This window comes from Monomorium pharaonis, chromosome 9 (assembly GCF_013373865.1).
Source record: "Monomorium pharaonis isolate MP-MQ-018 chromosome 9, ASM1337386v2, whole genome shotgun sequence".
NCBI classification, from domain to species: Eukaryota; Metazoa; Arthropoda; class Insecta; order Hymenoptera; family Formicidae; genus Monomorium; species Monomorium pharaonis.
The window spans coordinates 35401-101050 of record NC_050475.1 but is presented as its reverse complement, the minus strand read 5'-3'; the positions used below and the strand labels follow the sequence as shown (position 1 = coordinate 101050).

Below are 65650 nucleotides of genomic sequence, written 5' to 3'. Positions count from 1 at the left end.
TACGCAATTAAACACAAGAAGTTTTCATAAAATATATGTATTATTCTGGTTAGATTTTCTGATAAGAGAGTTTTTAGTCATCGCAAATACATAAAGACAAAACTATCTACGATTTCGATGCGTCTTTAAGGATGAACTACGGGTAATCGCGTGCGTCGAGAAGGTCCCTTCGAGGAATTAAGAAAAAAAAACCCGAAGCGTTACGTTAAGGAACTGCGCGTGCGCACGCGCGCACACAGAATGCTTCCCTTTCATTTACATCCGCCGAGCGATCGACCTTGAACAGTCCTGTCGAAATCGAAGAGTACTGCTGAAGGCCAGCCCGAAATCCATTAATTTTTATGCGCCCGGAAACCATTTGCCGATCCCACGCGCACTTGGGCCGCACGCTCCACTGATAGCGGTATTTACGAGCCATGCAACTATTAATTATCTTTAAACGTTACCTGAACCTATCCCAACCCCGTTCCAATTATCGTTCGGAAACAAAGGAGCCGATATGCACTTCTCGGTAACGATACCCGGGAGTTTTACTTGTCACTCACGCTACTTCGATCCCTTTTCATTTCACATTTTCGCATAATTAACAACGTAATTGGCAATCGCAAATATAAATACAGTTATCGTTTAGATATAACACGTGGTACACGAGATATTGCGATATAAGTGATTTTGAACTCTATGGCGTAAGATTGGGCGGCGCGTGGCTGCAAATTTCTAAAGTGAGAGACTAAAACAGAAAGAAATCGCAAACGGCGGAAGACGCTTGTTTTCTGGGGAGCTATCGTGGATTCACGCTCGACCAAGGGGATAATCGATTGGCCATTCAGCGGAATTAGTTGATCGGGACAAGGTAGTCGATATATGTTCACAGTACAGAAACGCGCGTCGACACGTGTGATATAGAGACTTATAGACAAGGGAGACACAAAGGATATTTAACAAAAAAAAAAAAGTGTCTCTGTTTCTCCTCACCTTCGTCTCTGCCTTTTCCTTCTTCAAGCCCGCTTCAAGTCGAGTAGAGATTCGGTTTCTCATGGGAAGCACACAGTCATTGTTGCCTGTCATTAGCCATATTATTTTTATTGCCGAATTTATCGCAATGCTCGAACAAGTAAACACAATTTGGGAGATGAGAGATCATTAAGAAGGAAACGCTATCAAGAGTTACGATCGATGTGCCGTCCGACAGGCCTCGTTCTTCGTCGTCTCGTCGAAGAGCTGCTCGGAGAGAAAGCGACGCGGCATAATCCGTCACTACCCGCAAGTATTAGAGTGGAAATTACAAAAACTTTGTTCGCCGATCATCTCCAGATGCGCCGCACCGTGAATGATAAATTTTACTTCAAGGATAACACCCTCGTCATTGGCGAAGATAATGACCGGCGGATCGCAGGGACGACAGTACCCGTCGACCTGCACCCATATACCTGCGGGCGCTCACAAAAGAGAGGACGCGTCTTTCCTTTTCTCTACCTGGACGAACAAAGAGAGACCCCGTAACGGAATCAACCCTCGGCGACGACCGATAATCCCGGACAGGCGGTGGCTCGTTCGGCCGATTTTCGCAAACTCGGTGCCGACCTACCGGATTTGTTTATAGTTGCCGCTAACAGCAATTCCGACGTTAATGAATCGAGCATCCATTTCGCGAAACAATGGGCGAAACAATACCCGATAGAGCCATTCGACGCAATCCCCCCCGGCAGGGGGTCGCAAGTTGATCGGCGAAGGGCCCTTGAGCAATCGACGATCAAAGAGCACGATATTGCATTCCCCGCGAGATTTGGCAAATCAAAATTCAGATTGCCATTGTGCGACGGAAAGAAAAGAGTTTGGATAACACGCGCGAGAAAGCGAGTTAGACAAACAGTGGGAAAAACGGTAAGGACGACTCGAAAGTTTCGACCTGAGAGACTTTTTTGCACGGTTCAGGCACTGGAGAAACTTTCCAGAAAATAAGCTCAACATTTATACGGCGTAACAGTTATATAGTAAAACACATTTTATATTTGTTAAAATTGATTGATGACTTTTGTTAAAATTTTTATGTTGCATTTTTAACATGCCAAATTTAACATAATATGATTACGTTGTTTAAATTTTGAGTGTTACATTTATATTTAATATTTCTTAGTGTTAAAACAATACAATTTATGAGTAAAATAACATAAATAATGTAGTTTTTGAAACACAAATCATTCACTAAGTGAAATGAATAAAATGAAATGTGTTGACATATTAAAAATATTATTTTTATTGAAAAAATATGTTTTTAAATTATGTCAAGTATTATATTTTTACGATAATCTTTTACATAATATTTATTTTTTAATTTGTTTTTTTTACATCTTTATTAAGTTAACAAGAAAATTTGGAACGAAGATGAGAATGTTGAATTTAACACAAAATTTTTAATATATATCGATTTCAATTTCTTGAAATTTTTATGTATTTCAGAAATGTCACAAGTACACTAAAACTAAATATTTTCTTAAATTCTTTTGAAGTTAAAGCTAAAATTATTCTTTAAGATCAAAATTTTAATATCCACCGGCAAATTTTATTCAGAAAATGGAACTTTAATGGACGATTGTCAGACCTGCATAAGTTGATTCTCGACAGCGTGATGAAATTCGGAACGCGCATAGCGGTCGTCGATGTTTCACTAAAGTCACAGCTTCACAGTCAAGAGTTAGTGTTTCATTCTTGAACACAATAGAGCACAATGTGTATCCAAATCCTAGTGTTCATCAACGGCCACCGAGCGGCGCCTCCGCCTCGCGGTCAATGACGCGCGTCTTCTGCTATCTACGCATCTATTCGGCATGGCGCATATCGACCCCGATTATTATACTTTGACGAGCCGACATCTCAACTCGAGCTGTTGTCGTCGACTCATTCCACTCATTCGTACAAAGGAAAGCACCCGCCAAGTACAGGACAAACCAATTTACAACCAGACCGGTTTGAGAAACTCGGAATAATTCGATAATTAATTTAACGATAAATTACATCTTCCCAATTCCGTTCACTAATTGCGAACGATCGGAAAACTCGTACGAAATATGAAGGGGAGAAAGACGACGCGCAGATCCCTGCGCTTTTCTGAGAGAGATGAAAATGAAAGAGAGAGAGAGAGAGAAAGAGAGAGCCATTGGCGTGGGGGCGATAGTGTGTACATAGTTCCCTCACGCACGCGTCGTAAACCGCCTCCTCAACAAACGGTGCTTCTCCGTGGTGGGGTACAGGGGAAAGCGTAAAGGGGAAGGTAAGCCAACTTGGTGGGGTACCGGCGCGAGCTCAGGTGGGGGTAGGTTGGGCGCGGCCTACGGCAGGACCGCGCGCACAGCGCGTGTTATAAAAATATAATATCAGTGCTATACCTAGCGCTCTTTCTCGCGTATTCGATATTAATAAACTGCACCACCGGACAGTGCATGTGCACAGGTCCTCCCCCGCTACCCCTCGTCCTACGTATCGTTGCACGCGCGTGTAACACCGGCGGACGGCGAAGAGAACGCTCTACTCCGGCATTCATTGATCGCCACGATCGAATCTCGCTCCGGCGACCGGTGAAAAAGCAGCGAAGAGACGAGAGTGAGGGAGAGGGTGGGAGAAGGAAAAGGAGAGAGAGAGAGAGAGAGAGGGGTTGGGAGCGAGAGAGGGGACACTCCCACGTACCCATGGGCAACGCCATTGACTGCACGGTATTGCGCGTGGACCCGCGAGCCGAACGCGGGGTATCTGCCAGAAGATACCGATACACCTGGATAATCGGAGCGGTTACGGCGTGAAGACCGGCACCGATGAGATCCTGCGCGTCCACCCCACGCGACACCACCACCGATTGATGCACGTGCGAAAGACAGTGACAAAGCCGCGCGTGCTACGTGTGTGCATTCGATACGTCATCGTCGAGTACGACGATCCGGACGGAATCGTCCCGGAATCGTCCCGACGGGGACGGCCAATCGCAATTCGGGCCGGTCTACTACACTCGGTTGGTAAAAAAGCATCAGCAGCTCCGATACGTCGACGAGATTCCTACGTCGACCCAGAACGAGGGGGAGGGGGAGAGAGAAAGCGAGAGTGAGAGCGAGCGAGGAGAGCGGGGGAGAGAGAGAAACCGAGAGAGCGGCCCGCTCTCCAAGGGAGAGAGGGTAGCGCCTAGAAAGAGAAAGACGCAGGAAGCGGTCGCGCGCGGAGCGGCGCGCCGCGTGGAAGAGAGACGGAGCGAGCGAAATGAAGGAAAGGGAGGGGGCACGACTTGCTTAGAAGGCTAGGTATCGGGAGACGACGGGGAAAGCTAGTGCTTCACCACCCGCACGAGTTTCCCTTGGACATTCGTCCGAAGCAATTCGCGGCGTGTTTTCTTCCCTCTCCGAGTGCGAGTGAACCAGTTGGACGGTGCCCGTCGTCACCAGTTGTCCTCGTCGTCGTTGTCGTCGTCGTCGTCGGTCGTTATCATCGCCTTCATTATCACCATCATCATCATCATCATCATTATTATTTTCATCACCGTCGTCGTCGTCGTCGACTTGGTACAATCGTCATTTACCCGTGACGTAAATTGCATCGTCAGAGAATCGCCTAAGGAGGGAGCAGCGTGCTCGAAGGAGGGAGTAAAACGCGGGACGGAAGTCGGAAGAGAGAGCCGAAGAGGAAAGGAAGAGGGAGAGAGAGTGAGGAAGTGCGTGCGTCGTAATCGGCGTGGAGGAGAGCGAGATCTTCTCGGGATCCCGAAAATTATTCGCTCGGGATTATATATCGCGGTGTGTACCGCCACGAGACGCGCGTACGCCGTGCCGTTCTACATTTTCCGCAGCGAATTTTCCCGAGAGGGGGGATCGTATTGTAAGGGCGAAAGTGCGCCAGTACCTTTTTTCCTACGCTCGTCTTCCCTCCCTCTCTCTTCGCATCTCGGTGCCGCGGGAGATCCAGCCAGTGTTTTTAGTGCCAGTGTTTAAAAAGTCTACCTCAGTCGGCGGCTTGCGGCCGATATAAAGCAGTTTAACGAAAGCATATTTAACATAAAGAGAAAAAAATTAATACGTGTGTATGTATATATATATATAGAGATATTAAATATATATATACATATATATATATATATATTAAATCTATATATATATATATATAAAAGAAGACAAGTGTAATTGCGCGAGTTTTACGTTTTGTGCGCGAGTTATTATCATAAGAAACATGTCTCTGGATAAATTTGCGGAAGGCGGTATGCTGCAGAAGGAGATGGAGCGCCTGGAGATCGAGGAGAAGAACGGTGATAGTCCGAGGTAAAACCAAGAATCACCTAGCGTTATTTTCTGTCGCCAACAGGTGTTAATTTGCGACCTTAATTTTGCATTAATAGATTACTCGTACATTTATCGAGTTATAATTTAAAATTATTACCTGCTCCGTATTTTCAAAGAGGGGGAAGAATTCTTGTTCCTGAAAGAGAAAAACGGAATACACATTTCAAGAAATGAGTTTAATGAAATAAATCTAACAAAATATTATCTTGAGGCAAAACACTGAATATTTTCGAGACACTTTTACGATGTGCTTTCGATTGTCGATTCAAGCATTTCTCACGCGCATCACCTATCAACAACTCTGCGAGCTTGCGACAGAACTTGTGAGAGCCATAACACAAACATGAACGAATGTTAAAGGTCATTCTAAGAGTGGTTAGTCATCTTGATTAGAAGTAGACGATAATTTGGTCGATAACGAACGTTATCTATAATATTATTGTCCGATACGAGTATTTGACACACGAAATTTCAGTGTGACTTCGCGATAAGATTATACAAAAAAAATTTAACTATACACTTAACGTGGAAAACTTCAATTTTGAGAAAAAGAGCCCGATACGTTTTGAGAAGACCATTCACGATCCGCGATACTGTCGGAGATATTGGCGCGCAAATCAACGCGAAATCGAGATCATAAATTTCCGATTGCGTCAGGCCGTGATTGTTTGCGAATTCACTTTTTAAAACTCATGGCAAATATAACGTAAAATCAATTTCGAATATTACCGATTGCTTCCGCTTTCACCGATTAAGTTCTGATCCTTTGTCAACTAAGGACGGATATCTTTAGGTTTATTTACAAAGAATATAAGATGAAACAGAAAAAAAAGGAGTAGAAATTTTACTTATTAATGAAAAGTGAAAAAAGAAATTTAGATAGCCGATATAATAATAATAAATTTTGAACGGTGCTACTTTTTAATATTTAATACTACGGAGAGAGAGACTGCTTATTAGAAAGAACATTGGTCGATTAAATATCAAGACCGAAAGTAGTTTCTTCGATGTTCCCATTCACGACAACCCGTTTTAAGGAACGTTTCAAATATACCTGTCGATTTACACGTCGCGAGACAAATATAATGGCACGCAGACGGCGAAACTGTATCGCAATCCCGTCCCGACGAAGTCGAGTGTCGTCTAATCTCACGGCCGGCCAAGAATTACATTCGTAGAGTCAACAACCTCCTCGATAAATATCGGCGATAACGTAAATCAAATTACGCACGCTCCTTGCGCGGGCGTATCTCGTCATTCGGCATGCCTGTGCTCGGCAGCATCGTGCGCTTTCACGCCGCTGAATGGTCGCGATCGCGACTTTGAGTGTAGATAAAAATTGTTTCCATATTATTGAGCGTGGCGCGTTCGCAATCAGAGTCGTAATAATGTTGCGCGAATACACGTAATTATAATCAAAATCGTTAATTGTCGTTTAAAGCTCATATAAAAGAATTGATGCCAAAGGTGATGAGAGCCGTAAAGCCATTAAACGAATACGTCCGAACAGAAATTACTATTTAATGAAGTTGTTTAAATTAACTCTCTCGCGGAGAATCTTATTACTTTTATCGTACTCTATATACATACATATAAACACGCATAATATACTTTTTTTTTAATATTTGTTAAAACTATTATAAATGCCGATTTTTAGGGCCAACAAACTCTCTAAAAGTCAAAAATAATCTCTCTGTCTATATATTTTATATAACTTATTACGCTATGCAACAAAGACACGCAGTTCAACTTTTCTTTTAGGACGGAAGCCTTTTGAAAAGTGTTCAACTGGTAAAGTTACAGCTAGCTAGTTTTACTGTGGTAGCACTTTTCGTCCGCTTCCGTCACGGCAAGAAGATTAATAGCTTCGAATAGCTTCAAATGAGAGAGCAATGTTGTTTTCATGACTTGAAGATAAATTATTAAATATCTCATTTCTTCACAGTCGCAGAAAATGGTTGATTATCGCGTATATATGTCGCACATATATCATTCTGACATATCAAAATAAATTACATAAAAAATTAACACAAGTATAAAAAATTACAGTAAAGAAACAGCAAAAACTTGCTTACGTTATAAAACCTAATATAAAAAAGATTAATAAATAAATTTGATTAAAAATTAAGGTTTTATTGTCGAAATATTTAATGATTAATCTAAATTAATCAATTATTATTGCATATAGTATATTTATTAATATTATCGCTTTCATTGATTTTTTTTGAAGAAAAATTTTATTGTGGGAAATTAAGAAATCGTTTCATATGTAGCAATAATTTATTGTTCTCTCACGGATTACAATCTTTACATAACATATATCTTTACATACTAAACCACCTATCTAAAAACACACGCATACATACACACACTTTGTTTTATTTTATTTCTTACATCTAACATATAACTATTTCAATCAATATGGACTCCCGCTTTCAACTTTGTTATCTAACTATTTATACGGCTATCGTCGAGTTCGAAAATCATGATCGTTAGAAAGTAATATTTGAAACTGATCCTAATAACGATAATCAGCCAGTTTTCTCTTTGTCTAAACCGGCCCTGATCTCAGCGTTGCACGTGGCACGATTTCGGCGTCCCTGAAACGGCGTCGCCATCAACGAATGTCACACCGACGGGAAACTCGTTTTTCGGTTTATCGTACGCATACTGTTTACTTATCGCATGATCATAATTCTTTTTAATCGGAAAACTCGAACAGAGGCCGACCAAGGACCGTAGAAATAAATTGAGGAAGATTCACGCGCGTAGCTATTTGAAATATTCTGACGTTGCTTTTTAATTCAGGCGCGATGCGCATGATGCATTATTTATTTTTGTTGTTTGCCAAGTATTAAACAAAGCAATGATGTATTATGCATTATGTATGAAACTAAATGCACCCTACGAGGAATGTTCTAAGAAAAAATTTACAGACCGTTTTTAGACTTTTAATAGCTTTATGTAATCTTCAATCTTTTATGTAAAATTTTTTATAGAGGAAAGTTATACAAAAAATGTTACGTTACTTAAACAATCAAACGTAATTTTCAATCAAATGGCTTAATAGACATATATGATGTAAATCATATGAATTGGGTGGAACCTTTCAGCTCACAATAAATTTTAAGAATATAAATACGGAACAGACGAATAGGTTTTCGTAAGCAAAAAGCGTCAAAATACATCGCATGGAAAAGTAAATTGAAATTTAGATATAACGCGAACAACGGCTTCATTGTGTTTGCGATGGTAAGAATTTGCCGAAAATGGCGGCGATAGAGCGAAAGGGGACGATATCACGTACGTGACTTCAAGAATGACACCCCGTAAAACGAAAACGTAGTGTGACTCATTCAGAGAAGGTGGAATAATAAAGAACACAGACCGCGGGCAAGACTTTCTACCGCCATAAACGGCCGAGTATACTCGCGCAGATTTTGTAACGATGGTCTTAATTCTGATTTCTTCCGTTCGATTAATTAAAAATCGGTCGTCTTCTTTATAAAAATATCGAAAATATCGACTCTCATAACTTTTGGGCTTAATTACGAATTATTTGCAACACAAGAGTTTAGCTTCAATTTTTAAGACGACGATTAGGAAAAACGCAATGTCCAAGATTCAGGAACTGTAACAATAGTACATTTGAAAAAAAAATACAAATTTAACCGTTATATTCAAATTACTCGAAGAAAACTACCGTACGAGATATAAAGCGTAACAAAGGCGGAGTAACTTAAATTTCTAATAAGATTTAACAGAAATGGGGAAGGAGGGAGGCTACGCGTGTAATTCTTGGCGGCGTTCGTGTGCACCCACGTGGAGAACTCGCATCAGGTATACGTCGAGCGTGCGCGTCCGCGTGACACGCACGAATTAGGGCCAGAAATAGTGCACTACACACGCGCGCTGCGTCGCGGCTTAAAAATAACGCGGGGAAATAGACCATATATGTACGCGTACGGTTTATTATGGCAAACTCCGCACCGGAAACCGGCGGTAAACAAATAGGCCGAAGAAGCGAGGGTAAAGGTAGAAAGAAAGCGTCTCGCGTTTTGTATTCGGAAACTTTGCCTCGGAGCGAGAACATGCGTTTGAAGAAAAAGAAAATTTTATTTCAGAAATAACGAAGAAATTACGGTAAAAATAGACAATTATAAAACAGTGTCAAAAAGACAGTGAGAAAAAGAATGATAGAAATTATAGTTAATTTCGACGAAAATATATTTGCTGCTAAAAAGGAAAATGTAAGAGACAAGCACAGCAACAAAATGGCAGAATTCCGGTGAGCAGTCGAGAGAGATCGGCAAGCTACATTCCGATGATTGAAACGAGAAGAGCTGAGAAATCGGAGGGACTCGCGAATACCGACAAACGTGCGAAAAAGATCGGGCGCTGCGAACATCTACCTGCCGAACACGCGTGCGCGAAATCTACGACATGTCGCCGGCTGATATTTTTTTCTAAGCGTGCTGCTGCTGCTGCTGCTTACGTAATTTTCCATTACGTAAACGCGTGACGACACGCACAATTACGTCGTGAATTCTTCTTTCACTTCGCAAGAGAGCGCGCGCGTGCGAAGATGTTTCTCAAGGCGCGACTCGCGTCCGAAAACTAAAAACACAACGAAATATACGAGCGAAAAGTACAAATCGCTACATCTTCGTGTACAGTCTCTTTTTCTCGCGATAAAGAACCTTAATGTTACATTTACGTTGTCTTGTAATTAAATTCTTGAAATACAAATCCAGCGTTCCGTAGCAAAGATTCTTGTACGACTATCAAGTGGAGAATACTACGAAATGTCGGAAACGTTACTTCTCCTTCCTCTTCGCGGCGAAGGCGTTCTTGCTCCCGTCTCGCGTTCGAAGAATTCATTTCACTTTCTTCCCATATCGATCGCGCGGGCCGAGCTCGAGAAAGAAAGAGAGAGAGAGAGAGAGAGAGAGAGAGAGAACAGAATCGGAAACAAGTCGCTCGCGAATTGTGTGAACATTAAACGTGAGAAAATGTTCCTCTCCGGTAACATTATACTGGCGCGGTCTCATTTTCCCCTGCCAATTAAAGCGCCCGCGGGGCGGGCAGGCGGACACGCGGCGCGGTGTTCCAGCCGAAACTTTCCACGCGAGAGACCGCTCTCCGCTCGCCTCTCTCCTCCGGCCCCTCCGCTTCTAAATCTCCTAATAGCGTTCGTCATCGTCGTACTCGTTGCCTCGCACGCATACACGCGTTGCCGCGGCCACGCGCGTCACCGCGCGGCTCTTCATCGTCAAACAAACAGAACTGCTCCAGACGCTCGCAATAATCGGCACCAAGGGCTCATCGAAAATGGATGAGTCCCCCGGGGCCGAGCATCTTCGTCCAATCGAGTTACTTTAATTGGAAATTAAATAATACATTAATCGCACGTTGAACGTTGTCTGAATGAGCAGCTTCGGTGCAATATGAGGCTGCGTCGACAAGCGTCCTGCCGCAACTCGGGGCGAATAAATGAATGAGGAAACCGCAGGACAACCTCAATAAAATATGACGCAAGATGCCTCGTGGGGCGGCGTGGAAATTTGATGAGGAGAGGATGATCGCACGCGATCGCGCGCGATTCTCTCACGCGACGATTCGTTGAAGGAACCGTTTGCAAACCTCTAGTAGTAGTAGTAGTAGTAGTAGTAGTAGCAGTAGTAGTAGTAGTAGTAGTAGTAGTAGTAGTAGTAGTAGTAGTAGTGATAGTAGACATATTTCTACTTCCGTCAAGACTGCGGATCGTTCTCGCAACGTCTAAAAATACAAAAACAAAAATTAATGAAGTTACATCGCGACTTTCGAAAACATACAAAGAGAAAAAATTCATGAAACTAACGTTTGCTGTAACTGGAGTTTAAGTACCTCCAGTATCTCTCTCCAAAGTACTCCGAAAGTTTGGGACACGGTAATTGCCTCTGAAAAGAGCGTATTAGAGTCGCACGCGTAAGAGAAGCGGTGGAGGATCGCGTGCAAAAATCGCGCCGCTGCCGCCGCCGCTCTCTATCGCTCTATAACGACAAATAACAACGGATAACCATAATAAAGTTAAGTGGGCAAGAAGGAGAGGGCGGGACGAATTACGACGGCGGAGACGTACCACGAGCTACGTGGCGGAACAACGTGCGTGACTTTAATTTAAGAAGAGCGGACAAGTCCCCGGATACGGCGATCTCGACGGCGATGATTCCTCCCGGCCACGCGCGGTCGCGTCCAACAGAAATGTAAATGGCGGGAAATCCCGAGAAATGGAAACGGACATCGCGACACGTCCGCTCGCGTATATACTTTCACGACGACAGGCATGCGGACGTCGCGGAGACGTCGCGTATGTTGCGATCGAATTACGTCGCGGCCGGGCCGCCATTTTCTGCTAGCATGGCGGTCTAGCTGATATAGCGGATGCACTATGTTAATAGGGAGGGGAGCGAGCGAGACAACGTGTAACATAACGCGTTAATGTGTAATATAAATGACGAGGTTTTATTTGTGCGAACGGATCGAAAGAAGATGCCGCGACGAGCACGCCAAATCATCATCATCGTCGTCATGTCATCAATTCGCCGAAGCAAGTATAGCAACGGCGAAATACCACGTCACGTGTCGCATCGGCCGGAGCGGCTCCGGATAGAGCGTCACCACGTTGTTCGTGGCTCTATCTTCCAGTGAAAACGCGCATCGCGCCTTTTTTCGCGTCGGTAACGCAGGCACCTGCTGCACTGCCGTCGCGGAAAATTCGGACCGTCGAAATCGCTCTTTTCGTGCCATAAATCAGTTATAGCGATCTCAAGCTCTCGACGAAGACGTTTGATTGACTTTTTTCCTTTGATATCAAAATCGAGTCAAATCGGTCGGGAAATTTTTTTTACACGGGACAAGCTCCGTTAAAATTGTTACGTAATAGCGCAAACTGTTGGGGCGATTATGATTCAATGAAAATGTGATGGACAGCCAATTTGCAACTTTTCAATTAAACAAAAGACGAAATTTTATTATTTATCTACTTAGCTTTTGCAGCTCTCGAGAGCTTTATTAAAATGATGAAGATATTTTCCATCATTTTTACGAAGTCGAAAAGTAAATGATAGATTTATAAAAGAAATTAAAAGAAAAGAAAGAAAATTTAAAGGAGGAAACATTATGAACAATTTAAAATTTCCTCCGATTTGCTACAAGTTCGCTTAAAATGTTGAAGAATGATTATAACAGAGGAAGAGTAGTTTCTCTATTCTCTTCATCTTATTGTTCGTTTTACAATAGAAATATTGAAGAAAGGGAAATCTGTTGAGTTAACAATGTACAGATTAGTATTTCGTAAAATATCTTGGCAAATATCCTTCCAGAGCCCTTTTGCCTCAAATTTTTCCACTATAAGGTTTGCATAGAGAAGATGACAGGGGTCGGCATTTTCGTCCTCCCTGTCAATCTCGGTGTTAAGGTTTCTCCTGGGAAATCTTCCAGACAAAGAAGCCAGGTAAATTTTTGGCGTGTTTTAACGGTCCTTCGGGCTCCAAGGATGAAGTTCCAGGAAGGCCCCTCTGCCGATTTCTCAATATTTCCTTTTACCTGAACACGGGATCGGATATATACCTGAAAATTTCAAAAGACACGGGAAATAACGGAATGGTTTTGTGAGTATTGCTATAAAGAAACTATACTTCCTTTCTTAAAAATTTTCTATCTTTGAAGCATTGTTTAACTTATAAATTACTATAAAAAAAATTTTTTTTTTTAAATGTATTGAAAGAGAAATATTTTTATGGTAGATTATAAAAATAAACTCTATTGATGTCTGTTTGCCTTTTGGATTTTGTTTCTTTATTTTTTTTTTTCTATTCTTAAATTCTAGCTTTCGTTTTCACCAAAAGATTTTCAAGAGGAATAAGTCTCAAGTTAATCATTAGAATTCTTTCTGTCACAATCGAAAATATACGAATTAAAAAGGTTTTTGTATTTAGTAACGAAAGGAACTGCCAGAAATTCTCTTCTGATAAAAACAAACATTTATTTTTAGAAAAATCACAATATGATTTCAAGACAACATCCAAAATTTTCCGAATTTTATAAATAATGTGGAAAATCTTTGAAAATATTTGAGAATTCTCACACACGAAATTCAAATGTAAAAATGTATTTCTTTTAGCGAAACAACTTAAGAGCGTAAAAATGGCGTCGGCGCTCAAGATGACAGCCGCCATTTGCAAACCGGCTTACTATGTCCCTCGTTGATTAGCATACAAGTTGCATACTAGTCAATCACCCCAAGTTGTAACATTAAAAGGGATTAATATTTGCAATCTCAACAAATATTTAATAAATCAATATAAGAAAATAATAGTAACTTTTTATTCAAATTTTTTATAGGTATTTTAATTACTTTTTCTTTTTTAGTGCTTTTATAGATATAGCAAGTAGTTTGGAGAAAATTAAAAATTATGTACATTACTTATCTACAACTTATCTTCTCAATTTTTATTACAATGAAAAAATTATTGGAATAATTATAACTGGAGATTATAATTATATGTTGAGATATTTTTATTAAATTTATAATTTATAACAAATTAAATTAAATTATAACAACATATTACCATATATTGACGTCTACATTTATGTAGACATAATAATTAGAACTTATAATAAGGATAATACATTAAAATATACTTTATACAGTTATGTTTTAGTAGACTACGTTATAATAATTTAAATCCGGACGTCTCGAGCTCTCTTTTATTCTCGGTTCTTTTTCTTTTCTCGATATTTTTTTCGTATAATCGATTTCTCGCAGGCTACAAGTCGCGAAAATGCATTTAATAGTAGGGACGCGTCAACGCGACATTATGCTTGCGCGATAGTCGCGGTATTTTCTCTAGTCAGCTCGCGCGGGAGTTCCTTGCACTCTCTTTGTCTCTCTCGTCGATCAATGCACCCGCGAACGATTCCGTTTCCACCTTATGGCCGAAGAAGACAGACGACGCCGTGCTCGTGTCGCTGGCCGCGTAGTCTTTCGTCTCTCGTCATCAGATGCCGTTCCTGGAAGTGCAACGGAGCCGCATCTCCATACATGCTGCTAGCACAGCTTCTCCGTAACATTGATTAGTGTGTCTTATCAGAGTCTCGTAAGCAGCGAGCATCCACCTCACCTTTTCATGAAACTTTATCATGATCTTTTGTAGGGTAAAATCTAAGATTCCGCGATTATAATTTAAGTTTCCGCATTTTTTATGTACGCTTGCGTAACTTGCCTTCTGTCCAGCAACTACGTATTGCTCATACGATTATTACAAATTATAATTATTCTCAACGTTTCTAATTAAAGACACGGAATCGTTTCCGCGGTTTATACTTTCGTTATTTAAATTGGAACGGAAATAAATTTATGCACATTTACTCTGCAAGCGTTAATAAACGGTGTAGATATAACACATAGCGGGCTGACTCACGTAAAATATAAGTGAATATAAAATACGATTGCGCTCGATGTAAAATACATTATTGCTTTGTCAAAACAATCGTTTACGTCATAAGAGAAATATATTCGCTGGACATGGCATTATTTGCCGACGGGAAAATGTGTATCCCTCCATTGTTCTCCAGTGTATCTCTTCAAGAATACATTTCTTTATCTCTCGTTAATCTTGTTTGATCGATAATTTCGACTTGTTTCTAAGCGAAGTAATATTTAGGAGAATAGGAAGATAATTTAAGGAAGCAATTGTAACGTGACGTACATTCTCTACGATTCTATAATGCGACTCTCTTTCTCTCTCTCTCTCTCTCTCTCTCTCTCTCTCGTCTCTTGCAGTTTAAAGAGTTAATTAGGCTATCATACGGCTATCGCTAATTATCGCTACTATTCCATCCTTACTTTCAGCGACCACGTGTAATGGTTTGTAAACGTACAGGGATCTTCATGGTTGTCTCTTTCCGGTTGGTCATCAACTATGGTCACGCGAGCTTATGTAAAAAGGCACGTATCTGGCTTTCGCAATCGAGTTAGACTGTGAGCCATTATTTATTCAACAGCCTCGTCCCACTTTGAGCTTTCCGCTGAGTCCGTGCAAGTCCGCGACGTCAAGCTAAAGGTGGGCTAAGAAAAAGAAATCAAGGGTGGGAACCAGGGCGGAAAGCAAGAGAGTTCAGGATGTTTCCCAAGATTTATTATATTTTGTTTATCCTTCACCTTTACGCTTCTCCAAAGAGTCCGCTCGTTAAGACATTTGCGTAATTTTATGTACCGTACTTATTGTGTTCTAATTTATATCGAATTAATGATTTTCAGAATTAATATCCAAAAGGATTTTGTTTTCCGCGCGATAACATATTTTATTTGTAAATTAAACTTGCTACAGTGTAAGTTTCATCGCTATCTGTTTGCACAATTTTTTATTCAGCTTTGAATTACAAAGTTTTTCATATTAAAAAAACCAGTTTACGTACTAACACTTCGACACTTCATTTTGCGAAATCCATTCCGCGGAAATGAGCACACTAGCTTCCATGCAACTCTTGCTGAAAAAATTGATTCCAAACAGACATTATCGAATTTCCCCCCCAAGCTATGATGTTAGCGTCACGCAAATTCTGATCAGACCGCAACGTGATATAATTAAACTCGTGGCGATTTGGCGCGCTCTGCTGCAGCCACCGCTGTTTACGTTCTCGAGATGCATCATCGTCGTGCTGCGTGTCACACGAACAGCACGGGCGGAAATGATCTAAACGAAACAGCGAGAAACAAGAGAGACGCGAAACGGACGCGACGATCGGTGCGGCTGAAGGGAGGAAGAAAGAAAACGTGGATGACGTTGGGAGGACGGCGGGGAGGGAAGAGAGGAGGACTCGGCGGGGCCCTAAAACGAAATTTTAATTAAATTTTATAATCTGGAGACGACGCTGTCTCGGACATTGTGTGCGACTGGGACTTAAGCCTTTGTCACGTGGATGGCGTTTTTGTATACCCCGCGGAATACACGAGCGAAGTGGATGGTGATTCTGCAGCCTCCCCTTCTTTCTTTCTTTCTTTTTTCTCTTTTTTTTTTCACTTGCTCCACCGCGACGTGAATGCACCGCCGTTGCGTTGCATTTAATTAATTCCTCGCCGATCACTCTTCCCCCCTTCCGCCGCCGCGACATCACGACATCCGTTTATTTTATTCGCTTCTTTTTTTTATCGTGGGCGATTAAACAGCCGCCGGGCGTGTGCCTAAATTCGATTAAAACTAGAATCGACGCCTGGCGCCGCCGCGTTCCAAGCCGCGCGGGACAGCCGCTTCCTGCGTCCTTAAGGCACGCATCGCAGTCGGGATTACCTTGATGAACGAAAATGTACAATAAACAGTTCCAGTCGAAAGTGAAAGAAAGCTAAAGAATGAGATAAATAAATTATTTATTTAACCACTTTAAAAAATATTAATTTTTAATTCTGAATCTTTGATAAGTGACATTTTCGTATTAAAAAACATATATATATATATATAGCGATATGAGCAAGATATAAATCTTAAATTGTGAAATTATTTAACTAGCAAATCTCAAAAATATGTATTTTAATAGAATTATTAAAATTTTTCTTTTAAGAAATTATCTTGAAAAAGCGCGCAAATAAAATTTTGCTTCGGAATTGTATTCGCGAATTCCATGGATGGTCCTCCAGTTCTGCCACGTGCCTCTTCGCCGAGGGCAAATCTCGAGTATCTCTCCTCTCGCTGTACCTTACAAAGGGCTGCTGCGTGATCCTCTCTCCTCCACGCGTGTGCACCAAGAGAGGAGGGCCCCGCAGTTAAATTCGCGCAAAGTTACCGACGATGCCGCAACCCACAGGCGTGTGTGTTTCACCCACGCACCTTCCCGAAGTATTGATTACTTTCCGCCTGTGGGAAGGAAGGGACGCGGACGCGAAGGGTAGGGCGGATAACAGGAGCAGGAGGAGGACGAGGAGAATGGAAAGGACGGAAGGGAGGCCTCTCTCGCACTTTCTCTTTTCTGATTCCATAATGTCGTCTCTTTCTGCCTCTTCTTTGCACACGCACAAAAGCGATCTATTTCGTAATTTTTATGATGATTGTTCCATTTAGTTGGCAGTATCTTAGGATTATTTTTTATTACTTTGTCTAATTTTCTTTAGTTTGTTATTTTTTTTTTCGATATTACATATTACAATACTATTGTAGAAAATGCAACTGAATAAAATATGTGGAGAGTTATTTTATATAATGACACGTAATTTACATATTGCGGTATAGTCAGTTTATTATTTATGATGGTGATACTGTACGCGTTGAAAATATAACAATCGTAAATTTAACTTTAAATTTATATTTTTAAACATATATTTGTAAATTGGTTTTTTATTTATCTCAAGTCGATATTACATTTAATATTTTTATTTTATTCTTTTTTAAATGTTATTTTTTAATTATTAGTTTTATTTTGTTCTATTTTCTTTTTAATTTGTTGCTATATTTTCACAATCTTGCTTATTTAGATAATAAATGCTAAATTCTTAATAATGTAATTTGTAGGAAGATAAAAACTGCATAAATTCGTATACTTCTATTTCTCCCTTACGCATATGTGTGTTCTTTTGTTCTCTTACTTTTTCTGTGTGACTTCTAATGTAATATATATGTACGTTTGTCCTGCTCCTCCATCTTTGCTCTTTCCATCTTGCCTAAAGCCATCGTCGATGTCTCCGGTCATCTATCGCGAAACGTGATCCTCGTATCTCAATTTGTTAAGTCCTGCTGGGAAATTCGACGGTCCTCCTGGCTTCTTGGTCTCGTTAAATATTCCAGACAGGATTATCAGTAAGATGAAATCCACTACTCAGACGAGAAGGAAGACGGACGGACTTACTCTTGCGGTAGAGATGACATCTACAAGAGACTTGTAAGAGAATTAACACTAATTGTGTTAATTATCTAAAAAAAATTTTTTTTGTCAAATGGTACTTTTCTTGACCACAGAAGTATTCTTGACCACAGAAGTATTTTTATGCATTTTGAATTAAAATTTGAACAATATCTTTTTCTTTATGTATGTCTGTTACATTGAAACGTAAACTAAGATTATGATATTAATATTAATTGATATCAAATTTTAAATGCTTTAGAACCTTTATTACAAACTTTCAAGAATTATGCTTATTTTATAATTAGTCTAATATATTATTTATTTTAAAACATTAGAATTTTATAAAAATAATTATATGAAAAATTATATATATTCAACTACGATATTTACATATTATATACTTGGACCGCAATTTCGATATACACTGTCATTGCTGTATATTTATAATATAATGTAATGTAAACTACAGATTTTAAATGCTAGAGCAGAATATATCGGAACACGGTTTTATTGAAGATACTTATAGAGATCAGGTTGTGATGAATCTCCATTGGCGTGAAAGTTCCATGACCGAAGAAATCTGTAAAATATCCCTGCGATATTTCCGATAACGACCTCAAATCATTATTAACCCGACCGTGCTAGATTCTGTATTTGTGCCATCAACCGCCATTCATCATTTAGACAATGCAAAATCGGGAAATGTCGATCTTTGACCTGTGAAATTGGTTAATATAGCCACCGATATTTTTAGCAGCATCACTTGACCCCGCAATATAAGAAGATTCTCGAGTTGGTCGACGTTTACTTCTGACCCAGATTCTTAAAACTGGTCCATCAGATTGCAAGTTTAAAATTACGTTAAATTCAAATATAAAAAAGAATTTGTCAATAAATGAAAATTTACAAAGATCTATGTTACTAGTTACAAGATCAATTTTTCGAGAGTATTGGATATATATAAAATATTAATTAACATTAATTGTCTATTAACTTTTTGCAAAAAGAAAAAATTTGCAGTACTTTGAGCACCTCGAAACGTGACCCGGTCAGTTTTGATTAAATCGTATCGATTATCGGTGAATGTCCCACCCTTTTTTAATTCTGGACACATGCAAATTAACCCTCTCGACTCTTTGCAGGTTAAAACGAACAAACTACTTTCCCATATTTTTCCTCACTTTCGATAGATATTTATTTGTATCGTATATTTTTATTTACCTTTTAATTTTAAACATCTTAAGAACAATAACTTCCCGTAAATATTATATACATCTACCGTATGCTGAAATAAATATTCAAGGACGTGTATATTAAAATTATTTAACGTTGTTACGAAAACAAAATTTGCAAAAACAACATTATATACATATTGTTTCAATATAAGTATCTCAAGAATCGAAAAGAACAATTCCAGTTAAATTAAATTAATGAATAAATTTACTTTTGTCTATTGATCTAATATTGCAACGTAACTTTTGGATCGAAACCGATTAATAATGAGCGCAGCAATGGGGGACGGGAATGGATTGCCTCGATCGCAGATGATAGCGGTGGTGGTTGTGGATCGTTCCCGAAAATAACCGCGAAAGCCAGACGGACGCGGAATGGCACGCGAAATGACGGGCCCATCTTCGTTATCAGCGCGCGCGCCGTCAATTTTCGTAGGCGCGAATCGGCCGACGGAATCGGTGTGTGTAATCACTTTACGCGGTAGGAGAACTTTCGGAGTCTCGCCGAATCGATCCGCGTTCGTTCGGTCGTTTCCCTAGCAAACCACCCTTGCGGATTCGCGACGGCCGATGCACGTGCGTGCCTTCGAACCGGCGCATCTTAAAGCGCGATGAGACCGAGGACGATGCATGTATCGTACATATCCTGGAAAACAATATATTTCGATTCTCCGGAAATGGGAAAAAAGATTGCTCGCAATCGTATCAATCTTGTCAATGTCGATTGCTTTTGGTTCAAAAATCTAAAATTTAAAACTATATTTTTAAAATATAAAGATTTAATTATTTTTTGCATCCAGTTAGAAACATTTTAAACTTCTCCCTTTAATTGCAGATATTTTACTTATTTTTGTTTATTTTAAATCTTGCGCGATAAATTACAGTGTGAGGTAAAACTTTATGGGAAACGCATTATGTAAAGTTTTGAAATAATTAAAATAATTAAATAATTATAGGTAAATTATAATTTTTTTCTTAGTCAAATTTCTTCACATTATTTATATTTATAAAACGTTATATATTATCTATAGAAATATTTATGATTTGTATTCTTTTTTGTTACAGGTAAGCATACTTGATGAGCACAACCTATGTAATGAGACAACATCAGGTAATTAAATATCTAATAAAAATGATAGTTTTTTTTTTAATATAATAAATTACTAAAAATAATATAATTAAAACAGATAATAATAAAATCGAGACGAATAAGATTTTTATCTTGAAAACTTCCTATTTATTAAAATATCATTTATATTAAAGTACAATATCTAGTGTCCTAAAAGATATGAACTATATCGTTGACTTCATGTTTTCAAGCGCGTGAAATCGCATACGCACGCACATACACGCATACGGAATGAAACACAGCCTTATTAAAACTCCATTAGTTACGTCAAAATTCTGAAAATAGAACGCCAGCTCCGTGGAAGTCGCGCACACAGACGCCATCCGTGCATAGCTATTCGTCTCCGTCATTTCCGAGTCCGCACGCCCTTCGACCCTTCCGGCCCTTCCCCCACGCTCGCTCGTTATAGCGAACGATGCGAGACCGCCAGCTGCGAAGGACTCTATTCCTGGAGTGAACGGGACGCGAATTCGTTAATCGATCGCGAGACGTCTCGACCGCGTTTTCGACTAGCCGCGTCCTAGGACGGCGCCGCCGCCGCCGCCACCGCTTCCCACCTGTCGCACGCGTGCTCGATCGTCCAGGATATAACCCCGCCATGCCGGCCAGCCGACCAGGACGATCGCGAATTTCTAAGAGCGTGCGAGGCCGTCTAGTGCACCGCTAGGCAAATGTTAGGGCTGTTGGGTCGCTTGTTCGAGGACAAAAGTTTTCGGCGATGAAATTATCTGTCGGATCCAATAACTGACAGAAATCAAAATGCCAATATTAATCCTGTGGTTCCGATTGGAACGTATATTCTATGCATATTATACGCGGCAGCTATTCATCCTAGCTGCATATTCACGCGGTCATCGAATCCGCCTGAATTAGAGATCGTTCGGTTTTTGTCGCAGTGCGCGATGCAGATGTGCTCATTTTACCCTCTTTTGGTTCTATGACATTTTAGCGAGGTATTTCTGTCCCGCATAGATATTTATACATCGTGAACTGTAAACTTATACCTACACTGAGAAAAGTATCTGGTGAGATTAACCCGAATTCTGGTTGAAAATTGCTTTTTGTGAATAATCGTGTAACCAGAATTCTGGATAATCTCACCAGATATTTTTCTCAGTGTATGACGAGGAAATAGAACTACAATTCCTTTGTGGTTTTTTACTAGTTTGATTATTAATGTTTTGTCATAAAGAGAAATTTGTAGAGAAAGTTTCCTCAGTAAAGAAAAGTCGATTTATATAATATTTGTGTCACATTAGTATCATCAGATACGAAACAACTTGATTGAAAATTGCTTTTTGTGAAAAGGTAATTTTCAATTATTTTGATAATTTTGATTAGAAATAAATCCTCGCGAAGGTGCCACGAAGGAGAAGGGAAATAATGATCGATGGTGGTTGCAGCAGCAGCAACAGTAGGAATAGCGACACGAGATAGGTAAAGAAAAATAAAAGTCAAAATAAAATGTAAAATTTTTATGAAAAATTAGAATTCACATATGCGGCGCGGGATGAAGAGCAAAAGATCAGGACGTGATCCCGGCCGGGAATCCAGCACGCTCGATTCCCGGGCTCGTACACTGGCCTTGAAATTTCGCTCTCGCTATCATCCCGGCCGCCCTATCGTCCCCTTCGACGTCCCGGGCGAAGGATAAGGAAGGAAAAAGTCGCGAAAGGGCGCGAGCGAGCGAGAGGGCTGGCAGCCAGGGTCACCCTCCCCGTGATAAGTTTGCGTGGAGAGCGAGAGTGGAAGCGCGAAGGGTGAGAGGGCGAGAATGCGAAAGAGAAAGGGCACTGCTTCGAGCGGAGGAGGAAGAAGAGGAGAAGGAGAACGGGGCAAGGGGATGACGATGGTCAAAGGGCGAGGAACAGAGTTAGGAGTAGGTGGTGAGCCCAACAAGGAGGGAGCAGAAAGAGGTAGGAAGGGCGGGGGGAGGGAGATGAGAGAGGAACGGATCCCGGCGGAGTCGTCGCCGCGTCGGCTGAAACAGGGCGGGAGGGGGGTGGAAAAGGCACATGAGGGTCGCAGAAGGGGGTGAAGGGCGACGAGAGAGAGGTTTGCCACGCGCGCCCAGGGGTAGAGGGTCGTTCATCCCCGGGTCAAGGTTACTTACCTCCTCGTGGGGTTCACCCTCCCGCGGCCCGGCAACGTACCATTTACCACCGGCTTCGACCGATCTTCCTCCCCCACGTGCCTTGTCCCCTCATCTCTTTATCCTTCTCTATCGTCCCCAAATCCCCTTGTTTTACCTATCTCGTGCCGCTATTCCTACTGTTGCTGCTGCTGCAACCACCACCATCGATCCTTATTTCCCTTCTCCTTCGTGGCACCTTCGCGAGGATCACTTCCGGGCTCGGCCCTCGTAAATCCTCGAAAGAAACTCGAGTGCGTGTGCTTTTTTTCGCGCGGGAACCGAGTCGGACCTGAGTGTCACGCTAATTCTCAGGATTGTGGATTTTTCGAGTTAACGTGCGTCATAATCTCCATCACGGTAACGTCTGTCACGCGATTCAGAGTTAGAATACTACATATATTAAGAGAGTTTTATATAATATTTTTATTAATACCATCATTCCTCATTTGAAAATTGTAAGCATCAATTATAATAAATTATTAATCGAACAACGTAAGATTAAATTTTCTGATTTGCGGTTATTTCACCTGCCACGAAAAATTAATAAAAACAAGTAGGGGGAACTGCAAAGAGTTTCAGCTTAAGAATCCCACTTTGCAGGTGAAACATTCGTAAGTTTGCAAGATTCTTATCAACGACTTTTCAATTCTTCTTTTTCTCACCGTTACGTGACACTAAACGTGTCTGGTGTCGAGACGATTCGCATAGTGAAATCAATGCGTGGTGGGCGACCACCCGAGACGTTCCCGACGTAACACGTGCCTGAACGACGAAACACCGACATCGGGCAAGCAGACCTCCCAGGAGTCGCGGTGGCAACGCCCGATAAGCCGTCCGCGAAATTTCTCGTCGGTAATCATTAAAAACGCGTGTCAGGATGAAAAAAACATAGCCGTTGTTTTATTTCTTAGGCAATAGAAAAGAATAAGCTCCTGGCGTCACGTGTCATTGTAAATCCCGCAAGTTTACGTTCTGACTAGCAATTTTCTCGCGAAAAAGAAGATTAACGCAGTAAAAAGCAGGATATCCTAAATAAGTCAGAAGAAATCCATGCTCAGTCGTAAAACTCTTTCCATATTTTTATTTAATGTACTTATACGTATTTTTCGCATTTTAATTGTGCAACATATGTAATTTATATTTTAACGGAAAGGATTGAACTTCAAACTTGAATATTTTGTCAGATAAAAATATCTTTTATTAATCTCGATTTTTATGTAAATTTATATATACACAATTAATACATGATTAATTTTATATAGATTCTATATAATTCAATCTCATCTCCGATGTATCAATTATGATCTAGCATAATTGCATGATTTCGATTTGGATATTTTGATAAAAAGAATCAATAAAAACGACGTAAAAATGAATGCATTTAGAATGAACGCACTGCGTTATTTTAACGAAATTCCAGCTCTCTGTCGGTCGTTTTTCTTCCCGTGCTCACGTCAATTCGAATGTATTCCCTTCGGCGTGATGCATAATTTGCAAATCTCGGGGAAGAAAGGAAGGAAGAGCCCTTCGTACGGCGCGGCGCGACCGTAAGCTCGCCCTTCTCCCTTATTTATCGCCCTCGTCTGTACCGATGCTTCTCCCTCATTCCGGAGACAGTTAAGAATGTATGCACTTTGCATTTGTCCGCATTCGCAGAATCCGGAACGCTTAGAGATAACGAGGTCTTTCTCGTTAATTACGCGATTTTCTATCCGCGCCTCGCTCACGAAAATTAAAATAAACGTATTAAATACATCAAAACACAAAGTACGAGCGATAAAAGCGTATTAACGAATGCAATGATCCAAATAAATCATATTATCAACTAACAATGAGTATTCGTAAAATCAAATCCAATGTATCATTGTAATTATCAAAAGTAGGAAATTTACGAAGAATATTAATTAATGTGATTGCACTTGTTGCTTTAATTACAGCACGAAGTCAATTTATTTTGAATCTCTCGCGAGAAAAAAAATTAGGTCAATTAAATATATAAAGATATGATAAATGCATACTTGTGACACGTATAGATGTATACGTACAATTCAAGGAATGTAACATAAAGAGAAATTAATCTTACTAAAATATAAGGAAAAAGAAGTATTTTCCATACATTTCCATATATTTTTTCCCCTTCGGGTAAACTCGATCGCGGCTTCCGCACGATTTGGATTTTGAGAGAACGGAATGTGCCGCGAGAGACAAACTCGGCGGCAGAAACGAAGAACATTGTCGACAAGGGGACAAAGAAAGATAGACGGAAAGACAGGAAGGGTAGGAGGGAGGGAGGGCGGAAGGATGCGCAGTCCCATCTCGAATGTATGCAGCTCGTGTTATCCCGCGCGATGTTTATGCGCGGAGGAGCCGCTGCCGGTCTCTCCCTTGGAAAATAACGTCACCCGATGCTAGCGGGAATGTAAGCGAGGGAGTGCGCTCGCTTATTGCCTTAAATTGCTAATTGGGCTCAGGAGCGACGGTGCCTTTCCACGTTATGCAGTCCTTCTCTCCTTGTCTCTCTCTTTCTCCCTCCGTTTGTGGGTCTCTCTCCCGAATTCATCGTCTCTACTTTCCCTCTCGGCGCTGCCTCCTCTACGTCTGCCCGATTTCGACTTCCTCAATGCCTATTGTCGACGACGACGCCAGACCGTCGTCCCCAAACGGGGAAAACGAAGAGGGTGCGCGCCTCTTCGTTTTGACTGTTGCGTAAGGTTCCAATGGAATTTTAGTGATGCACTCCGCAACAAATTCGCGATGTTGACTCTTGTCGGATGAATTTATGCAACGGCGTAATTTACGTTTATTTACGTCAAAATTTAATCATAACAAGTTAATTATAATTTAATTTGGAATCCTGGAATTTTTAATTTAATTCGAGCTTCAATTATGTTTCAATTATATTTTAAATTTTATGACACAATATACAGGATAAAATATCAAATAATATGTACAAAATATTATTGTACAATTTTTTATGAATATTACATTACCACGGATTTTATTTTATCCGTAGACATAGGATAAAATAAAATAAAATCGATAATGTAATATTTATAAAAAGCATATAATAGTATAATAATATATATTAATATTCTAGGAAAAAAACACTGGTATCTATATATATATATATATATATATATATACATATATACATACATGAAAGAGAACTCGAGAGATATTAGCATACCCTTGATCTCCCTCTATACTCAACAGAGAAAGAGACGGAGAGAAGAGAAATAAAGGGAGTCTTCACATTGTACTCGCGCTCCTCCAAAAATTTAGCAGGCTCGATGTGGCTTTTGTTCCTTTGAAGCAGAATATTCGCGAATATTATGACATATGGTTCAACTTCGGAGAAAGTACGACGATCGATCGTCGTAGCTCGATAAAAGGTAATTGCCTTCGCAGCCTCCGGAGAAGTAAAATGAAGCGGATCTCTTTACGATCATACCGCGCCTCTTTCGCGTTCGAGAATCATTAGTTACCGTTTACGTTACAATCGGCAATCGGGGACCGGCACGAAACACAGCTGGCGGCACACGCCGCATAGCGATGAGAGATATTAAAATATAGATTCGGCGAATGTAAAAGGACGCGTTACAATTACGAAACGATTAATATCACCGATAAATATTGTAAATATTCCCAAACATATCTATCGGGGCTTGCCGGTTTGATGTCGCGGTCACGAGACAATAATTAATGCTAGCGATATCGACTTGAAATTGCATACTTAACGCTTCGCGGAAGCCGCATCCTGTCCCGCGATAAGGCGGACCGCCGAAGAAATTGGGTATCGTGGTTTCACCGGGGCGATTTCGTGGTTCCACCTGCTGGCACCCGGATGTGCTACGGCGATGCGCGCGCGGTTATGCGACGCGTTATCTCGTGCTGCTGTACCTCGAGTACACGAGCATTAATCCTCCTCGCCGGCGGAATGCGCGCGCGCGCGAAATTAGCATCGCGACTCCGCCGCGGCCCGCTAATAAAGCTGTGTGCCACAGCTGCGTGGACTAATGAATATTTATGATCTAGATTTGTTCACCGAAAAGCAAATCGAACCGCGCGTCGCGTCTTTTTTTTTTTTCTCTCTTCGAACGCACGCAAGTATGTTGCGATACACGGATGCATCACTTGCGTATCAATGTGTGTGCGTGCGCGTTACGTAACGTGCACGCCATCGACGTGATCGATTTTCGATAGCAGGGTAACTGATTTCTAATTTTATGATTTGTTGTAATAATAATTTAAATAGGATGTCGTAAGTGTTATACGCGTACTTCAAAATTCTGAGACACCTTTCTAAACGAAAATGTGAGATATTCAGTTAATTTTCCTCCGTGGCCTTTCCCGATGCGTTTAGTAAAACATTTTACTTTCAAGAGCCTTTGCCAATCTATAGCTTGACGAGGACTGATTGAGTGAGAAGCAAAGTGTTTGGTCACTCGTCCACGGTCTTCTGATTTGCAGGCTTCTCGCGTTAAAAAACGATCCGCATGCGAAAAGCAGGTACCTACACTTTCCTCCGCACGCGAGGATGACGGCGGTATCGATCGGCGAATAGCGGAGGATTTCCGTGATCATAGGCGGTGCGTGCCTGCCACGTGGCAGCTGCCTTCAACAGCTGTTGCCGCCGCGTCGGATGCGTCGAGAGGCGCGGCGCTTGCTGCCGATTTTTAATGTGTTTCGCGTGTCCGCAGAAAGGAAGCATTCCGGTCCGCGAAAAGCGAGGCGCGTTCCTTATCGGCGACACATCGCCGCGCCGATTCTGCCCGCGATATCGGGCACGCATACGCCGCAATTATGCAAGCAAATCGTATCCGCAACTTAATTCTCCTTCGTTATGTATTTTTGATCCGCGATGCGCCAGCACCAAAACAATACTTCTTAATATGTTATTATTATTAAATAATAACTTTCAGATTAGGATACTCTGGTTTTAATAATTAACGAAAAAAATCGCACACCTAACATTTTGACAAACATGTAATATTTTCTATTTATATAATCTGTAATGTCTATTATTGTAAAATTTAGTGAACCATTAACTGACATTTAATTGTATTTATTCCATCCAAAATAATCGCTATTGTTGACATGTAAAAGATTATGAGACATTTTTTTATACAAGCCGACTCCGTCGTAAAGATCGGCGATTAATAGGAAATCCTCGTTCGCGAATGTAAGCGGACGAAGTGTTTGCCGGGGCAGGTTTCTGCAAAAAAAAAGGGAGAATGTTTGCAACAAATACGGCGGCATCTTTTCGATGGCAATTCGGGGCCTCTCAAGTCCTCGAGAATCCCTCGGCGTTCATTCGAGAACGCCGAGATTGCTTTTACGAGAGTAAAAATGTGAGCACATAATGACATCTTTAACCGAAGACAAACAGCGACTGTCAAGTTTGACTCTCGGTACCGAAACGATCAGATAATTAAGCCAGCATTTGCCGATGTCCCAATTCCAATAGTCTCAATTAAATCCGATTTTTGCATAATGTAATTTATGTAATATGTATAATACGTTTTTTGCATTAATTCTACAGAAATTAACTCGAATTTATCTTTGTAAATTTGATAAATAATTGTTTCAAAAGAGAGGGAAAATTTTCTATTAAAAAAAAACAGTATTGCAAGAGAGAATGAAACGCGAAGAGCTAATCGATTAACCAAACCATTAATTTAAGTAATCAACAGTATAAAACGCAATACATAATAAAAATAATTAAATCTGAAAGAGTTTCACGATTCCAAATATAATACATTTTGCTTTTTAAATTCTGGCAACAGAATAAAATATTAAAAAGTAAATTGTAATAAAATTTTAATAAAGAGAGTCATCAATAAAATGTAACGAGGCAAATACGTACTATTTAATATATTTCAACACATAAAATTTTATATATTTAACATGTTTAATGCATTTCATTATATGTATTTTACAATATACAATATTTTGTGATAATATAGAAAATCAATATAACTTATTTTATATATACATATATATATAAACAGCTTCAAGAATGTGATAGAAAAAAAATTCAAAAAATGTGAGGAAAAAACAATTTTTGACATCGACGGGTGAATGAATGCACCAACTGCACCGTGAGGAATGCACACGGCTGTTATCATTTCTCGCGTTGGAACCTCTGAACGCGCCGTCGCCGTCGCCGTCGCTGCTGCCGCTGCCGGCGTCGTCGTCGCCGTCGCCTCCACCGCTGCCGCGGTGCTCGGGCGTTTCCGTGCGCGGGTGTCCGAGCCGAGGCGCTTCGGTCGACCGGTTGCTCCGACGGCTGCAGTACGCGGCGAGACGCGAGCCAGTGTGCCGTGCGCTTTTTTTCCAACGATAAACGGCGTCGCGCCGAGCGATTACCGCGCGCATTCGATTTCTTTATTCGCGAACCGCGCGACCCCTTCGCGTCGCGGCGCCTTCCCGAGCGGCGGACGTCGGGTCCCCGAGAGGAGACTCTCCGGAGCGGATCGGCGACTGGATCTTCTGGAGTAACTGAAAACGGAAGTGCGACTCGCGGACACGTGGTAATCACTCGACATTGATAAGAGTGCACGCGCGCGCGCGCGCGCGCAAGGTACACGCGGCGCGGCGAGACCGGCCGGCGAGAGGGAAAGAGGGGAGAGAGAGGAAAGAAAATTAATCCGACCGACGACGAGCTTTTCCGCGACGTGGCGCCGACGCAATTTCCGCGCGCGTTTCCCTCGATCGGCCGCGTGACGCGCGCGCGCGTGTCTACGTGCCTACGTGCGTGCGTACATGCCTCTACGTGCGTGCATGCGTGCCTGCATCTGTAGTTTTCCGCGGACGGCAATTCGCGGAAAAGCAGTCTCGGAGCGGTCGCGCTCTTGGAACTCCGGGAGTTGATTATCGTGATTCGCGTTTCGCGATGTGAAATGTGAATTCCTCTTTTTCTCTTTTTTTTTTCTTTTACATAAAATTATACGTACGCATCGCGAAAAGTGCACGGCGTGAAACGTGCGACGGTATCGCAAATGGTAACGTTTAGCCATGCTAATTAGGCTTATCAAACGGCGAACTATCCAGTTTTACGTTTTTTTATTATTTCGCAAAGTTGTCGCGATAAGCACGACGGCTAATTTTCTTTCCGCAAAAGCCGCTCGCGACTATCGCTCTAGAATTACACTCAGGAGAGAGAGAGAGAGAGAGACTCGAATTACATACATTGTGCAACTAATTGTAATCGGAGTACGAATTAATTGCAGTGTCAATTTCTTTTGTCGCGTCCACGTTATAAAATTCAAAACGCGAGTGAAAATAAATTTTGCCGCGCGGCTTTAAATCCGACGGTGGTCGCGCACGTGCGGAAATGCAATTCTTCCTACTCGCAAACAGTTTTCGAGAAAACATTGGGGAGTATATGCATTACAATTCGACGAGATTCCTTGAACTCGAGCGAGTTTCTCCCTTCCTCTCTTTCCCCCTCTCACTCTTTCTTTCTCTCCCGCGTGACTTTACGCTCAGAATTTACGTTCAATTTTGTAACGAGAGAGCGAGAGAAGGAGAGGGAGGGATCGAAGGAGAAGAGAAAAAGCAATTTTCTCTGACTCACAGTTTCTTCGATACACACGGACCTCGCCGCTTGCCGACGTCGTTAACGCGCGCGCCTCGTTAACCCGCGGGTACTCGCACCACGAGCGCGCCTCTCTCTTGTTTGAAGGATCAAAAATTACTTCTCTGAGAGAATGAGCCTGGAAAGAGACTGTTCTCCTCTCCGCGTTTCACGCCTGATTTACTCGCGGATTTATGTCTCATTTATTCCACGTTAATCTACTGTCTCACTTCGACGAAACTTATTCTTACCTTGAGAATTTTGGAGCAATTGCAGACTGAGAGAAAAGTGTTTGGTATTTGTGACTTTCATTGCACAGTAAAATAATTATGGTCAACGGCTTCATTTTTACATCGTAGTTATTTCAGTTACAATATTAGTAACAATAACTCGCATATATATAATTTGCATGGTTAGAACAGTTAATACTATAAATACATAGTTGATTTCGAAAATAACTGTGAATTATCTTTGCTAATTACAAATTATGACAATCACAATTTTTTTTTTATTCAGTCTGTCCATTTTTAATTGCAATGAATATTAAATATAGCACGCATAAAGTGAACCGCATAAATCACTACAAATTTATCAATTTGTTTTTGAAAGCAGTATATATACATTAATTTTATTTAAAAAAATATTTTTTTGAAGCTGTACAAGAAGCAATCTCAATTTACGTTGCGCGAATTTTATTTTGCATAAATAAACTCAACTTATCTTTGCATTTTTTTTACATATGTGCACATATAATAATATACGATTCTCTAGCGGCGTGCATTCCGCACTTTCCTGGAGAGTCGTTAAAAAAATATATTGGGGTCTGTTAATTTGATTTGCAATGTACGAGGCATTTGTGGCGCGAGAGTTACTGCGTTTATTTGCACGCCGTTATAATATATTTACCGTTTGCGACAGAACTGCACAACACTGCGTTCAGACTTTTCGTTCTCACGAATCGATCCTGATCCGCTTCGCACCATCCCGATCTTCTCTCCGATGCTCGAGAGCGCGTCATTGCGGCACGAAACACGTGGCGCATAGCTTTTTTGTTTGGGAATTGACTCACAAAGTATATCAGTGTGTGCGTAAGAGGAAAGGAAGAGAGAGAGAGAGAGAGACAGTTATGATTCGCGAGGGAGAGTCATTTTTCGGTGTGCGTCGCTAATGAACACGAAGACGAGCGGAAGGCCAACCAACCATTAGAAGCCGACGATGACGACGAGAACCTCTCGTTAACATCTCGACGTGTCTTCCTGTTGCGAGCGAAACCGTAAGTTACGATTCGACGTTTAAATAAAGTTGTAGCGTAAATAAAAAAATTATAAATTTATGTAATTAATTATCCAATTAACAAGACATTACATCTCACACTAAGAAAAAAATGTAATTAATTTGACTAGATTTTTCAACTTGGCTAAATTCTTTCTTCAGTTGAAGCATTTATGTATTTATTTAACTCAAATACATAAAATACGTGAAATTCAATTTAAGTATTTACATATTTAGCTGAAATACATAATAATTTAGAGAAATTTAATCAAGTTGAAAAATTCACTCAAATTAACAACTTTATCCCTCAGTGCACGTCGCGATAAATTCATATAAACATATCGCAAGGAGAATTGAATCTATTTCTCAGAAATATTTACTCACATTGCTATTTGTCGCTGATAAAACGTCGACGAGTGCATCAAGTATTTCACTATAATATTAAGTATTTCATCGGCTCGACAACAAAATCGAATTTATTTGTGTGCATACAAATTTCGCATACATACCCGCATAACACGCATAAATAAGCATGTTTACCGCACCGCGATATCTGCATAAATTTCACAAACAATTTATTTATATATCGAGCACGGTCGATCTCTCCCCGTGTGTTACTATCTGTAACGCATCGATCCAATGGATTCTCGCCTCTGTCCGCCAGTCTTTCCCGCGGTCAGTCCCGTTCTTAATCGCGCCCGACCGGAAACCGCGTAGACCGCGCTGCATTCGATAATGTTATGTAAAGAGTTATGCAAAACGCTGCCGGTCGTCGCTCGCACAATGTACACGTACCGCTATCTCCCCCCCTTTCCCCCGATGCCAACCGCGAGAAACGTCGAAGATATCGGACGTTCGACGTTTATCCGGGATTCAGGTCACCGCCGGCCGTCGCGACCACCTAGTAATCACGAGCCGTACGAGAGCACGCGTAAATAAACTGTCCATTCACGTGGCAGACGAGACCGACAGTTTCTGCGTGTGACTCTGTTCGCCTCGTTTTTTCCCACTCGGTGCTGACTTGCAACTATCCAACTTGATCTCTCTCTCTTACTCTCTCGCAAAAAATTAAATTATTGGCAAAAATCAGTCTAACAAAATTTTTTTTTTCGTGCAGTTAAAAAAATTCATTTGATTTATAAGACATTATGTTTATTTAATACGATTTGCTAATTTTTTCCGAATCGTACTATTAAAAATGATGCTGATTAGTGGCATTTGTCTTTAAGAGAAATAAGTAAGATGCGTCCAGTTGCAAAGCGAACGTGTTATGCGCAATAATCTGATTTCAGTGAATCACATGGGAAAATCGACTGGCCACTCTGTCGGCTTTTCCGTTGATGAGAATGATTTCGCGGGACACTTGTTGCTTTTATCGAGATGCAGTCGATTCGAGATCTACGAACAAAAATCATGAACGATAGACTCGCAAAAACTTTGTCCTCTTCGTCAAGATCATCGGTGAGAGGAAAAATAACGGTTTTCTCGAAATAAATGTGCATTTTTTTTCTATTGCAACGGATAAATCCGATGAAATCGATGCTGTTTTTGAAAGACTTGGATCTAGCATCATGTTTTCATATTTTTTGTAGAATATCTTTCACACACTCATGATCAATCATAAATTTATACATCGCATCGACATGTATTTATTGTCTCTTGCGCGCGGACTATAGCACCTCTTGATCACAGATGCCGATTTTGATTATCGTTATTGTTCACGTTGGGATAATTAACGGACGGCGAGAAAAACCAACGAAAGGTCTCGCAGTCATTGACGGTCTTGACGTCATCTCTATCACATCGAATGATTCAGCGCAACTCAGGTTGTGAGAAACGGTATAATCGCGCCATTCAATATTTAGCCGACCGATGCAAATTGCATCTGCAACATGTAAGTGCATTCAACGTAGGCGGTCGCTTATAATGAACGTCGTCGTCGCCGTAAACATTCGTAATAATGCTCCCAAAATTATTCAATAATTCAAAAATTAATTTATTGTAATCTTAATAGCTTCCCTTTCAACGATATAAATATTCATACAATCTTTGCGGGGACACACGCGAAATGTTAATTTCGTCGCCAAGAGATCGTTGCCTTGTACATGTGCGTGTGCATGACGGAGACGAAGACGCATCTGAACATCTGCACTTCGTCATACACGCATAGACACACGGATAATGTATATAATAAGGTTTACAGTCGCAACGGTAATTCGTCGCGGCAGAAATATCCTGAGCTCGGGCCAACAACGTCGTCGAGCCACGTCGTCATTGTAAATTTCGGCGTTCTAGAATAAGCCGGCATGTCGTTTCCCGATGTGACGCAATCGTGAATCACGATGAAACCTCACCCTCCTTCTCCCGTCATTAATATTTTTCAATAAGATAAGCAGGTGAAATTGTTCGTTGTGTATCATAGATGGGGTATATCAGAGTTTAAGGATGAAAAGTGATGACTAGAAATAAAACTGCATTGTATTTGTTTTATTTTTGAAGTATTGATACTTTTGTATATCAAAATTCTCTCCCCAGCTCTTGCATCGCTTCTTCTTTTTTCCAGCAACGACTATGTGTATCCTTTTGATAAGACTACACAGTGAATCTTTCGCGACGATTGCGTCACCGTGCCGACGTGGTCCGCATAACTCCGGACAAATTGGCGACAAGGATACATTTCCTCGGCATCGATTCATCGCGCGACTTCTTTTTTTTTATCATAGCCTTCCACGAATCGGCCGGAAATCGTCATCGCATTGCCACCAGTATTATTCACATGCATTATCTCGAAACGTAAGGTGTATCTTTCAAGTATCTAGTATAATATCACATATCGTCAATTCAGTAATAAATCTGCAAAGTAGTGTTCGCGGAGCAAAAGATATAATTGCGCGATGTTCGTTTAATCGTGACTTAAAATTAAAAGATAATAAAATGTAATAAAATTAATAATTGTCAACTTTTAGTTCTAATGTCTCATGCTGTTTATTCATGAAATAAATATCCGTAAGTCGTCGTGTTACATACGAGCAAGGATAAGAAAGGAAAGTGTCGACAAATAGCCTTGAATCATTAAACATATTGAAAGCCGCTTCGTATTTCGATACAATTACGTAATGGAATAAGTTAACAAATCACAATGCGATGAAAAAAAAAGGAATAACACACAAATGAATATAAATCGCGCGCGTTGCAGTGATTTAAACGCAATTTCGACGACGCGTCTTTGACACTAATTAATTTTCGCTCGATACCCCTTCTTCATTTCGCAACCGTAAAGATAGGGAATTTTGTAAAGTGTGTTTTGTTGTGTCAAAAGAGAAAATTTATCGACGATCTTTCGAGAGTACTTTACGCCACTCGGAGGTCGTATGAGCGGCAGTTGCATAAATTAGTACAGCATGTATGTGCCGTTAAGTGGCCGCTATCACAAAATAACTGCAGCATAATAAACATCCGAGAGGGAAAGGCAGAGACGAAGGAGGGACCCGGGGGAGGGAGGGGGAGAGGAGAGGGAGAGGAGAAAGGGTAGATATATCGCGGTGGTATGCGCGCATGTTTTTGATACGCGCCTAATCGCCGTGACATAATCGCCGGCGCGCAGCATGACGTGATCTTGTAATATAATCGATGCCCTTTTGTTCGGAAGCCACGCGGCTCGTTAACGTAAAAGCACACATACATAGGGAGTGTGTATCGGGGTGATCCATCAGTGAATTATTTTTCTCGCATGACACGTGGAAAAAGGCAGATCGCGAGACGATGTTACGAGTTGACGATCGCCGAGCGCTCCGTAGGACTTTATACAATATGTCTCTCAATCGATGGTCTTGTCGAGCGTAATGCGCGAATTGCATCCTTTCAGAGATCATTACTCGTTAACGGAAAAGTGTTGCGAAAATTAATTTTGCTTTGTCATCGAATATTTCTAGAATTGTGAAATTCTGTCGCAGAACGTATTCAATGAGTCAATACGACAAAAAATATACGTTTACGCATTACGAAGAAAAAGACATGGGGACGAAAGAGTTGGACGCAAAGGTTTAACGCAACCAGGTCAGACCTCGCGGCAAAAAACCGAACGATCGGATCCGATTCGATTCGTGTCCAGTTGCTTGCGATTCCGGGGACGACGATAGCTCGACATTATTGAGCTCAAATAAACGCGCGCTTTTGTCCCATGGCGTCGGCCAATTGTCGGCGCGCGGAACTCTGGACGTGAAGTTAAAAATAAAGACGTTCAACGGTCTCTCTGCATTCAGGCCGGTCGGCGGCATAACGCGGAAACTGGGGGATCTCGGCGTTAATATCAGAATCATTTCATTTTATGCTCCAAGTCATGAATTTTAATAGTGAAATTTAACTTTATCGCTTATAGAAATCGATTTCTGACCGTTCGAGTCAATGCGAACCAATTCCAGAAAACCAATTTCAGAGACAAAATCGACCAATTCCAGAAAAAAAAATAAATAAAATGTTAATGCACGTATTCAATTACAAAAATTTTGTAATTTGATTGTAATGTAAAAAAGATATTCTATTCTTCTAATCGTCATTTTTTAATTATCAACTTTAAAGGTTTATAGCTTCCTAACTAACGGAGAACGACGATCGACACGAGTCAGCGTGATTTTAATTTACCTTTGACAATCGGAGGATGCGGAATCACATTAACACGTTTCTCGCCGATGGCGTTTATCGGCGTACAAATAGGGTAGCGACGACAGAGCGGGTTATTAACGTGATCGCGGAATGCTGCTGATTCGCACACGTAGTAAACGTAGAATTAACTTCTGCTCCGTGAAATGGGATGTGTTCGACAGGGGCACCGGCACCATCGATGAGCTCGATCGATCGGAGTCCGCGCGTATCTCATACAGAAAATCGCCCTCTATTACACGCCTGAATCGCCGTGGCCATCCGCCGCTTTCTCACGGAAGCTCTCAAAAAAGGAAGAAGGCGTCGTCGTCGCGGCGAAAAAGGACGAAGAGAGAGAAATAGAGAGAGAGAGAGATAGGGAGAAGGAAAAAGAGCGAGGTTTATCGGCGTCGAAACGGCGTTTCGCGCGATCGAACACGGGGGCCGGATCGTTCATATACCTGACCGTTTAATATATGTATACATCCAAAGGCATACGCATGTATGTGTGCGTATATGTGTGTGTGTATATGCTGCATTTTATCCGTGTGTACCTTTCATATCGATCGTTTCCTTGCTGGCCGACGCGACCGTAACGCGCGATATCGAGCGCAAACAGTCGCACTCGATACCTTCCCTCCTCGGAATCGAGCGCGCGTGACAGAATCCATAAGAGAACCACAATTGAATGAGCAAAAGGGAAGGAAAAAAAACGTCTTCTACGTCACCCGAAATTGGAGGATCAACGTTAAAAAAATCGCACGCGAGGAGGTGACGTCGCTGAAATTTGTCCGCGCGAGAGGAAGAAGAAGAGAGAAGAGCAAGTGAAACCAACGGCGCCGTCCGTTGTTGAATGAACGGAGGGTAATAGTACGAGCAGCCATCCGCTAGTAATTCCTACTGAGTCACCGTTTTCCAATACGCCCACTGTCATCGCCCGGTGCATTCCGAATGACGTCGGTCGCTGACACCGCGCTGCTCTGCTCGCGTGACGCGTCCTCCTCCGCGTGAATCCATCCGATCGCGATCGGATCGAAGTCGTTCCGCGCGACTCTAAGCCGGTTAGGAAATGTCAAGTCATTTCGGGGTGACGACTCGTTCGGACTATTTCGAGGCGAAAACGTTTCTCGGAAATTCGAATGCGCCAATGTGGATTTCGCGAGAGAGATTTTCTATTCTGTGGATAGAGAATTCTAACTCGTGCCAATGACTGTCTCCCGTAGAGAAGCAAACGAAACTGTTACTCCGCTGCTTTTTTGTGTATAAATGTTGATGCATTGACAGTTCGATAACAGTAGCGATTATTATTGACAGTTGCAAATGTGCCCCGTTCAGGTGTGCGATTTAATAGTTCCCCGCGTAAAAATAATGGCATTACGTGTTAAGCTACATATTTAAACATGTAAATTTACCTTTTTATGCAGCATGTTATTTTTATACACTTAAATTTAAAGGCCAGCGATCGACTCGCGTTAATAATTCCGTAAAGTATTACCTTGGCACAAAACACAGTTTCTATTATTATATTGTACAAAGGGAAAAGTATACGCGTTTGCATGCATTTTCTTCTTTATTAGTCACATATTTCATGTCTCTTTAACTTATTATATGACAGTGCAAATGTGCGAACCACGTCGTCTTCCCAGACAGCGAGTCGTTATATTTTTATCTATAGCACGAGAGGGTCTATAAACGACTTAGCTGTGTACATATCTGTAGTTCGAGGTTTTATTTTATTCAAAATGCATTCTCTGGTGTATAAGTCGTTCCAGCTACATATGCAACATGTAATTTTCTCCCAGCGTGATGGTTAAATTAAATTATCGCGCGTTATATTGCGCTAACATATCACAATTATAAAGCAATAATAATTATGAGAACAATGTCTCTACGGCGACGCGCGATGGTCGCGATTACTATGCAAACGTTATGCAATTCCTGCTTCTGATACCACCGACGTTGCTCGTTATCTTCTGCGTTCTTATGGCGCTCTTCTCTTATTGCGTTCTTCTCTGTCTTCTCCTTTTTTATCTCCAAGTAATGCTGTGACGTCGTTATCGTCCCCTTCCTACAATTTGCCACAATCATGTCGATGCACCCGTTCTAGTGGTGCATTTATGCACCTCGACAACGCGAACGATTTATTGTCGTAAATTTCTGTCGCTTTTCTCATTTAATTGTCATTCTTGCCACTATTTTATATTTATTAAAGACTTTCTCTTTTTGTAACGGAAAGAAAATGAATTATTTCTTATAAACAGCCAAACCAATTTAACGAACTTTGTATAAATTTATTATTATCAATGCAAATTCAAGAAATGTTTTAAAGAATATCTTAATATTTTTATCTAGACATTTTCACATTTGTACGCGTTTTAAAAAGTGATAAAATTTGATATTAAAGAATGCTGATTTATTGAACTTCTCAATCGTGACATTGCTGACGATTCAAAAATATTAGAAATATTTTAATTCCATTTTTTCTAAATGCGTATACGTATACGAATACGTGTTTTTGATACATATAAAGCGCGGGACATTATAACTTATAAATTATTTTTTCATTTAAGGAATAAAGGTTGTTTATTTTTAATAACTTACATTTATGAAATTTTGTGTCCTTGACCGTAGAAACGCTATTAAAAATCTTGATTAAATTCTATAGAATGTTTACGACTCTTTTTCCTTTTTGCTGATACAATTCTTTTTGCTGCATAGCATATAGTTATGAAAGTAATGGAATATTATATGTGAAAAAGCATAAAAGAGATACAGTTTTCATACGATGGATCCTATATAGTTTGCGTAATACTTCAGAGTACTTTATGTACACGTTGTGACAGTCAGTTTCGTAATATTGCATCATCATGCTTATGCAAAAATGAATCGGCTTAATTCTTGCTTTAATATTAGAAGTCGGATTTTAGATTTTCAACTACTTAATTATTAAATTATCATATAATTTCTTTGACACAAAAGCTGACAATTCGCAGGAACAATTAATAAATATTTTCAAGTTGCATCTATGCATGAATTTTAATCTCAAACGGAAAACTTTTCTCTTTTAATGGAAATAATGGAAGAATAATAAGCTCAAAACTGATTATGTTAACAATTTGTGTAATTTTCTAATTGTTCGTCTGTAACATTTCCTTCGTATGACACATTGTGCTATGCAATTTAATTTTCATTATTTGCTTCAAAATCTTGGCTTAATTTCTTCTTCTATATTCACAAGCTTTCTATATTCACATTCTAACGATCCGACTCGCAAAAACATCCGTTCCGAACGAGAGGATGCTCGTTCTTTCATCTTTCCTCGATAATGTTAAAAAGCAAATTTTTATGCAACTTTGCGAAAAATAATCGGATGCCGGAATTATTGCTCACTTTTGTTGATTGTTGGCGTTACTACTTCTCTCGTCGTACTAGACCGCGTTTCACGATACCCTTAATTCAATATCCGGTGACGCACGTCGGTTTCCTGTACTGGAGTACTCTTTCCACGCGCATACGCTTATCGCGGAAATATTACTGGAAGTTGGCTGACGCACGGCAGTTTGCCGCAGATACACACCGTCGACACCGTAGAAACAGGGTGGCGGCTCTAGCTAGAGTCAATATTAACAACCCCCTGTTGCATGTCCACCTTATCTACCTACCTTAGCCATACATAGCGACGATAGACATCAATCTTTACCACATACCGATATGACGTTATCGTTTCGATTAAAATGCATAAATTCTCCCCTTGGAATCCCTACATATTCCTTTCCGCGTGTATTCCAAGTATAACTCAGAATCATTCTAGATACAAAAAAACCGACTTCACATCTTGAATATTTCGTTTTTTTTTTTGTATCTAATTGCTTATTATGTTTTAATTAATCATTTTTATTTTAAAATTATACTTAGCCTATGTGTAACAACATGGAATATTAATGTATTTTTATGTGGCAAATAAAAATTTTGTTTATTAATTTGTTATAGTTATAATCTTTTTATCAATATATCTATATATTATAATTTTTCATGCACGCAGGCAGTTGTTGAAGAATAATAACGAAATTAGGAGTGCCTCTTTCGTGAATTCGCACTTAGGTAACATCGTGTGTGGCATCTCGGTCGGCACCGTGCGCACGTGCGTGCGTCACGCACACGCAGGCGTAACTGGAAAGCGACGCACGTGCCACGCGGTCGCGCAGGTACCCTACCTACACGCGATCATCCTCATGTCGAATCGCGCAACGACGTATGCTGTCCCGCCCTCCGAACAAGCTTCAGGATATGATTTTGATGAATTCTCTAACAATATCACGTTTTTTACGACCATCGTCTTTCTTATTGTTTCTGCCGATAAGGACAAAAAAACTTGACGCTTGTCGACCTAATTGAATCTAAAATGCATCCAGAATACATCATTTTTCGATAAATTAAAAGGCAACCAAGTCTTTAGTACTGAGAAACAACGCGATGTAAAAATTGTGATTCACCGTTCAAATTTTTCGAACAAGATAAAAACATTGTGCGAGCTTATCCGTGAATTATGTGGAAATGGAAAGAGAGGACGTTTGATAACCCCCAAAAAGGCTTTATCTTGTATGATCGATGCCGAAACTGATAAAACTTATCTTGTTAAACCTTTTCTCTTTTTTTTTTTCTCTGAGTATTTACATTGGTAAATAGTACAAAATGTTGACGGATAAGATACGAAATCTCTCATTCTTGCCGTGAAAATAGAGAGAAAAATAGGGACGTTTTGTCTCTTTATTCGTTGTTTTGCATATGATACATCGGTCTCATTTCGACGAAAATGACAAGGGATGGGGCGCCGCACTACAGGGACTTCCTGTATTTTAATATGTGAATGCCCGTGGCCAGCGGCTTCCACACAACGATTTTTCTTGCGTGTGTATGCGCACGCGTGTGTGTGAAGTCACGCCGCCGGCACTTTCTCTTTTCAAGATCGATTTTGGCGCCGTGCGTCCGGACGGCGCAAGTCGACGACGTCGGTTCTCCAGGCAGGGCTGTATTTATACGTGACTGCCCAATTCATTCCCCCTGCTTCACTTTTAAGAAAATAATGGACGCGCATCGTCGTTTCAATTCCAACAATCTTGGGAGATTTTCCCCAAAAGCAAATTACACATCTAAAATGGCGTTTCGTTGAAATCACCATGTAGACATCGATCTTGCGAGGTCACCCGAGCATGACCGACATAATATTATCGCACGCAGATAAATTTTTCAATTCCTCACAAAATTATTTGCATCGCGCTAGAACGGCACCCTCAAAATTTTCAGTCGATTCGCCCGCGCTTTCTATCCATTCCCACCTTTCCCTTCAGCATCTCGATCACCATGCTCGCTCCATCGGCTCGTTAAATGACAGAAAAAAAACATGAGCGACTAGAGAGTGGGGCGGAAGAAAAAGAGTGCCCGAAAAAAGGTGTCTTAGGCCGGGACATCAAAAGCTCTTCCACGGGGGTGACTCGCCGCGATCCATCCCTGTCCGCAAAAGCTCTCTTTCCTCTTCTCTTCTCTCCCTCTCTCTTCCTCCCCCTCCCTCCCCCTCTGTTCCTCTCTCGTTTCACTTCGTCTCTCTTGCCACGCGAAAACCTACCGCCTTTCGTTAAAGGTGACCCGACGAAATCGCGGACGAGTCACACGTGCGTGCAAAAGGGTTGAAGAGAGGGAGAGGGCAGTTGAAGGGAAAGGGGGAGAGGAAGTCCTCCGGTGGTTGATGGGCCACAGGAACCACGAGGCAGACGGTGCACGCACTCCTCGCGCAATATCATAGATACCACCGAAAATCCCCTAAAGGGAGGTACGTGAAACAAAGGCCACCCTTATCCACCCCCGCATTGCTAGTCGTTCGTCGTATCTCTTCTGCATCCTCCTTTCTTTCTCTCTCTCTCTCTCCCCTCGCGTTTAACGTTAATCTTCTTTTATTTTTATTTTTTTTTAATAATTTGTTGTTGGTTTTCACGTGCCTTTCCTCAGCTGTAATATAATTTAATGAGTCTGAGTGAAAATGAAATGCACATCTAAAAGGTTTACCTTAAAATATTTGTGTTAAATCACATTTTAAGAGAGAAATTCTCTTTCCCGAAGTAATTATTATAAAATTTTATATAAAAGTTATTATTATAATTGATAGTTTTATTTGTGATTAATAGAGAGGTAATGGAGACGAGAGGTTGAAAGAATATTTACATAAATTTTTATACATTTAATCATGAAAGATAAGAATGAAAAATAAACTTCAATATTCCATATTAGTCTGCTTTTCGCTGCATTTTTTGTCTGACAAGGCTGCATACACTTTACTTTCGAGCGTTATTATGCGAATAGAAATCAATATTGCAACATTATCGATCCTCAATTTTCCGATTAAATTCATGATACTGCAGATGCTTATGAATTCAATTCAATTGCAACATTAATACGAAATGATTCTTTGTATTAAAGCATGTAAGTGCATTGCAATTGAGTAATGCAATTGCGTGTATCAAGTTCATTTCGCTTTCGTCATAAATTATTTTTACAATACATGGAGAGAAAAGAGCGGAGGAGGGGGGGCTTCTTTTTATTTGATATATTTCAAAAAGGTAGCAAACGTCATTAAAATTATATCAATTTTAATTATTCCAATACAATTACAATTTATGTATTGAAACAGCTAAAAGAGCGTGACGAAATTCATATGAAAATTTATAAAAAAAAAAGAAACATTCAAAAACATTTATTATTAGATATACAGATAAGATCGATGAATTTCTGCGAAATTTTAATTTTGTCCTGGCGATATTACGTTTGTCCAGTTGATTCGTTAACTAATTGATCGGAAACACACTTTTATTAGTTAATCTAGGTTGCGCAAGGTCGATCGCGCAATTATCTTATCTCACGAAGGTACGATGAAGTTTGTCCTGGGACCTGGAGTAGGTCCCGGAGGGTCGTTCGCGTCTTCTTCAAGGTTGCTCGAAAGCTCGCCGCGGCTCACTGTCGATGAGTGAGTGGGTCGGCCCGCTGAAAAATCGATACGTACGAAAGTGAGAGTCGCTCCCTCGGTCGGTCGTTCCACCCTCCTTTTTGTTCTTCACGCTCCGCGTACTCTTCTTACTTGCCGTTTGGTTCATTCATGTCGTCGTAGCGGCCGCGCCGATGCACCTAAACGCGCAAGCACAGTTTACGCTCGTGCAAGCCCGAACAAAGCGCGCAAAGCCGGTCAAAACGAAATTTAAGGCACGTTAATCGCACGTACAATTCGAGAGATATCTCGCGCAGAAATATTTACTTCAATACTTCAATACGTGATATACGACTTTCAAAAGACTTTTGTAACAGTAATTACCCTTTCTATCGATTTCTAATTATGGCAATGCGTTAGATTCTTAATAACGATTCTTAATAAAATTGTGCCAATTGGAAAAAAGGTCAAACTTTAAAATTCTCATTTCTCATCTAAAGCATAGAATTTCATTTATCTTATCTCACATTTTTTTTATCTGTTATCAATCCTTTATGACTGTAATATTTAAATATAATAATCAGTTTTTAAATAATAAATTGATAACTTGCTTGAACGAACTTATTTGATAAATATTTAAAGTTCGTCAGTAATATTGTCTGCTAAAGGCACCAAATATATCTCGTATTATAATCGTATTGTAAAGCAACAACGTCGCGATGTAATGTAAACAGACGATTCCCCGCTAGGTTACAGCGCTCGACTTTCAAACTTTATTAGCCATTACCGTTGGAATCTTACTTGCTGCCGTGTAATTCTGTCAGAGTCGCGTTTGTGTTCGGCACTTACATGACCGCTCTCTTCCTTCGCTTACAATCTCTGCTCAGTGAAGGCCAATTGGCATACGTACAAGAAATGCGCGAGATCATACAGTAATGGAATATCTTTTACTATTTGTTATATCGAGTTTATTTGTTAAACGATATTAATATTGTGTTATTAGATATTAGGATGTTAAGTGAGTGTGCGTGCGTGCGTTGATATAAAGTGTCGTTTACTTAGCCTTGTATTACTTCTCTATATGTTCGGAATTGAAACATGTCGCCTAATCCCGAGTATTATTTTTCTACTTTCCAGCAGCAGCGGGGTCGCTAAGGTCCTCGTGAGCAACCTGCCGACCCAGTTACGAGTAGAGGATCTGGAGCTGCTACTATCCAACTACGGCCAGGTCCAAAACATCGAAAAAGTGCCGTCGCGGGACCCAAACACACAGAGCGTGCTCATTAGCTATGAGACGCAGGAGCAAGTACAGCAGTATGTAATCAACACGCTCCTTTCCTTTCCATACTACATTTCGCAAATGATGTGTCGATTTAGGAAATTCGTCGCAGCACAGAAGTCTATTTCACTTTCTGTTTTGAAGATTCGCGAAAGTTTCTCCTTCCCGCGTTGTATACATTAATATTAAGAATTTACGAAAGCTGACCTTTCCCCTCCCCCGGAAAAGACACTCAACGCTCTCATTATTTGCAGGGCTGTGAACCAGTTAAATGGCTACGATTTCGACGGCAATCCGCTGAAAGTGGAGATGTCCTCGGCAGAGAGCCGACGCAGAGGCCGCAGCCAGCGCAGCGGCGGTGTGGCCTTCTCCGGGCTGCCGGGTTCCGGTCGCCAGACCGATTTCCCGCTGCGCATCCTTGTTCAGTCCGACATGGTGGGCGCTATAATCGGCCGACAGGGCTCCACCATACGTCAAATCACGCAGATGACGCGCGCCCGGGTTGATGTGCACCGCAAGGACAATGTCGGCTCTCTGGAGAAAGCCATCACCATCTACGGCAACCCCGAGAATTGCACCAACGCCTGCAAGAAAATCCTGGAGGTCATGCAACAAGAGGCCAACAACACGAATAAGGGGTAAGAATCGATTGTTTCTTTAATCCTTCCGAGTCCGGCTCCATTCAAAATATTATCATAACAGTCGCGATATCGATATATCTGATATAAATATATTTTTATATTATATTAAATTATATATTTTATATATCGGTGTATCAATTTTTTTTCAAATAACTTATCCTATTAATTTAGTTTTAGCACATTGGGCTTTTGTATCGATTTTAGTATAAATATAAAATCTTTTTGTCGTTAACTAAGTCATTAATAATATTACATTGTTTGTCAACAGTGAGATCACTCTGAAGATCCTCGCACACAACAATCTCATCGGTCGAATCATCGGTAAGGGCGGTAACACAATCAAGAGAATCATGCAGGACACTGACACAAAGATCACCGTCAGCAGTATCAACGACATCAACAGCTTTAATCTTGAGCGCATTATAACGGTTAAAGGATCAATTGATAACATGAGCAAAGCCGAGTCCATGATCTCCAGCAAGCTGCGTCAGAGCTATGAAAACGATTTGCAAGCTATGGCTGTAAGTCTCATCGCATATGCTCACCTCTCCTCTTACAATAAAATATAACTTTTTCATAAAAATGCATACAAGTATAAATATATAAATACACTCAATATAATTTCAATGAGAGGTCCAGTTAAAATTTTAGACTGAATATTTTATATAGAATGACAAACAAACTTTTTTGTCAAAGCTTTTAGTTAATCTAGAAAGATTTGAATATCGATCTCGTCGAGGTCTGGCTCGAGCAGAGCATGTCGTTCGCATCGGTGACGCCGCTGCGCAACGCGACGAGGCTCCTAATCAATATAATCGTTATTCTCACTAGCCTCAAAGCATGATGTTCCCCGGATTGCACCCGATGGCCATGATGTCCACCGCCGGCATGGGCTATAGCTCTCGTGGACCCGGCCTATATGGCTCGGGACCCGCCCCGTATCCCTACCAGAGCAGCCTGCCTACTCAACAGGGCGTCCCCGCCAGCGATACCCAGGAGACGACTTTTCTCTACATTCCCAACAACAGCGTTGGCGCCATCATTGGCACCAAGGGCTCTCACATCCGTAACATAATCAGGTTCTCCGGCGCGAGCGTGAAAATCGCTCCCCTTGAACAAGATAAGCCGGCTGAGCAACAGACTGAGAGGAAAGTCACCATCGTCGGCTCCCCAGAATCTCAGTGGAAGGTAAGTACGATTAGTTTTCCTCATTACTTCATGATCTTTCAATCAAGAGCGAGAGTTGCTTTTTATTTTATCATTTCTTTAATTTTGCGAATATTTAGACCGACGATTTCTTTAACTTTACGTATTATAGCTTAAATATTAAATTTGAAAAATAATAAAAATAATTACGCCTTAAATACGCGAATGATAAAGTCATGATTTTTGTGTTAATAATGTTAAAGTAATATATGAAGCATTTTAACATCCATGTATATATAGTAATATATGAAGCATTTTAACGTAACATAATGTCGATGCCATATTGGCAGATAGGTATCGCGTCGGCTTACCAACGTAAAGATCGCGGGTTCAAATCCAGTCGCCTACCGAAAAATTATTTATTATTCTAAAGTCCCATAAAAAGTTTGCGGTTATCCTGCTGTATTTTGGGTGAATGTTGTCTTCTATGCATTAACTTGAATCAGCAGGAATATTAAAAAAGGGCCCCGTACCGATCTCGTTGACATGCGAGAATCGGCCCCGTTTGACCCTTTGACATCATTTTTTTTCCTTCTTGCCCTCTTTTTGTTTTATTGTTTTATATTAATTTCTGAGATAACTGAGAAATTTAATTATGTATATTTCTACATTGTCAAAAATTTGTGTGAAATTTTTCAGGCTCAATACTTAATCTTTGAGAAGATGCGGGAGGAGGGATACGTCGCTGGCACTGAAGACGTTAGACTGACTATCGAGATCCTCGTTCCCAGTACTCAGGTTGGCCGGATTATCGGCAAAGGTGGTCAAAACGTAAGAGAACTACAGCGCGTAACTGGCAGCGTTATTAAGTTATCAGAACAGCAAGCGACTCCTCCTTCAGCCGAAGAGGAAACCACAGTTCATATAATTGGTCCCTTCTTCTCCGTTCAGGCAAGAAATCTGATTTTTCAACTAATTTTTATGATGATTGAATACCTAAAATTTATTCATGTCATTCATTTTGGACCTGTCTATTACAAAATATGTATTTTTTTCTTCTTTAGTGCTATATTAAATTATCTGAAATATTGGTAATTACCTCAAACAAAATTGCATCTCTTTGTTTCTCAATTTTTTAAACGACATTGTGAAAAATAATAATCAGACTCGTTTTCTTCTTTGACTTCCATCTTTGGTTTTTTCTTTTATATCTTAATAAAAATTGAATCCAGCAAGAAAAATAATCAAACCATTAGAAGTGAACCAAGAAAAATTGTTAATCAATATTTGGTTTTCTTTCCTTAAATTAGTAGTAAAATGTATTCTTTATAAATATAATCCAAGTAATAATTAAAGTAGTAATAAATAAACTTTCTGTGTTTTTTTTTTGCAGTCGGCACAAAGAAGAATCCGTGCGATGGTATTGCAATCGGGCACGCCTGGTGGAACTGGTGGTGCTGGCTCACGCGCTGGTCGCGGTAGCAGCCAAGAGGGTGTCTCCCGTTCTAAAAGAGATGGCAGCGCCACTTCCCAGGGCGGCACGACGACGCAATCCAGTTCCCAACAGCAGTCTCTCGGCTCGCCATCGAGCCAACAGCAGCAGCAGCAACAGCCGCAGCCGCCATCATCGCCGCAGTAACATTAACATCGATGACACCGACCTGACGCGGACCGACGCCACAAACGCCCATCCGCTTCATTCGCCGGAGTGGCCTCGTCGTCGCTTTGACATTCTCTCTCGTCGAGAGGCTGAGCTTATCGCAACCTCCTCCTCTCGCGGGGCGCGCGCGACCTTCCCCGACGGGGGAGGGCTTCGAACGAGGGTGCGCGACGCACAGATCGCGACGGGAAGACGCGCGGCCAATGTTCTGAGAATTAACTCGATCGAGATTCAATAACAAAGTTCGCGGACTCTCCGACTCTGCAAGATGATCTTAGTAATAACAGTTTTTTTCCGTGCTCCTTGGTCACGTAGATCAGTTCTAGGAACGATCTACGAGTCCTAACTCGACGAGTCAACGGGACTTCTAGGAGTGCTCGGCGAGTCCGCAATGGAGAGTTAATTCTGAGAAATCGAATGAAGAATTCTAATTCCAAAGATTCTAATTCCAAGTCTCGACTCGAGTGAGTCAATAAAGAGTCAACGAGGACCCGGGCCCTCCGTTCGGTTCGAAACGGGTGCGTTTATCGTGATCGATGTTAATCATGTGCGAATGATTAATTAATCTTAGATAAGGTGTCCTTGTCGACAATGAGGACGCACACGATACTACGAATGATCAATCGCATTGGGATTCAGTTGAAACGATTGTGATTCTCGAGTCAAACGCAAGGCACGAAATAGTAGGCGAAGTAGAAGGCAAAGTCCGCGACCGATCGGAGGAGCACCGAGCGTATACTATCGAATCTGGCTTTGTCCAGACAGACACTGCCCATACGCGATCGCTGACTCTCACGATGAACTTCCTGTCCTCGTTGACGAGGACCGTGGCGTTTTCCCCTTCGCTCTACGCGTCGCGCTTGCGTTTCGCGCGCACACTTCCCCGCGATAGCGACGAAGCGACAACACACAGCCGCGCACGACCCAATTTCGCAGCGCTAACGAAACCACCGCCGCCGATGAAATAGGATACTTCGACGAGAAACAAACTGATTTTTAAAAAATAGAAAAAAAAGAAAAACACAACCTTATTACCTCATTGCATTACGGTTAAAGATTTAATACGATAAAGGAAAGTGAAATGCGCGGGAGAAGCGATAAACCGATTAATCTAAACTAAAAAAATGAAAAAGTCTATCTAATATTAAAGTTATTAATAATATACAGAGAAGTTAAGTGACAATTACATATTATGTTATATCTGTTACTACTACTGCAACTATTACTATTATTACTACCTACTACCTACCTACTATTATCGCTATATACTATTTACTTCTTACTAGTACAGGAGGAAAGCGGTTTTTCTTTAAAAAAAAAAAAGGGAAAGCAAAAAAACAAATCAGGTACAGTTTTTTTATACACAATTCTGAGACGTTGAATGATAATACGAGACTTAAATAATACCGAAATATTCCGTGTATACCGCGGAACGGCGACCCATTGCCGGTCGTAAACGTAAGCCAGAATGCCTCAGGAGGAGATGAGAATAGAAGCGACCCCCGCGCCCCAACCCGCCCCTCCTCGCACGTAATACCAAAGAAGCGACTATGAATTATTTCGTATTAGTGAAGTGAAATGCGTCGTGTACGCTATATTCATCTCAAGTTCCTCACCAAAAGCCACGAAAGTGAGAGTAGGAGAAACAGAGAGAAAGAGAGAGAAGGATCAGATACGTGAAAGTGGGAGGGGAAATCGACAAGTAGCCATCAAGATGTCGAAGACAACGCCGACAGACATCAAGTCGCTTGGCACGTGAGTGATTGATGACGAAGAAGACGAAAGAAACAAGAACGGGAAGGAAATTGAGAGAAGAAACGAAAGTCTGATCGTATAGTAACCGTCGTATAGTAAATATCGACATGGATGCCACGTTTTCAAAGAGCGTTAAAGAATGTTTCTCGAACACACGGAAAGAATGAAAAAGCGACTGTCGGTACGCAACGAATAACAGCGAGAAAGAAAGAAAGAAACAAAAAGGAAGCAAAAGAGAGACGGCGAGCGAAGGAGGGGACGTAAGGGACTAAAAGTGAACCGACAAAACTTTTCAGGGATTTTTACTTTTACCATGAATGTAATAATGTGTGAGTGTGCGTGTGTTGAATAATAATTATTAATTGATAAGTAATTTGATTACTGATTAGAAATTATAAACGGCGAGGAAAGGCGAAGAAAAAAAGTAAGGAAGAATCAGGCTTAACGTGAGAGATAGGCAAGAGATAGAAAAGGAGAAAAAAGAAAATACAGGTATAAGACGGGAGAGCGAGATGTCGCGACGTTTAATCGCGACATTTACTCTCGCCGCGGATGGTGTGTCGCCGAGACGAGCGTCGAGACGGAGCCTCCGCGAGGCGTCCCCCGGCGAGCCTGCGAACCCCATAATTTTTGAAAATTATAGCTGTTAGAGGCACGCAGGATCGGGCGCGGAGAACCGCGGAGCGCAACGATCTTGATCTCGCATCGATATCGCGACTTTCAGCACGTGCAATTCGGTCACTATTATATCTCGTTTCACAGAGCCAGAGATTCATTTCAGAATCGAAGGTAATTCGAGGAGGTGGGAGAAGATCGTGGGATGTGGTTTTGCGTTGTGAAGTCGTTCTTAAACAGTGATGTAGCGCCCATCAAAGACAATATCGATTCTTGCTGTACCTGGTATACTAGTGATCGAGTCACGCGCCAAGAGTCGCTGTGTCGAGTTCTAAAGACATTCCGAAGTGACGCTTTTAGAGCGGTATGGGGGAAAAGAGAAAAAAGAGACAGACAGGAAGAGAGAAAGAGAGAGGTTTCAGACGATCGATCGCGCGGCAGGTAGATGAGGCGGAGGCAGCGAGAATGCGATGAATCAAATCAGATTCGAAGTCGAGAAAACCGACCCTGCAGAGCGGTCGTTAAGCATGACCAAGGAAACAAATACAACGGACTAATCAATCACAGCGCACGGTCTCGCGCCGATCAGAGCTCGATTTGTTCTCAAAGATTTGAACGAACATGACGAACACCGATTTCATTGTTTCGTATTTACTTGGATTATCAAGTAATTGTTACACGAGTTATCGTCCGGCAGGAATGCGGGACGATATATTTCACGATTGATTGGCAATTATCGAGCTCATATCGGCGCGCAACCGAGGCAACACCGGTATCAGCATGTGGAACCCCATCGGGGCATCTACGTCTGGCGACACGACGGATCCCACGGATCCGTCGATTTACATTCTCGGCGTTCGGTATGTGTTTAGTACAAAGATGCACGAGGTGTTAAGGATAAATAAGATAATCAAGATTTAAAAGAGATATGGAACGAGAGGTGAAACATCGTGTGCTTAATCGATCTTTATTCTTTTTTTTTTTCTTTCGGAAAAAGATCGGAAATTAAATTTTTGGAGTGTGCGAATATTTCGCGGGTGTTAATCGATAAGAGCTCTTTGAAGCGGCATACGAAGACGCACATTGTAGCGCATCTTCGATTTTAATTACTAAATATGTGCCTAACCGATTCGCATTTTGCTTTTTCAAATCGATAATATCCAAGTAATAAAAATGTTAATTAGTTTTATTTATTATACAATTTTTGTTTCTTCTAAGTTTTGGAAAAGAAGATAAACATTAATTGATGTCTGCTTTTAATTAATCTAATTTCAACATCGATTATTGACTCTTGATTGCAATTTGATCGAGTATATATCTTTTTTTTCAATTCAATAAAAAGCGGTTTTTATAAACATTGGTTAACGTTAACTATAGTTTATAACCGACTCTTTATCGTTTTCTTAAAAAAATGGGCGTAGAAGCTCGCAGACTCGATTAAATGTTTATCTATTTCTAGATCTAAGGCTTATAGATGAAACAAGAATCTTATAATAAAAATTAAATATAACACTGACATTTTTGTGAATATAAGAACAAAATTTAATTGTTCGAAAGCAAAGCGAGAATCAGTTACATATCGGTTACAGAATGCGCGACGAAAATGCGAGTCTTCTATTCCGCTGCATCGTGCAAGGATAAAGCGCCGAAGTAGCACACGAGTAAAGGAGAACAAAGAAAAAATCGAAAATAGAATGAAAGAGGAAAACGAGTCTGAGAACGTAGATTTATTTTTGATACATTGTTGGGGAGACTCTAAGTGAATCTTTCTTTTTCATTTTTTTTGTTAGATGTTTTTAATAACTTAATGAATTTTTACGATATTAAGGTGAGAAAACAAAGAGAGAGTTTTTTTTAATGTAAGATAAAAGAAGGAGAGAGAGGAGTGGCAAAATGAAATGATTTTCGCGGGAAAACGGATAAATTAACGTTATAGAGAGAGGATTATAAGAGTTAATCGGGGGGATGAGGCGCGCAGCTTTTTGCGCTGTGCTCGCTCGCTTTTAGGAGGGGGGGAAAAAGATTACGACGTGAAGGAGATTTTTTAGTGGGATATAAATTTGTATATTATATTTAATAATATATTTCGAAGAAGTGGCGGCCACGGGTCTGTTTGGCGAGGCCGTCGGCGAGACGGTGCCCGGTCCAGGAACCTCGCAGTTTTATGCGAGGGACCTCGCCCAGACCCGTGCCACGCGGTTATTTATCAAGCGTAAATATTTAAATGATGAAAGATGGAGGAAGAAGTAGTGAGAGAGAGAGGGAGAGATTTGTATTAAAGCTTGTAAAGAAGAAAGAAGTTGCGAAACGGAAGGAAGTGCCAAGGGACAAGAGAAACACGTTCGCAAAACCAGTACAACACAGCAATAGATTGCCGAATAGAACAAGATGCAACGGTATAACAGAGGCAGAAAATGCAAGAGAACAATTACAGTGAAGCGCAGATAATAATAAGCAAAGGGAAAGATGCAGAATGGGAGGATAGCAAATACGGAATCAAGCCCTCGTTTATTCTCACGGTCGATGAATGAATCATTTACGCTACTTCGAGACCAATGTCATATCACGCGTCATCTTTTTGATTTCCTTTTTGGCCCGTACTTTCAAAATTTCGAGTCGATGAAGGGAGAACAGTCCGGACACTTGTGAGAAGAAGCACGACGCGAAGCGAGACACGCGAATCGCCCCTATTACAGAGACCCGTCGTCGCCGAGGAGAGGCCCATAAGGGATATACTTCGTCTGGACCTCGTCGAGTCGGCTTTCAATGGGTACCATCGCCCACCCGCCCTCTTTTGGAATATCTCTTTCTAAATTGAAAAATGAATGAAGCTTTTGCTCCGGGAAAAAACGCAGCGTCCGATCATCTTTAGGAAAGAAACAGACTTTTTTTTGTTAAAGTCATGTCGCCGATATCTGGTGCAAAAAAATTGGAATGTTGCTTCAAAGTTATTCAAACATTTCTGTAGATACACAGTGTTCACACGAATGTGTATACAAATTTGGCGAAAATGTGTATATAAATTAATCGCTGCGTTTTTCCCGCGGACAGATTAATGTGCCCCCGCATACGAAAACTCACACCTTTCGCTCGTTCATCGGGTCTTTCAGTTCAGATACTTTCGTTGCGATTAATTTTTTGGAAAAAGTTTTGAATCAAAAAATTAAGAGAAAAGAACGAAAAAAAAAAGAGTTGGAAGTTGTACTTTTCAGAAGACAAGCAAACAGTAACAGCCTCTTTGATCAAGAAGAAGGAAACATTCGGCCGATTCCTCAAGCATTCAGAAAACGCATTAAAATTAAAAAAAAAAAGGGAAGACAAAGGGAGAGAGAGAGAGAGACAACCCGCTCGCACGCTCGAGAGAATGTACAAATCAAACAAAATAACAAACGATGAGATAGATAAAATTATTAATATAATAATAACTTAAAAAAGAAAGAAAATTTTTAACGTTATAAATTATTGCGCGCGCCCGCGAAGCGCACGAAACGTTAGAGGCGAGAAATATAACTTAATCTACTGGTAGAGATATCGACAAACAAATGTACAAAATCGATTTATTGCTAAATGTTAGTATTCTAGAGTATTTTACTGTCGAAAAGCGCGTAAAAAGTGAAAATTATACTAAGCTCGGCTAAGATTGTACTATTCCGGCAGTTTAATCTAAAAATAGGATATTTATGCGAAAAAAACGTAAAATTTAACGTCATTCCGCCGAATGAGAAGGCAGAAATATCATCGTCATAAAAAAACAACACGCAATTAGAAGAATCAATCAGTAAAGAAAAGTAAAAGAATATTTCAACTACCTATAAGCCTCGAAAGATAAGTGTTCCATTTTTCTTTGAACGCGCGTTCTAACATCGTCAACGTGTCTCCAATGACTCTCGCACAACGTAGTTTTATTCGGACCCCCGTCATGTTCTTTCATTATCAGACGCAGTTTTGTATCGCTACATCAGTAAAGAATCGACGTTTTCTGCAGGACATCGCCGAACATTCTTCAGCAAGTAGAACAGAACTCGCGCAAATGCGTGACGATGCACGACAATTAACACGCGCATCATATCGCTTACGAGAGTGAAATCGCAAGAGGAAACAAAAAGTGCACAGACGGCAGAACCTCAGGCAAGCACGCCTGCGAGCAAGAAAAGGGTATAAAGCTAACAAAAAAAAAACGAAAGAAAATAAAGAGAGCGTCTAACGCGTAACAGCTACGCGATTCGCAGTATATATCGGACTTTCCACGAAAGATACACTCAGACAAGGGAGAGAGACAGGAAGAAAGAGTCAGACAAACGAGATGCTCGAGCCAAGATGCTCTCGTTTTTTTTATTGATCGATCAATCGCAATCCAGAACCAAGTCGTGAACGCAGCACAACTCTCTGCGGACGGCATCCAAATGCGTCCGATCTTCAAAGCCGAATGCCAATACGCATACAATACGGGAGTTCCTCCGAAGTGAGAGTTAGAGAGTCCTCTTCTTTTATCATCGATGGCGAAATCCCTCGAGGGACGATAAAATCGATCGAAACGGCATTCAGAAGTTGCCTGCTAAATATCGATTAACGACAGGATCTCTCACGAAGACCTTCTAAGAAAGGCTGGAAATGGTTGGGATTTCGATCGGCTTGGTCGATACTCCTCGATTTTATGGAATGGAGGAACTTCCTTGTATAACACAGTAGCGCATAGCACATCCGGAAATAGAAAGGGGAGAGAAATGAGAAAGCAATCATTTCTCTCAACCGAATTATTCCGTATTACTCTCTTACCGGCATTACTCACGATTCACTGACAAGATATATTGATATATTATAAAAGAATATATATATATATATATATATATATATATATATATATTTACATAGATACATTATAGGTACATGTATTCCGGCATGCAGAATCCGGACGATCGATCCCGCATCACCGCGATCGCGTTCGCCAGTAACGCTTAGAGAAAGACAACTCGCGTCCAGGGTCGCGCGACCGCGGCCCGTTTGGAATTCAAACAGATTGCAGGATACTTGTCTTTAATTAATAAATAGCGACTAATAAGTAATAATAGCGATAAGAAGTGATTTAAAACCGATTTCTAATATTAAATACTATGCGTCACGCGCTTCTCGCGCCCGTAAGTGGAACGAGGGTCGCGTTCGCATCTAAGTTTGGGGGGTGATTGACAAAAGCAAAAGTAAAACAGAGATGGCAGATTGCAGTCAGGAGAGGTAGATTATTTTGGGCTTTAGTATTAGGGTTTCGATAGATATTTGGAGTAAGTGCGATTTCGGGTGCAAGAAACGGTGATATAAGGCCGCCGGAAAAATTTCAATGGGAAAAGGATCGCTCTTTGCGGATTTGCTCGCGAGTTTCGCTCGAGGATGGAGATGTGGTCTCGTTCCTCGACGGACTAACGAAAATGCGCGACCAGACGTCGCGATTGTTTCGAAGCTATCTGGATAAATTGTAAATTGACATTTTACGATAATAATCGAGTGTACTCAAAAATTCAACAGGAAACAATTACAAAATTGCTCTCAATTATACTAATGAAATATTAAAGATTGTACAGAGGTTATGTGTCTTATCTTTTTTTCGACTTTTTATCCAGATACTTTGGGTGCGACTGGACGTCCGTTTATGAAAAAAAAATCAAATAGGGACGATCGGTATTTTCGGCGCAGGGAAATAATTCTGGGACCGGGCACGTGGCGGCAATCGAAGGCCTTATTATACACACTTGGGCATTGTTATTACTGTGACAGATTGATATCGCTAAACAGATAATATATCAGATAAGCTTCTTGGGCGTGATGTCGCGCCTCCAGATGATAAGGACAGTGAGAGAAAAACAGAGAGGGATGAGAAGAAGAATGGCGCTTACTAACTAAGCTAAGAGAATGAAGAAACGTGTGTGGAAAATGTAATGTAATTCGTAAAGTGATCTAAGCGCGATGCTAGAGAAGTAGAGTGTGACAGAGAGAGTAAAAATGGAGAAGTAATGACGACGGAGGGAGTCCCTTGAAGGGACTTCCGGTGTATTATCTATTATTATCCTATTGTTGCCAATAATGGGCATTATGATGGAGAGCCGCGCGGATATGTAACTTATTCTCTACACTGCATTTATCCTTCCCCCGATGATCCCCGAGAAATATACCTATGTATACATAGTTACGCAGCGCATATACACTATACATCTGTTGTACATAGATATATATTATATGTAAAGCTTAAACTTAATTAACGTGAGGCGGATGATTAGTCGACGTGCCAGATTATGTGCAACCCGTAAATAGCCGTTCGTCGAACGGGGCGAATGAATCGGGTGAATGAGATTGAGAGAAAGCAAGAGTAAGAATGTGTATATGTGTGTGTGTGTGTATGTGTGTGTGTGTGTGTGTGTGGGTGTGTAAGCGAATGAATGAGCAAGAGAGAAGGTGAGAGAGCGCAAAAATTGAGCGACATTTTTGTACACAGTTTTCCGCACAGGTGTGCCTCGTCTCACTTTGCTACCGAACTTTTGCGACTGATTATATATGCTAAGGAACGATCACATCCACAAAAAAGCGATCGCACGGTAAAAAATCACCCGTTCCATTCGAAATAACGAAATGGAAAAAGATTCCTTAGAAATTAAGCCTTCTAACATCGTCGAGAAATTGCCAGGCAATTGCGAAAATCGTGTCTTTTGTCATTTGGAAATATTTCATAAGTGAAATATAAAGCTTGCGAGATCTATCGTCATAAAACAAGTAGAGACTGCAAATTTTCTCACAAAAAAAATGAACGGTTAAATTTCACTGTGCGATCGGGTTCGATTCAAGGTACAAGCGATCTACCGATTGTTTCTCTTGATAGTAACTATATCTTACATATAAGGCTGTTCAACACACTGCCAACATTGAGATGAGGCGACCGATCGGACATCTGGAAATAATGTCGAGTGGCGAGATTAATAATACTAAAACCCAAAATAGCCGTTTCCGGGAGAAAGCGAGAAAGCTCCGCACACGGAGTGGAAAATATCCCGCATACAAAAGAAGGAAACGATTTCTTTTTTTTTCTTTCCTTTCACTCCGTGCTTGCGCGAGAGGAATGAATAAACAGGGAATTTACGTAATACCATCGCTACCTCATAAGTTTTACAAGAATTCTATGAAATTAAAAGAAAGGAAAAGTAAAAAAAAATGCTGCCAGGCGCACAAAAAAAGAGAGAAAAGAATAGTTGTTCGCGTTTTCCTTCCGTATTTTTAATCTTGGTTTTTTCTTTATTTCTTATTTTTTTTGTCTTTGTTTAATTCACTTGTTGCACCGAGCAAAAAAAGAAGATAGAATCAGCTCCGGCAGAACGCTCGAGCGATCGGCGGAAGGACTTCTTCGGAACACGATTCGGGAACCAGGGCTCTTGTTCTTCGCTCACGCGTTACGTTCCGTTGTTAATTTTCCCTTTTTTCTGCTAATTCTAGTTTTACATTCGTGCGTGATGCGCTTGTTCATTCTTCCTACGGTTCCGTGAAAATGTGTCGCACTGTTGATCCGTCATATACGCGGATAACAGTTGTCAGCGTCCGTAGATCACGCGCGTGCGATTTTCCCTGCTTGCGGCGATACCGATTTTTTCGAAACACGACGCATACACTCCCGGGAAAAGAAAACTACCGTTTTATACCCGTAATACATAAAACAGCGTTATTTATACTACCGCCGATAATCGCTCAGACGCCGCTTTTAGCCCGGCAGTGGTATCATTTGTCTTCAGGTGCTCTTTACGTTAATTAATATATATACATATATATGTATATGTGTATATATATGTATATATAGTAAGGCGACTATATATTAGTGCATATCGATCATGTTCCGATTATTTTAAACAATAAATAATAATGCAAAAAAAATATATATATACACATACGTAAAACACCATCGATTTTTTTTCCGATCATTTAATTCCATTTGATGTGAACAGTGCGTGAACTGTGCTCGAGCGGAGCACGCATCTTAATTGAAAAGTTACAAAATTCATAACTTATAGATTTAATCAGATTAAGGAAATGTTACTTAAGAATAAAATAACGAATAAACATGAATTGGATCCAATAATGATACACGAAGACGCTTCGGAAGCTGACTCGCGATGGCTTTCTTGGGAGGAGACCGCGAAAAGTCTTCACGGTAACCGCCGACCCGACGATAATTTTGGGCCGTACCACTGCCGGGTTAACCGATCTGCTTTACAACATTATCCTCCGGCCACATAATACCGACCAACTACATAGCGCAAGTCGAAATGCACGTTGTACATACATACATGTATACATAAACTACGCTGTGTACATATTACCGTGAATCGAGCGAATCCTGGTGAGATATCTATATGACTGCGATCTCTCGTTTCCTCGCAATTTGATAATATTCTGACGAGGAAATAAGTCAGCGTGTGCACGATGATTTAAACGGGACCATTACTCACAACAAAATTGAACGCGGAATTCCTATTACATCCTCTAAGCATTTCTTGAAAGATGGACTTTTCGTGCTCAACTCACTCTTATACACGTCTACATTCGACCAGATTTGAACATATCTATTGGAACCGCGTCTTAACAGAATCGCGGTATAAAAATCACATAGGTAATCTGAAATCTTTTATCCGTTGATTTCGCGAGTAGTGAGGTTGAAACTGTCTCTCGACAACATCCAATTTTTTAAAATTATTTGCAAGTTTTTCGATCGAAGCAACAGATTTATGTTATAATTGAATCTCTATCGCAACTACCGTGTTTATCGATGTAAGATTTTTCTCAGGATTCTCTCGACTCGCAGCGTAATTCACTTCGTGATTTCTCGTCCGTGCTAACGTAATGACGGGAATAAATTAGGTGTAGAGAAAGTGAATCGAGGAAAAAGAACAGCAATAGAAGATTTAACAAAACGCGCAACCTTTTTCAGCGACATACAAGCAGTACAGTCTGTAGAAAGCAATGAGTGAATAAAATGTAAAGAGTATGTTGATTCTCAAGAAAAAAGAGAAAACTTTTAATATCTTTACAGATAAATTAAGTTGCAATTTTGAAAGGATAATCAAAGCATTATTTTTTATCCTAAAGAATTGAAGGACTTGATTTGAATTTTCAAATATTGCAATTAAAGAAAAAATATGGAATAGGGATTAAACATTTCAAAATAATCAAAACGACATGAATCTTCATCGAGAAAGAAATCAATTTGGACCTTCAAATATTTGGTTTGGAAATGAAGAGTGCATCGATCACAAATTAAATTAATAATTTCAAAATAATCAAAGTAGAAGAAAAAATGGAAGTTGCAGCCATGATGAATCTTCGAATAATTCGGAAAAAAATCTATCAGGGATTAGATTAAGAATTTCAATATACAATCAAACTAAAAAAAGAAATCGAAAAATGCAAAGTCAGGATTGTCCTTACGCTTCGACGACGATCATGTGAATTCACAAAAAAAATTTCCAAACGACCAAAAAAATTTGCTAAATTAACCGCAAATAAATTTTCAAGCGTTATTATAAAGAGAAAGAGCAGGTTACAGCGAGAAAAAAAACTGAAAGCAGAATAAACAAAAGAAAGGAACAGTTGCAGAAATGGAGGCGAAACGCCAGCAATGAAAACGCAGCTTTCGCGCAGCAGAGCAAAAGACAAGGCAAAAAGGCCACGAAATAGTGTATATCTGAAGAAGAGGAAGAAGAAGAAGAAGCAACAGAGAAGAAGTCGGTCCGACTCAGCACGACGCAAGGATGACCGAAGGGCCAAAACCTCATTAGCGCATTAGAAAGGAATTTCGAAATAACATAACGAATGACAGCGACATGCTACATGGACATCGACATGTCTATGATACAATATACACACGCATATAATATATATATACTTTTATATGTATCTCTATTATATAATATATACGTACATACTATATTATTAATTATATATACGCACGCCGAGATTCGCGCAGAAAGAGAGGATAATCAAGGAAAGGAAGAACGGAAGCACACACCCACGTATAATGATGCTTGCATGCATAAACGAAATAATAATAAAACATTAATCGATAATCATAGCGAATGCGGCGACGCTGCGCCGTCTCGCTGTCACTATAGTAAGTACAGATTTTTAAAATAGAGAAATGTGAGGACACTATTACAATAGCAAGATGAACACTGTTTTTCATAGAAGAGAATGAGTGAGAGCGAAAGAGAGTGACAGGACGATGATACAATACGTCTCCAGGAAGATAACGTTAATCGTGAGCGATAGAAGAGAGAGATGGAAGATAACATTGAGAGGATTCACCCATTTTTTCCCAATCGAAAAGTATCGACACTTCGTGGTCAGGATTGGTCCCAGGGTCATCCCGCCATGGAAAAACGGACAAAACTGTCCCGTTAAATCTTCCTCCGGTGCCCCTCTCCGCGTGAAAGTGCGAACAAAGGGTTTCCACCTCATTTTCCGCTTTCGCTCATTCTTGCCCCGAGGTGTCGATATGCATATACATGCATATATAGAATATAAAGATTGTGCATTGCCGACGGGGACAACCTCCGCGCTTGCATTCGCTTCACACTCGCTACGTTAAGTGTAATGAACCCTTTGATTTTTCTGTTTCCTTTTTATTTTAATTTCGGCGGGATTTCTTGCAACTCGAACCGCGATTGTCTCGTCAAGCCGAACGATCTGCACAATCGAGCTTCCCTGTGTTTAAGACACAATTTCGCCGTAATTAATTCATTTTTGTTTACTTTAGTTTATTTTAATCACTACTACTTCTATTTATAGAGGGAAAAGTTCTATATAATTGCTGCTACTTACTACTACTACTATTACTACTACAACTACTACTACTACTACTACTACAACTACTACTACTACTACTACTATTACTACTACTACTTCTACTACTACTACTACTACTACTACTACTACTACCATTATTCCTATTACTAGTAGTGCTACTAGCCACTATATATTTTTGTGTGTTCGACGATTTTTTTCTTGATTTTAGCGAACGCGAAATTTCGTTCCTCGTTCTTTCCCTAAATCTAAATTTATCTAACGGCACTCCCTTTTTGCAATCATTTACCTATAAAGCATTTACTATGCCGAAGAAAATGATTAACTGAAATGCCTGTGATTGTGAAATTTTAAACCACGAAACTTGCATATAGAATAATTCAGGATAACGCAATCGTTCTTTATTATTCGCTTTAAGATAATTTGCAAAAAAAATCTAAAACATTCGTAAACGTGTAAATAAAAGAGTTAAAAAGAGAGAAATGGAGGAAACATTTTCTTTCCATATGAGGAATACGCGTTTCTTTCTTCAAAGAAAATCATCCTTTTTGCGAGGCATCCTTTCCCCATAAATTCGCAAAATTTTGTGCGTCGTCGCGTTACGATTATTTTTCGTTTGCTTTATTGGCATTTGTTTCCGTTGTCTTTTCTCCTATTACATTACGTAGAATATTTTCTTCTTCATTGTTTCTTCTCCGCCTACTTTATGCTCAATCACGCCTTTCCAAATTGTTAAATTAATACACAGATCTCATTGTTCACGAAAGCAGACGTACATAGATACACACACGCGCGCGCGCGTGTACAGAAATGCAACATCACACGTGGCGCATAAAACTTTTCGATCGAGAGGAAAAAGAAAGCTGCGGTGTTTTTAGTGGGTAATGTTTACTACATACTACATACTCTATATGAATAATATCCTTAAGTACACGAAAGCGTAGAAAATAAAACATTCGTAAACGTATAATAAGACAAAAAAAAGAAAGTAGCGGGTGGCTTTCCTCCAGATGCGAAATTCAATTTCATCTTCTCTAAATTATTATCAAAACACTAGCTGATCGTCATTCATTTCGAAAGAATTGTATTATACTTATTTCTCGAATAGCATCTTTTATATGTCATACCATTTTGAAAACCCAAGATCTGGCAGAGAAATCTTTGTAAGGATACGATTTTTTTTTAATGATTGCCGTAAGCTTCTCGACTTGAAACTGTTTGGTCGTTTGAAAGTTCCTTTGGAAAGATCTGAAGAAACAAAGAATAAGCGAAAAATCATTTTTGGGAATTTTAAGGATACCACTTCTGGAGGGAGAGCAACCGTTAAGATGTTTTTTTTCAAATCATAAATTTAATGGGCACACACAAGTGAGGAATTGCCATGTAACACTTTGATGAGCGAAGAGAAAGACGTTGAAAGCGAAACCACACCGACAGATACAAAAACAGACATGCAGGACAATGGTGAAGCAGAATTCGTTACGTTTCATAGCCGCGTTATCCTTCAGTGCATTGCGCGTACAGTAATACTTCAACATGCGTGTTTCTTTTTAGGAAGACACAAGACACATTATATGTGAGTTTCACACTTTAGTGAGCTTTAGTGCGTCTGGACTGAAAGAAAAAAAGAAAGGAAGAAACTGGATGATAAAGAAATTGCTATATTTTTAAACTTTATTAATATCCAGAGACTTTTTAATGTTTTCAATAGATGCTTACTTTCTTTCAGTTTGGACGTACGAAAGTTTCTTTTCGGCTAATCGCGCATGTTGCGCTATGTTACATGCTGTACGAAAAAGAAGAAAAAGAAACGACCGATTCTCTCCGCCTGTAATAAATGCTAAGAGTTTATTGACGAGCCAGATTTACCATAGAAATTTATATACATCGATATATATATATATATATATACACACACATAGATATATATATCTACACTATATACGCCATATATATTTTGCAGTTTTTTATTTTGCTTTAATACAATACATAACAGATATAATAGAAAGCGTGAGAGATTTAGAATGTATGCGTAAAGGAATGAGAGTGAAAGAATGAGAGAGTGGAAGAAAGAAAGAGAGAAGAAAGTGTGAGAATGAAAGAAAGAGAGAAACGATGGGGAGTTATGGAAACTGAATGGCATTTAAACGTACCTATAACATGTTAATTAATTAACTACGATTAATATTTGCAGTCCGCAAAGAGAAAGCAAGTCTTTCTACGCACCCTTTGTTTTTTATCACAATCGTATGTATCACACGCGATTTCTCTATACACACAATTTCTCTATACAACAATATCAAATCATATATGTGCAATAGTTGTTACAATAGACCAATGGGGATTTTAAAGCACCGGCGTCGAGACGCCTGGCGTCACGACGCGCCTACACGCAAACTACCTCGCAGATTCTGAAGTTATAAACGTAAGTGTTAAGTCACCCGGCACGATACAGCACATAATTTTGCACGATGAAATTTATTTTAACGAAACTAAGAGATACAGGAGATTAATGTTACAGCGAACCAGATTCTGATTGAATCTACCAGATTTCACATTAATTCAACAATACTTTTTAGTGTATAAATCTAAATTTTCTTAATATTTTATTAAGAATTTCTTCGAAAAGATTTAATTTAAAAATTAAATCTTTAGAGTGGTAATAAAGCGAAATGGAAATTATTTTAATGTATTATCCGATATGTAACATTGTGATTTCAAAGATGAATTCTATATTTCTCTCGTTGGAAAAAATTCTCTACAAGAAACGGTCGTTGAAAGACGAATTACATGTTACGATCGATGTAGATATGTCTCTCGTTCCTTGTGTAGAAGCTCGTCAGAGAGGGAGACAAGGATACATCAATTGAAATCACGATATTGCTGAAAATTACAGCGGCTGCGTTCTTAAACCGGCTTCCTCGTTAATTGATAACGCTATTCGAGATTGTCCTTTTCCCTCTCTGCGAGACGGAAAAAGATACTACGTGCACAGAGGAAGCCGGACGAGGCGAGGCATGATAATTACCGACTCGTTGTAACGCTAATTATCTTCGAGACTGGATTCGAAGCAGATTCTGCGCTTTTATCGTTGCCGGAGGATTTAGCGGATTCGGATGCCGATGCAAAGCGCACCGATGTGAAACGAGACAAACGGTCACAGCAACGCGCGACGATTATGGTAATAACACAGGCAAAAAAAGAACCCCATTCCACATTCCCACCAACCCCCCTCTCATACAATAAAAAATAGTGTTGCAACGTGCGAGCGTAGCGACGACGATAAACAATTACGAAATAATAGATTATTGCGTTTGCGTGCTCTGCCGGGGGGGATGGAGCACTCCCAGGAACTTGAAGCAACCCCTTTTCTCGGGTGTCAACGTTCTGCGAGTGCTCCCCCTCGCGAATGTATATAGTGTAGGGTCGCTGAAGTTGCGGACTTTTCTCGAGAATTTCCCACATTTCTGATCGCAAAATTTCTCTCTATTCTTTCGTATTTAATTGTTGTATAACTATTTATGTATATATATATATATATATATATATAAAATTAATTTTAATTATTGTCGTTATGTATAACGATAATAATTAGAAGTAATTTAATAAACAGGTCAAATATTATCGCGAAATTCCGGCGAACATCGTATTCCGAATCGAGAGAAAATAGACGATATAAAATTTTTTAATTGATATCAATGTTAATGAATAAAATCACTGCCAAATGCTTTATGCACTTATTTCGGGAGTCGCGTCGATTCTCCGGAAATTCGTAGAAGTTTCATAATATCGATTTTTCGACAGGACATAACAAGAGCTTTTTTTCTTTAGAGAAAAAAGGATCAACCATGAGATATTCTAGATTTTACAGAGATAAAACATGAGCGTAATTGTAGTCATTGACATCGATTATTCACACGATTGAGAATAAAGGGAATCATCGAGAATCCGTAACGACGATCGTCAGAGCCGACAATCTGTTATATTTCGCCGTTTGCCGATTTGTCCGAAACTTCCGAGTTTGCGGAAAAAATCAGTCGAATGTCGTGTAACAACAAGACATACATATTACATGAATGTCCCAAAAATCTGGACTTGTTTAGATTTGCTCTCTCGGAAATCCCTTCGGGCTTTCGGCTTACGGCGCTTTGTTATTACGCCGAAATCTGTTAGTTTTTTGTCCTTATATATTAGTGTTGAAATGGAAAATAGCAGAAATGCCGTTGTATTTTTCATTCTTTTTTTTTTAAGAGAAAGCAAAAGAACATGAAAAAAAGCTAAGATAGAAGAAGCGTCGGCGAAATTTCGTCGCACATTCAAGCGACATCGAATCAGAAAGAGAAGAGATCCAGCGAACACGAATGTACGCGCGTCTTTTTCTTTTTCTAACGTTAACGCGCCTGCGAACCTTGGTCCTCAATCGATCTTGTGAAAATGGAATGAAATACCTGATCCGACACAGGAATTTTCCGCTTCTTTAAAAATTCAGACGGGTTTGATGTATCATAAATTTGTTACTAAAATTTTGTGAACGAACGTGGCAGCATCGAAATAATTGTTTATTGCGATTGATTAATAA

General features: G+C 40.3%; 1 protein-coding gene and 1 long non-coding RNA gene across 5 annotated transcripts; both read left to right on the top strand.

Moving 5' to 3' along the window:
* The first annotated feature begins 5165 nt into the window (after nucleotides 1-5165).
* Nucleotides 5166-54038, top strand: LOC105829415 (insulin-like growth factor 2 mRNA-binding protein 1). Of its 4 annotated transcripts, none has more exons than XM_036292395.1 (7): nucleotides 5166-5294; nucleotides 44289-44462; nucleotides 44682-45065; nucleotides 45337-45589; nucleotides 45900-46256; nucleotides 46914-47165; nucleotides 47608-54038. In XM_036292395.1, exons 1-7 carry the CDS (start codon nucleotides 5206-5208, stop codon nucleotides 47851-47853), a joined length of 1755 nt encoding a protein of 584 aa, XP_036148288.1. In that variant the 5' UTR covers nucleotides 5166-5205; the 3' UTR covers nucleotides 47854-54038. The 4 variants fall into 4 exon arrangements, with proteins under 4 accessions (XP_036148288.1, XP_036148287.1, XP_036148290.1 ...); XM_036292394.1 differs by having other exon boundaries at nucleotides 44286-44462; XM_036292397.1 differs by lacking the exon at nucleotides 5166-5294 and adding an exon at nucleotides 28963-29219.
* On the top strand, nucleotides 29226-31364 carry LOC118647444. Its single transcript, XR_004964715.1, has 2 exons — nucleotides 29226-29690; nucleotides 31184-31364. It is a non-coding gene; the product is annotated as an uncharacterized LOC118647444 (long non-coding RNA).
* Nucleotides 54039-65650: the final 11612 nt, after the last annotated feature.

Bases quoted from the DNA above. Each gene is read 5' to 3' on its own strand.
- LOC105829415 (XM_036292394.1), top strand. From the start codon at position 5,206: ATGTCTCTGGATAAATTTGCGGAAGGCGGTATGCTGCAGAAGGAGATG. The intron at 5,295-44,285 runs GTAAAACCAAGA...TCTACTTTCCAG, and splicing joins AAGAACGGTGATAGTCCGAG to CAGCAGCGGGGTCGCTAAGG. The intron at 45,066-45,336 runs GTAAGAATCGAT...GTTTGTCAACAG, and splicing joins GCCAACAACACGAATAAGGG to TGAGATCACTCTGAAGATCC.